The sequence below is a fragment of the Ranitomeya imitator genome, chromosome 5 (genome assembly GCF_032444005.1).
Source record: "Ranitomeya imitator isolate aRanImi1 chromosome 5, aRanImi1.pri, whole genome shotgun sequence".
Lineage (NCBI taxonomy): Eukaryota > Metazoa > Chordata > Amphibia > Anura > Dendrobatidae > Ranitomeya > Ranitomeya imitator.
Window position 1 is genome coordinate 679,931,515 of NC_091286.1, and position 72,089 is coordinate 680,003,603.

Genomic DNA, 72,089 nt, shown 5'->3' on the forward strand with positions numbered 1-72,089 from the left:
AGGACACTGGGGCAATGCTGGAGGACACTGGGGCAGATAGCTGGAGGACACTGGGGCAGATGGCAGGAGGACACTGGGGCAGATGGCTGGAGGACACTGGGGCAGATGGCTGGAGGACACTGGGGCAGATGGCAGGAGGACACTGGGGCAATGCTGGAGGACACTGGGGCAGATGGCTGGAGGACACTGGGGCAATGCTGGAGGACACTGGGGCAATGCTGGAGGACACTGGGGCAGATAGCTGGAGGACACTGGGGCAGATGGCTGGAGGACACTGGGGCAGATGGCTGGAGGACACTGGGGCAGATGGCTGGAAGACACTGGGGCAGATTGTTGGAGGACACTGGGGCAATGCTGGAGGACACGGGCAGATGGCTGGATGACACTGGGGCAATGCTGGATGACACTGGGGCAGATTGCTGGAAGACACTGGGGCAATGCTGGAGGACACGGGCAGATGGCTGGATGACACTGGGGCAATGCTGGATGACACTGGGGCAGATTGCTGGATGACACTGGGACAGATTGCTGGATGACACTGGGGCAGATTGCTGGAGGACACTGGGGCAGATTGCTGGAGGACACTGGGGCAGATTGCTGGAGGACACTGGGGCAATGCTGGAGGACACTGGGGCAATGCTGGAGGACATTGGGGCAGATTGCTGGAGCTGTAGGACACTAGGGCAATGCTGGAGACACTGGGGGAAATGCTGGACTTACTGGGGCAGATTTCTGGACACACTGGTGGTAATATTCTGGACACACTGTCTGGGGGCAATGCTGGACGCACTGGGGCAGATTGCTGGACACACTGTCTGGGGGCAATGCTGGACACACTGGGGGCAATATGCTGGAGACACTGGGGCAGATTGCTGGACACTGGGGCAATATGCTGGACATACTGGGGCAGATTGCTGGACACAATGGGGGCAGGACTGGAGGCATGGGCAGAATGTAGACACGGGGCATGATTGGAGACACGGGGCAGAATTAAAGACATGGGGCAGGATTGGATCATGTGGCAGGATGGATACGATGGAGACATATGGGGCAGGATGTGGAGATCATATGGGGTAGAATGGATACTCATGAGGGCAGGATGCGAGAACATATGGCTGGAGCCAGGAATGAGACACACGGGGCCAGGATGTGGAATATTATTACCATAGGGGCTAATTTAGGGATATTATTACTGCAGTGATGTATTTATTTTATTTTTTGAGTATACTGTTTTAAATGGGGGGCGGTCCTGTTACTGTGCAGAGTGACACTATATCACCTTTTTTTCTTCATGTGGTGTAATGTAGAAGTTGTGAAAATTAAGTAATGTGTTCTGCAAGCGGAGCTCGAGATAACTGTGTTATTTCCTGCAGAAACGAGTCCTGGCTGGGAGAAATGATGGCGGTCTGTGCTGGCTGAAAGATGAAGGACTTCACCTAGAGACGTCACTGGTGAGTCAGTGTTACCTATACACTGACACTATACAATGTATACAGAGCTCCTGTGTATAATACCACCAGTGATCTCTGTATTACCTCTACACAGACACTGCATACTAAGTACAGATCTCCTGTGAATACTGGCACTTATGGTGATAGTATTGTGTTGTTGTTTTTTACTGATCAGTATTGTAGTATTCAGTCACTATGTGGTGGTAATATGTGGTCTGGAAATGGTGTTGTGGTATTTGTCCCTTGTATGTGATATTATTCGATCACTGTGGTTGTAATTTGTGGTTTGGTCATGGCGCGGTGGTATTTGATCCTTGTATGTAATATTATTCGATCACTGTGGTTGTAATTTGTGGTCTGGTCACGGTGCGGTGGTATTTGTTCCTTGTATGTGATATTATTGGTCAAAATATACCTAAATTGTATTGCAGATTCTAACAAATATTTAATAGGTTACAGTAGAGTAGGGCCCGGCCATTTTTCTGGAATAATCTGGTTCGGGTATATCATGACCCCCGTCACATGACCCCCGTCACATGACCCCCGTCACATGACCCCCGTCACATGACCCCCGTCACATGACCGGGGGGGGGCCCACAGTGTCTGAACAGCCCGGGGCCCTGGCTACCCTTAATCCACCCCTGACAGCCGCCCCCAGCACAGCCGCCCCCAGCACAGCCACAGCCACGCACAGCCGCCCCAGCACAGCCACAGCTACAGCCACGCACAGCCACCCCAGCACAGCCGCCCCAGCACAGCCATGCACAGCCGCCCCCAGCAAGCCACAGCCACGCACAGCCGTCCCCAGCACAGCCGCCCCCAGCACAGCCGATCCCGGCACAGCCATGCACAGCCGCCCCAGCACAGCCACGCACAGCCACCGCAGCACAGCTACGCACAGCCGCCTCCAGCACAGCCGCCCCAGCACAGCCACGCACAGCCACCCCAGCACAGCCACGCACAGCCACCCCAGCACAGCCGCCCCCAGCACAGCCACGCACAGCCGCCCCCAGCACAGCCGCCCCAGCACAGCCACAGCTACAGCCACGCACAGCCACCCCAGCACAGCCACGCACAGCCGCCCCAGCACAGCCACGCACAGCCACCCCAGCACAGCCACGTACAGCCGCCTCCAGCACAGCCACAGCCACGCACAGCCGCCCCAAGCACAGCCGCCCCTAGCACAGCCGCCTCCAGCACAGCCACAGTCACGCACAGCCACCCCAGCACAGCCACGCACAGCCACGCACAGCCGCCCCCAGCACAGCCACAGCCACGCACAGCCGCCCCCAGCACAGCCGCCTCCAGCACAGCCACAGCCACGCACAGCCGCCCCAGCACAGCCACGCACAGCTGCCCCAGCACAGCCACGCACAGCCACCCCAGCACAGCCGCCCCCAGCACAGCCGCCCCCAGCACAGCCGCCCCCAGCACAGCCACAGCCATGCACATCCACCCCAGCACAGCCACAGCTACAGCAACAGCTACAGCCACGCACAGCCGCCCCAGCACAGCCACGCACAGCTGCCCCAGCACAGCCGCCCCAGCACAGCCACGCACAGCCGCCCCAGCAAGCCACAGCCACGCACAGCCGCCCCCAGCACAGCCGCCCCCAGCACAGCCGCCCCCAGCACAGCCACGCACAGCCGCCCCAGCACAGCCACGCACAGCCACCCCAGCACAGCTACGCACAGCCGCCTCCAGCACAGCCGCCCCAGCACAGCCACAGCCACGCACAGCCGCCACGTACAGCCACCCCAGCACAGCCGCCCCCAGCACAGCCACGCACAGCCGCCCCCAGCACAGCCGCCCCAGCACAGCCACAGCTACAGCCACGCACAGCCGCCCCAGGACAGCCACGCACAGCCGCCCCAGCACAGCCACGCACAGCCACCCCAGCACAGCCACGCACAGCCGCCCCCAGCACAGCCACAGCCACGCACAGCCGCCCCAAGCACAGCCGCCCCTAGCACAGCCGCCTGCAGCACAGCCACAGTCACGCACAGCCGCCCCAGCACAGCCACGCACAGCCGCCCCCAGCACAGCCACAGCCACGCACAGCCGCCCCCAGCACAGCCGCCTCCAGCACAGCCACAGCCACGCACAGCCGCCCCCAGCACAGCCACAGCCACGCACAGCCGCCCCCAGCACAGCCACAGCCACGCACAGCCGCCCCCAGCACAGCCACAGCCACGCACAGCCGCCCCAGCACAGCCGCCCCCAGCACAGCCACAGCTACAGCCACGCACAGCCACCCCAGCACAGCCGCCCCAGCACAGCCATGCACAGCCGCCCCCAGCAAGCCACAGCCACGCACAGCCGTCCCCAGCACAGCCGCCCCCAGCACAGCCGATCCCGGCACAGCCACGCACAGCCGCCCCAGCACAGCCACGCACAGCCACCGCAGCACAGCTACGCACAGCCGCCTCCAGCACAGCCGCCCCAGCACAGCCACGCACAGCCACCCCAGCACAGCCACGCACAGCCACCCCAGCACAGCCGCCCCCAGCACAGCCACGCACAGCCGCCCCCAGCACAGCCGCCCCAGCACAGCCACAGCTACAGCCACGCACAGCCACCCCAGCACAGCCACGCACAGCCGCCCCAGCACAGCCACGCACAGCCACCCCAGCACAGCCACGCACAGCCGCCTCCAGCACAGCCACAGCCACGCACAGCCGCCCCAAGCACAGCCGCCCCTAGCACAGCCGCCTCCAGCACAGCCACAGTCACGCACAGCCACCCCAGCACAGCCACGCACAGCCACGCACAGCCGCCCCCAGCACAGCCACAGCCACGCACAGCCGCCCCCAGCACAGCCGCCTCCAGCACAGCCACAGCCACGCACAGCCGCCCCAGCACAGCCACGCACAGCTGCCCCAGCACAGCCACGCACAGCCACCCCAGCACAGCCGCCCCCAGCACAGCCGCCCCCAGCACAGCCGCCCCCAGCACAGCCACAGCCATGCACATCCACCCCAGCACAGCCACAGCTACAGCAACAGCTACAGCCACGCACAGCCGCCCCAGCACAGCCACGCACAGCTGCCCCAGCACAGCCGCCCCAGCACAGCCACGCACAGCCGCCCCAGCAAGCCACAGCCACGCACAGCCGCCCCCAGCACAGCCGCCCCCAGCACAGCCGCCCCCAGCACAGCCACGCACAGCCGCCCCAGCACAGCCACGCACAGCCACCCCAGCACAGCTACGCACAGCCGCCTCCAGCACAGCCGCCCCAGCACAGCCACAGCCACGCACAGCCGCCACGTACAGCCACCCCAGCACAGCCGCCCCCAGCACAGCCACGCACAGCCGCCCCCAGCACAGCCGCCCCAGCACAGCCACAGCTACAGCCACGCACAGCCGCCCCAGGACAGCCACGCACAGCCGCCCCAGCACAGCCACGCACAGCCACCCCAGCACAGCCACGCACAGCCGCCCCCAGCACAGCCACAGCCACGCACAGCCGCCCCAAGCACAGCCGCCCCTAGCACAGCCGCCTGCAGCACAGCCACAGTCACGCACAGCCGCCCCAGCACAGCCATGCACAGCCGCCCCCAGCACAGCCACAGCCACGCACAGCCGCCCCCAGCACAGCCGCCTCCAGCACAGCCACAGCCACGCACAGCCGCCCCCAGCATAGCCACAGCCATGCACAGCCGCCCCCAGCACAGCCACAGCCACGCACAGCCGCCCCTAGCACAGCCGCCCCCAGTACAGCTGCCCCCAGCACAGCCACGCACAGCTGCCCCCAGCACAGCCACAGCCACGCACAGCCACCCCCCAGCACAGCCACGCACAGCCGCCCCCCAGCACAGCCACAGCCATGCACAGCCACCCCCAGCACAGCCACGCACAGCCGCCCCCAGCACAACCACGCACAGCCGCCCCCAGCACAGCCACGCACAGCCGCCCCCAGCACAGCCACGCACAGCCGCCCCCGCCACAGCCACGCACAGCCGCCTCCAGCACAGCCACGCACAGCCGCCCCCAGTACAGCCACGCACAGCCGCCCCCAGCACAGCCCCGCACAGCCGCCCCAGCACAGCCACAGCCACGCACAGCCACCCCCCAGCACAGCCACGCACAGCCGCCCCCCAGCACAGCCACAGCCATGCACAGCCACCCCCAGCACAGCCACGCACAGCCGCCCCCAGCACAACCACGCACAGCCGCCCCCAGCACAGCTACGCACAGCCACCCCCAGCACAGCCACGCACAGCCACCCCAGCACAGCTACGCACAGCCGCCTCCAGCACAGCCGCCCCAGCACAGCCACAGCCACGCACAGCCGCCACGCACAGCCACCCCAGCACAGCCACCCCCAGCACAGCCACGCATAGCCGCCCCCAGCACAGCCGCCCCAGCACAGCCACAGCTACAGCCACGCACAGCCACCCCAGGACAGCCACGCACAGCCGCCCCAGCACAGCCACGCACAGCCACCCCAGCACAGCCACGCACAGCCGCCCCCAGCACAGCCACAGCCACGCACAGCCGCCCCCAGCACAGCCGCCCCTAGCACAGCCGCCTGCAGCACAGCCACAGTCACGCACAGCCGCCCCAGCACAGCCACGCACAGCCGCCCCCAGCACAGCCACAGCCACGCACAGCCGCCCCCAGCACAGCCGCCTCCAGCACAGCCACAGCCACGCACAGCCGCCCCCAGCACAGCCACAGCCACGCACAGCCGCCCCCAGCACAGCCACAGCCACGCACAGCCGCCCCCAGCACAGCCACAGCCACGCACAGCCGCCCCAGCACAGCCGCCCCCAGCACAGCCACAGCCACGCACAGCCGCCCCCAGCACAGCCGCCCCCAGCACAGCCACGCACAGCCGCCCCCAGCATAGCCACCTCCAGCACAGCCACAGCCACGCACAGCCGCCCCCAGCACAGCCACAGCCACGCACAGCCGCCCCCAGCATAGCCACAGCCATGCACAGCCGCCCCCAGCACAGCCACGCACAGCCACGCACAGCCGCCCCTGCACAGCCACAGCCACGCACAGCCGCCCCCAGCACAGCCCCGCACAGCCGCCCCAGCACAGCCGCCCCCAGCACAGCCGCCCCAGCACAGCTGCCCCCAGCACAGCCACGCACAGCTGCCCCCCAGCACAGCCACAGCCACGCACAGCCACCCCCCAGCACAGCCACGCACAGCCGCCCCCAGCACAGCCACAGCCATGCACAGCCGCCCCCAGCACAGCCACGCACAGCCGCCCCCAGCACAACCACGCACAGCCGCCCCCAGCACAGCCACGCACAGCCGCCCCCAGCTCAGCCACGCACAGCCGCCCCCGCCACAGCCACGCACAGCCGCCTCCAGCACAGCCACGCACAGCCGCCCCCAGTACAGCCACGCACAGCCGCCCCCAGCACAGCCACGCACAGCCGCCCCCAGCACAGCCGCCCCCAGCCCCCAGCACAGCCACGCACAGCCGCCCCAGTACAGCCACGCACAGCCGCCCCAGCACAGCCGCCCCCAGCACAGCCACAGCCACGCACAGCCGCCCCCAGCACAGCCGCCCCCAGCACAGCCACGCACAGCCGCCCCCAGCATAGCCACCTCCAGCACAGCCACAGCCACGCACAGCCGCCCCCAGCACAGCCACAGCCACGCACAGCCGCCCCCAGCATAGCCACAGCCATGCACAGCCGCCCCCAGCACAGCCACGCACAGCCACGCACAGCCGCCCCTGCACAGCCACAGCCACGCACAGCCGCCCCCAGCACAGCCCCGCACAGCCGCCCCAGCACAGCCGCCCCCAGCACAGCCGCCCCCAGCACAGCTGCCCCCAGCACAGCCACGCACAGCTGCCCCCCAGCACAGCCACAGCCACGCACAGCCACCCCCCAGCACAGCCACGCACAGCCGCCCCCCAGCACAGCCACAGCCATGCACAGCCGCCCCCAGCACAGCCACGCACAGCCGCCCCCAGCACAACCACGCACAGCCGCCCCAAGCACAGCCACGCACAGCCGCCCCCAGCACAGCCACGCACAGCCGCCCCCGCCACAGCCACGCACAGCCGCCTCCAGCACAGCCACGCACAGCCGCCCCCAGTACAGCCACGCACAGCCGCCCCCAGCACAGCCACGCACAGCCGCCCCCAGCACAGCCGCCCCCAGCCCCCAGCACAGCCACGCACAGCCGCCCCCAGCACAGCCACGCACAGCCGCCCCCAGCACAGCCACGCACAGCCGCCCCCAGCACAGCCACGCACAGCCACCCCCAGCACAGCCACGCACAGCCGCACCCAGCACAGCCAAGCACAGCCGCCCCCAGCACAGCCACGCACAGCCGCCCCCAGCATAGCCACGCACAGCCGCCCCCAGCACAGCAGCCCCCAGCACAGCCACACACAGCAGCCCCCAGCACAGCCACGCACAGCCGCCCCATGCACAGCCACGCACAGCCGCCCCATGCACAGCCACGCACAGCCGCCCCCAGCACAGCCACGCACAGCCGCCCCCGCCACAGCCACGCACAGCCGCCTCCAGCACAGCCACGCACAGCCGCCCCCAGTACAGCCACGCACAGCCGCCCCCAGCACAGCCACGCACAGCCGCCCCCAGCACAGCCGCCCCCAGCCCCCAGCACAGCCACGCACAGCCGCCCCCAGCACAGCCACGCACAGCCGCCCCCAGCACAGCCACGCACAGCCGCCCCCAGCACAGCCACGCACAGCCACCCCCAGCACAGCCACGCACAGCCGCACCCAGCACAGCCAAGCACAGCCGCCCCCAGCACAGCCACGCACAGCCGCCCCCAGCATAGCCACGCACAGCCGCCCCCAGCACAGCAGCCCCCAGCACAGCCACACACAGCAGCCCCCAGCACAGCCACGCACAGCCGCCCCATGCACAGCCACGCACAGCCGCCCCATGCACAGCCACGCACGGCCTCCCCCAGCACAGCCACACACAGCGCCCCCAAAACAGCCACGCACAGCCGCCCCCAGCACAGCCACACACAGCGCCCCCAGCACAGCTGCCCCCAGCACAGCCACGCACAGCCGCCCCCAGCACAGCCACGCACAGCCGCCCCCAGCACAGCCACCCGCACTCGGGCAGTAGAGCCAGAGAGAGAAAGATGGGAGCAACATATGGCAGAATGGAAACAGGAACAGGCAGAATGGGTGCAGCACATTACAACAGAATGGGGGCACAGGATGGGAACAGCACATGGCAGAATGGTTGCGCACCATGGGAGCAGCACATGACAGAATGGGGGTGCACGATGGGAGCAGCATATGACAGAATGGGGGCGCACACATGACAGGATGGGGGTGCAGGATGGGAGCACATGACAGGATGGGGGTGCAGGATGGGAGCACATGACAGGATGGGGGTGCAGGATGGGAGCACATGATAGGATGGGGACGCAGGATTGGAGCACATGACAGGATGGGGATACAGGATGGGAGCATATGACAGGATGGGGACGCAGGATGGAGCAGCACATGACAGGATGGGGGTGCAGAATGGGAGCAGCCCATGACAGAATGGGGGCGCAGGATGGGAGCAGCACATGACAGAATGGGGGTGCAGGATGGGAACAGCACATGACAGGACGGGGGCGCAGGATGGAGCAGCACATGACAGGATGGGGACGCAGGATGGGAGCAGCACATGTCAGGATGGGGACGCAGGATGGTGCAGCACATGACAGGATGAAGACCATATACTAATATAAATGCTCGCCACCCGGGCGTAGAACGGGTTCAATAGCTAGTCTAGTATAAGGGGATTTCCACTTGAGGGTCTGCGGTCATATATGGTTTTCTTAGCCAGTAACCAGGACTAGGTGACCTTGTTGTACGCCTGATTTGTTGCTTTCCTACCTGTACAGTTTTGCTGAGTTTCTGGCTGGAGATGTAACGGTCAGAGAATAACGCACGGCAGGATGGGGTCGGGGTTAATCTGGGTCACAGTTATATAGGGGACTTAGCTCTACACAAATCAATCTTATCCACCATAGACATTTTATGGAACTAGTGCGTGAGAAATCGACTGTTAATTCATATGTAAATGAGGCATCTTTGGCGCACCCTTAATGACGTGGCCAAGGGCTCAGTGCACCGTTACACCCCCAATTTGCATTTTTCGCCCTCCTCCTGATCCTGATTGCCTGCACCCCATTTGGGCTAGCATTATTTCAATCTTCATCCTGGTACATTGTTGGAGTAACGTAAGAGATGTTCTCCACCCTTCTTCTTCTCTGAGGGTGTTGATTTACAACATTGTCATTTAAATCAATTTACTGATCATCAATTGCACAGAAATGCTGACATGTTTTTATAATTTATATCACAGAAGTCCAGACAGCGTATAATGTAACCTCATGGGTATAGACTCAGCAAAAATCCGAAATAGTACGTTTAATAAGATAAAGAGGTGTTAAAATCAATATTATAAAATACAATATTTTATTAGAAATTGATTTTAAAAAATTTGATTTAAAATTTAAACAAAGGGTTTTCCATAGCGGTAGCAAGGTGTAAAGTATCAATAGCTGGGGCTTGGCAGCACTACTAGGACTAAGAATTAATAATATCTATAGCAAACATGTGTTAAAGATAATGTCAATCAATATTGAAGGTCAGCGGTTAGTAAAAGTGCAATGTGCTTATAATAATATATAACTGAAGTCAGTGCTTATAACCAGGAGATTTATAATAGCTAGTGCACCCAATACTGCTGGTAAATGTTTTATTAAAGGTCAAGTGACCATGGCCCAAAAGCGACCATTATGTGTGAGATTACTTACATTAGTATTGACTCAGCTAAGGATGTTCCACAGCTCCAGCCCCAACAGCGCCGTTTCATTCCCTTTAGAAGAGGGCACACATGAAAGCCTGGCAGCTGCAGGAAGCCTGATGCTGCGGCTAACACTGTGCCCGCTATTTAAGAGCAATGAATATTCACTGCCCTCCATGCCCATAGTCCTGGTGTGGGGAGCAGTGAGAATTCCAGCAGCTGTACTCGGCTTGTAAGCAGTGCATGACGTCACTGCCCTGCACTGCTTACAAGCATAAATCAGCTGCTGGCATTGGAACAAGACACTGCAAGGGAGCACAGGGAAGGTAAGTATAATTGTTTATTTTTTTATGCTTTTCTGAAGGGCCATGCATACCAGGATGGTGATGGGGGCCAATCATACAAGGATAAGGATGGGGCCATGCATACCAGGAGAGTAATGGGGGACCTGTAGACCAGGATAGGAATGAGGAGGCCATGCATACCAGGACAGAGATGGGGGACATGCATACCAGAATAGGGATGAAGAGTAGTGTTGAGCATTCCGATACCGCAAGTATCGGGTATCGGCCGATACTTGCGGTATCGGAATTCCGATACCGAGATCCGATATTTTTGTGATATCGGGTATCGGTATCGGAAGTGTAAAATAAAGCTAAAGCTAAAGTCCTAGAATGAGCGCCTTTTAGGACCTGAGGAATGACGTCGCGGCTTCTGATTGGTCGCGTGGCGGTCACATGGGCGGCACGCGACCAATCAGAAGCCGGGACGTCATTCCACAGGTCCTAAAGGCGCGCATTTTGAAGAAAGAAGCCGTGCCGGACGCCGGATCCTCCCGCTGATGTCCAGGGGCCGCCGGAGAGGTGAATATAACAATATTTTTTATTTTAATTCTTTATTTTACACTTTAATATGGATCCCAGGGCCTGAAGGAGAGTTTCCTCTCCTTCAGACCCTGGGATCCATGAGGATACATTCCGATACTTGATGTCCCATTGACTTGTATTGGTATCGGATATCGGTATCGGCGATATCCGATATTTTTCGGGTATCGGCCGATACTATCCGATACCGATACTTTCAAGTATCGGACGGTATCGCTCAACACTAATGAAGAGGCCATGTGAGTCACCCACAGGGCCTGGGGAACTCTGTACCGTGTCCGGCCGCACTTAAAGGGGATGTCACGGTGGCTGCGGGGGGGAAAGGTCTTTTAAGAGGAATTGTAAATAAAGTCTATTGTTCGTGACGCCACCTATGGTTTTCAGTCGGTATGGACCAACGCTGTTTAAAGGGGTCCTCTGGGGTGAGTGATGTTGTGGCAGCAAGATGGTGACACTTCCCACAGGTGAAGCGGGGTCCCCAGGGCTCCCAAGGTGTATGACAGGGATGATGTGATTCCGGTAAATAACGGAAGACACAGGGTTGCAGTCTTTACCTGGTTTACTGGTGGTAGAAGGTCACAGTCCAGGGTACCGGCAACAGGTACAGAAGGAGTCCAGGCAGCCCGGAAACAAGTGGAAATCTCCTTGGTAGGTCAGGTTGGGAGCCTTCCACTATGCGCTGCTTTTCTGGTCCCTTGCTCCTTGTAGTTTGCTGGCAAGGTACTCCTTTCTCTCCTGTCCTGAGACAGTACCTGCACGGTAGGCAGCTTGAGCCATTCTCTTGGGGTCTCAGACACGGTGACTCCAGGCTCTAACTGCTGCTGCACCTCAGGTGTTGTATGGGCAGTTTACGTATAGTCCTATGCCCTCCGGTTCTGCTGTGGACCTTGCAGTTGTCCACAACCTCGGGCTCCCGGTGCCCGTTTCTGCACTCTGGCTCTTAGGAGGCCTAATCGTAGCCTCCTTGAACCGTCAATCTCTCCTTTGCTCCTTTCCTGTCTCTTGTCTGGACCAGACTATCTGACTCCTCCTCCAGACCAGGATCTATATATATCAGGGAAGCTTCCCTAAAACTGGGTTTTGAGCTCCCACTCCTGGCCTGGAGTCAGAATGTGTTGTGCGTGGGATAACCTGCCAAAGGGATCCCCCCTGTCTCCAGGTATAGCACTAGCCTCCCCGAGAGGAAGGCAGTACTACTGTGGTACCCAAACTCCTGGAGTGCCACACATGCATACGAAGATAGGAATGAGGTGACTATGCATACAAGGATAGGGATGAGGGGGCCATGCCTACCAGGCTATGGATAAGGGCGACATGCCTACCAGGCTAGGGACGAGGAGGCCATACCTACCAGGATAGGGATGAGGAAGCCATGCACACCAGTATAGGTATGAGGGGGCCATGCATGCCAGGATAGGGATGAGGAGGCTGTGCACACCAGTATAGGTATGAGGGGGCCATGCATACCAGGATAGGGATGAGGAGGCCGTGAACACCAGTATAGGTATGAGGGGGCCATGCATACCAGGGAAGGGATGAGGGAGCCATGCATACCTGAATAGGGATGAGGAGGCCATGTATACCAGGATAGGGTTTGGGGGGCCATGTATACCAGGATAGAGATGAGGGGGCCATGCATACTAGGATAAGGATGAGAAGCCAATGCATACCAGGATAGGGATGAGGGTGCCATGTATACAAGGATAGAGATGAGGGGGCTGTGCATATCAGAGTGGGGATGAGGGAGGCATGCATACCAGGATAAGGATGAGGAGGCTACGCATACCAGGATAGGGATGATGGAGTCATGTATACCAGGGTAGGGATAAGGGGGCTATGCATACCAGGATAGGGATGAGGGGGCCATGTATACCAGGATGAGGATGAGGGGACCATATATACCAAGATAGGGGATATTAGTACAGAATTGACCACATTTTTTGCTTCAATTTTTTTCTGATTTTCTCCTCTAAAACCTAAGAGGGTCTTATGGTCCAGTGCGCCTTATAGTCCGGAAAATAAGGTAATACCCTATGGGTGAGCTGTATAATGACGATAAATTTTGAACAAGTTTTAAGGATTATATACCAAGGAAATGTACTCCAGACCATGGAATAGTCTATGGGTCATCAATATTAATAATGACAACATTTTGAGAATTATATACCAACGAAGTGTACCTAAGAACACATAATACTGTATGGCTGACAAATGTAAATTAAAAATGTATATATCAAAAAAATGTACCCCAGAACACAGAGTAGTGTATGGGTAAGAAATGTGAACAAACAAGCAACATTTTCAAATGCTTTTTTGTAGTGTTATATGCCACTAAAATGTGACAGAAAGTATGTAATACTCTATGGATGAGTAACCTAATCCAAAAATATTTTTCTACTCTTTTTGTAAGTTTTACATACCACCGCAATGCAACAATAAATATATTATACTGTATGGATGAGCCATTTAATCCATAAAATAATTTAGAAATGTAAATGGAATGAGGCCTACAAATAAAAGAACACAGTAGTTGCAGTCAAATATGGTGAAGATTCCAGGATATTTGGGGGTTGTTTTGCTGCCCCTGGCACTGCGTGCCCTGACTGTGTGCAATGCATCATGAAATGTGATGACTCCAAAAGGATTTTGAGTTACAATGTTGTGCCTAGTGTCAGAAATCTGTGTTTGCATCCAAAATATACTTCAAGAAGCACCCAGAAATGGATGGAAACAAAGTACTGGAGAGTTTAGAAGTGGTAACTACAGCTCAAGTAGCGTAAAGTCTCCCACCACTACCTCTTACATGCAGATGCTATAGAGAAACTGCGAATATACACATTAAATCAGTTAATTTTGCCTGCTTTGATGAATTTCTGAGTACAGATCACATTAAAAAACATGAACCAGTTATTGGAAAAAAAGCAATCAAGTTATGGACTGTGGAAGAGATGTGTGTGAACAGAATGAACGCTCATTTCCAGTAGATGATTCCTAGCATCTATCCCTACACTAAAAGCAGAAAACAGTGATATTATGGAATATATATGAATATATATATATATTTGTTTTTGCAGCAGCAAGGATAATAATTTACAATTTATAAGTTAATAATCCTTGACTAGATACAAGTAATACGCTATGCCTAGTGCGACAGCTCACCCTACATGAATTGCAGAGAAGAGCGGTATCATTGCAGAATATAGAATGGATTTGAATCTGCCCTGAAAAGATTTTTACTTCAACGTGGCAGCAACAAACTCTGAAGGAGCGCAAGTAACTTTTTGATAATTTCTAAGTACAGATCACCATAAAAAAAAACATGATCTGTAAATTAATGTATGGAAAAAGCAATCAGGTTATGGACTGTGGAAGAGATGTATGTGACCAGAATGAATACCCATTTCCAACAGATGATACCTATCCCCTATCTCTACAATAAACGCAGCTATCAGTGGTATTAACAGAGAATAGGGAATTGATATATATATTTTTTAGGCTGCAGCAGCAAGGCTTATAATTTATAAGTCAATAATCACTGTCTAGATGCCTGAAATACACTATCCCTATTTCGACAGCTAATCCTACACGAATTTCAGATAAGAGCGGTATTATTACAGAATAGAACTCTATTTGAATTAGTTCTGAAAAAAGCGATTTGGTTAACGTAGCAGTATCAAGAACTGTTATGTCATCAATCCTACTGGGGAAGAGAGAGTGGAGAGTTTCGCATCTATTCAGCCTGATATAGAGGAGACCAGGATCTTCCGTACTTTCTGTACAAACTCTCCTGTCCCGGCTGTGAAATCCTGCATGCAGTGGGAGAACTCCCTATATGTCGACCACCTGACAGCCCACAACAAGTGGGTCTCCTACACTGGTAAAGCGTATGCACTAAGTGCAAGGGATGGCAAAAATTAGAAGGAGGCACTCCAATACCCCTTTGAAGAGATGTAGAGGAGCGCCTCAGAGAACAGAATGCTAGAGGTAGGCCTCTCAAAATTCTTAATGTGGGCATCATAAACACCCTTCAAAAGTGTATAGCAATGAGTAGCAGGATCATCCTGTTGATATGGTGGTGGAGGAGGAGAAGAAAGAGCAGGATGCAAAATAAAAAAAACATCTTGAAGGGTATACCCATGTTTTAATGGGAAGGGGTGCATGGTAATAGGCCAGAAAAAAAACAATAACACTGGTGTTGAAAAATCCAGGCCAATCCAACCCTTCTCATAATACACTAGCGGGCAGGCCAGGATCTCAAAAGTATATAGAGACAGTTCACGCCACGTGTTTAGCTTGGATACCCAACAGTTGTAAGGCACCGAGGAATCATAGAGGATGCTTGTACGGCCGGCAAGCTACTCCTTCAGCATCTTCCACAACTTTTCCCTCCTTGTCAGAGTACCCCGTGCATCAAAGCAATGGAAGGGTCTGATAAAACTGTCCCAAACCTTTGATAGCGTTCCCCTGCCTCTGCTGCATCTGGTGTGTACCGTAGTTTAGCATCACATATGAATACAAAATAAGATAAGAAAAGGGTGAAGGACTGAAAAAGATGGTTCTACACCAAATAAGTATGAATACATCGAGAGAAAAGGGCATGGGTGACCACAAATAACAAATAAGTTACACTGTACTTTGGTAAATGACCTTATGACTGTTCTTTAATTTGATGCTTAACCCTTAGTCTGCGACACTATGCATGCTTTATATCCTATATAGATTTACTCGTAGCAGAATAATTATGCTATATATCATTCCTCTGCCACACTGATCATTTGTGTACACTTTGTATTTGCATTTATGTTAGTTCAATACCTTCATCATTCATGGCTAATTTTATGATCATTTGCTTTTAATGTTAACTCAAGAAAAATCATTTTTTACCTATATACTTATTCATTATTTATGGTCACACGATATGCATCTGGTGTGTGTCTCGCTAGTCTCCACTCCTTGGTTGTCTAAGAACTGTGACCTCTGCTGCCAACATTGTCAGATGGGAATTTTTTAATTATTCTTCAACTAGGGACTCCTGGTACAGCAACATGTTATTAGACCTCTCCACCATGGAAAGTAAAGATGGAAAGTTATCCTTGTAGCGTGGGTCTAGAAGTGTGTCCAATCAGTAATTGGTGTTGGCCAAAATGCGTACAATGCAAGGATAATGGGAAAGGCTTCCCGCTCCACTAGGAAGATGACTGTCCATCTTGTCCTCCTCGTCTTCAGGCCATCCATTCTGAACAAATGGGATGAAGGTGGTTTAGGTAGGTCTCTCTGTAGTGCAGGCAACCAGCTCCTGTTCCACCTCTTCCTCATTATCCCGAATCCGCGCTGAGAAGATGAGGTAAGGCTGTGCTGTGTAGCATCACCCTGTATAGTTTTTTGCTCCATCTCAATTTGCTCTGCCTGAAAAGCCTTCTCTTTAATTGTGAGCACCGAGCTTTTCAGTAGACAGAAAGCGGCATTGTTATGCCAATTATGGTGCCATAACCTCAACCTCTTGGTCAAGTCCTTAATGTTTTGGAGAACCACACAGATGTCAGACACCCATGCCCACTCATCAGCTCTTATGTGCGGAGGCTGACCGGAACACCAACGGGCATGCTGCAGCTGGTATTCAACTACTGCCCTCTGTTGCTCAAAAAGCCTTGCCAACATATGTAAGGTTGAGTTAAAATGTGTGGTGACATCGCATACCAGTCAGTGAGCTGGAAGTTGCAAACGCTGCTGCAGCAGAACCACTAAGTTGAGCACGTGGGCCAGGCATGGCACGTGTGCAAGGATGCCAAGCTTCAGAGCCGCCACCAGGTTACAGCAATTGCCACACATGACCATGCCTGATTGTGGTTCCAGGGTGAAAACCACAGATCTGTCACCTAAGCAGATTAGTTTCAGCAGAGCCTGTAGCCGCTTGCCCAAGGCAGTGCTTCAGTGCTTCCAGTTTGCGACTAATGTTGACTAGTGATGAGCGAGTATACTCGTTGCTCGAGTTTTCCTGAGCACACTCGGGTGGTCTCTGAGTATTTGTTAGTGTTCGGAGATTTAGCTTTCATCGCGACAGCTGAATGATTTACAGCTACTAGACAGCTTGATTACATGTGGGGGTTGCCTGGTTGCTAGGGAATCCCCACATGTGTTCAAGCTGTCTAGTAGCCACAAATCATGCTGCTGAGGTGATGAAAACTTAATCTCCGAACAGTTACAAATACTCGGAGACCCCCCCGAGCGTGCTCGGGAAAACCCGAGCAACGAGTACACTTGCTCATCACTAATGTTGATGTTTCAGAGATGGAGGGTGAGGAGGAGGAAGAGGAGGTGCAAGAACTGCTGTAAAACATGAGGGAAACACAGATTGAACAAGGGCCTGCAATCCTTGGTGCTGGTAGCACGTCTTCTGTCCCAAGGTCCAACTGGGTCCCGGCTTCTACATTGTCCACCCATTGTGCCATAAGGGAAATGTAGCATCCCTGGCCACAAGCACTTGTTCATGTGTCCATGGTTAAGTGAATCTTCCCAGTAACTGCGTTGTCTCCAAACACAGACAGCCCCCTCATGCCCTCTCCCACTCCCACCTTCTCTGCTCCTCCTTACTGCAGGCGACATCTCTCCAAATCCTGGTCCTCCTCATCACATCCCCACAGTCACTTCTACCTTTCATCCATGATCCATCACAAATTTCTGCAACCTTTCTAACCCTTTACCCATTCACCCAGGTCCTGCTCACCCCAGTCTCTCTAATAGGAGCTCCATATAACGCTCGCTCTGTCTACAACAAACTTTCATACATCCACGATCTTTTCATGGCAAAATCTCCTTCCTTGGCATCACTGAAACCTGCCTCACCCCTCTGAACCAATCTCTCCAACTGCACTTTCTTATGGTGGATTCCATCTTTCTCACACATGCAACACACCAGCAACAAGCATGGTGGAGTAGTTTTTTTTTTCCTGTTGTATTGTATTCAAAAGTCCGGCTACTGACCCCCATCTGATGAACTGAAGAGCTGAGAACCCATGCAGAGTTGAGACAGAAGATATAATATCTGTGATTGAAGATTAAGACAATGCAGGGACAAAGATCTGAGGTGTAAGTGAAGCCAATGCTCATATGATTTATATATATACTGCAAATATTTTCATTGGTTATGGCTATTAAACTGCAGTGCATACTTCATGTCTCCCCTTCCTGATGCTGTTGATTGCCCACCCACCTAGACTGATTGACAGCTCTTCAGTGCCCCTCCTCCCTGCCGCTACTGAGCTGGCACACTGCTCAGTACAAACTGCAGCTGTCAAGTACTCTGGGTGGGTAGACAGAGACTAAATACATTTGGATTCATGAGCTCTCTCATTCTTTATCTGGGCTCATAAAATGCCAATTGTCAAGGATACACAGCCAGGGGAGTAACGCAATTCTCACCACTGTTAACACTTTGTCATAGATGACACCAGAGAGAGCACCAAGATCCCATCACTGCCATGAGCTGGTCAGGGGAACGCAACTCCAATCATCAAGACAATTAATCAGTTGATGAGTGACAAGACCCATTTCTTCTGATACATGTTGGCACCAATGACACGGCAAGGAAGGACCTACCGACAATCTGCAAGGACTTTGAAGAGTTGGGGAAGAAAGTAAAGGAACTGGATGCACAGGTAGTTTTTTCTTCTATCCTTCCAGTAGATGGGCATGGCACCAGGAGATGGAACAGGATCCTTGATGCAAACAACTGGCTAAGACGATTGTGCAGACAACAAGGATTCGGATTCCTGGACCACGGTGTGAATTACTTGTACGATGGACTCCTCGCCAGAGACGGACTACACCTCAACAAACCTGGGAAACACACATTCGCCAGAAGACTCGCTACACTCATCAGGAGGGCGTTAAACTAGAAGAAGAGGGGACGGGAAGAAAAACATTAGACTCGAACAAAGACGACCCAGGAAAACATACTCAGAAGGGAGGTAAGAACATTTCTAAAACAATCCACAGTGAGGAGATTGGAACAAAACAAAATCCTCTAAACTGCATGCTCGCAAACGCCAGAAGCCTGACAAACAAGATGGAAGAACTAGAAGCAGAAATATCTACAGGTACCTTTGACATAGTGGGAATAACCGAGACATGGTTAGATGAAAGCTATGACTGGGCAGTTAACTTACAGGGTTACAGTCTGTTTAGAAAGGATCGTAAAAATCGGAGAGGAGGAGGGGTTTGTCTCTATGTAAAGTCTTGTCTAAAGTCCACTTTAAGGGAGGATATTAGCGAAGGGAATGAGGATGTCGAGTCCATATGGGTTGAAATTCATGGAGGGAAAAATGGTAACAAAATTCTCATTGGGGTCTGTTACAAACCCCCAAATATAACAGAAACCATGGAAAGTCTACTTCTAAAGCAGATAGATGAAGCTGCAACCCATAATGAGGTCCTGGTTATGGGGGACTTTAACTACCCGGATATTAACTGGGAAACAGAAACCTGTGAAACCCATAAAGGCAACAGGTTTCTGCTAATAACCAAGAAAAATTATCTTTCACAATTGGTGCAGAATCCAACCAGAGGAGCAGCACTTTTAGACCTAATACTATCTAATAGACCTGACAGAATAACAAATCTGCAGGTGGTTGGGCATTTAGGAAATAGCGACCACAATATTGTGCAGTTTCACCTGTCTTTCACTAGGGGGACTTGTCAGGGAGTCACAAAAACATTGAACTTTAGGAAGGCAAAGTTTGAACAGCTCAGAGATGCCCTTAATCTGGTAGACTGGGACAATATCCTCAGAAATGAGAATACAGATAATAAATGGGAAATGTTTAAGAACATCCTAAATAGGCAGTGTAAGCGGTTTATACCTTGTGGGAATAAAAGGACTAGAAATAGGAAAAACCCAATGTGGCTAAACAAAGAAGTAAGGCAGGCAATTAACAGTAAAAAGAAAGCATTTGCACTACTAAAGCAGGATGGCACCACTGAAGCTCTAAAAAACTATAGGGAGAAAAATACTTTATCTAAAAAACTAATTAAAGCTGCCAAAAAGGAAACAGAGAAGCACATTGCTAAGGAGAGTAAAACTAATCCCAAACTGTTCTTCAACTATATCAATAGTAAAAGAATAAAAACTGAAAATGTAGGCCCCTTAAAAAATAGTGAGGAAAGAATGGTTGTAGATGACGAGGAAAAAGCTAACATATTAAACACCTTCTTCTCCACAGTATTCACGGTGGAAAAAGAAATGCTAGGTGAAATCCCAAGAAACAATGAAAACCCTATATTAAGAGTCACCAATCTAACCCAAGAAGAGGTGCGAAACCGGCTAAATAAGATTAAAATAGATAAATCTCCAGGTCCGGATGGCATACACCCACGAGTACTAAGAGAACTAAGTAATGTAATAGATAAACCATTATTTCTTATTTTTAGGGACTCTATAGCGACAGGGTCTGTTCCGCAGGACTGGCGCATAGCAAATGTGGTGCCAATATTCAAAAAGGGCTCTAAAAGTGAACCTGGAAATTATAGGCCAGTAAGTCTAACCTCTATTGTTGGTAAAATATTTGAAGGGTTTCTGAGGGATGTTATTCTGGATTATCTCAATGAGAATAACTGTTTAACTCCATATCAGCATGGGTTTATGAGAAATCGCTCCTGTCAAACCAATCTAATCAGTTTTTATGAAGAGGTAAGCTATAGACTGGACCACGGTGAGTCATTGGACGTGGTATATCTCGATTTTTCCAAAGCGTTTGATACCGTGCCGCACAAGAGGTTGGTACACAAAATGAGAATGCTTGGTCTGGGGGAAAATGTGTGTAAATGGGTTAGTAACTGGCTTAGTGATAGAAAGCAGAGGGTGGTTATAAATGGTATAGTCTCTAACTGGGTCGCTGTGACCAGTGGGGTACCGCAGGGGTCAGTATTGGGACCTGTTCTCTTCAACATATTCATTAATGATCTGGTAGAAGGTTTACACAGTAAAATATCGATATTTGCAGATGATACAAAACTATGTAAAGCAGTTAATACAAGAGAAGATAGTATTCTGCTACAGATGGATCTGGATAAGTTGGAAACTTGGGCTGAAAGGTGGCAGATGAGGTTTAACAATGATAAATGTAAGGTTATACACATGGGAAGAGGGAATCAATATCACCATTACACACTGAACGGGAAACCACTGGGTAAATCTGACAGGGAGAAGGACTTGGGGATCCTAGTTAATGATAAACTTACCTGGAGCAGCCAGTGCCAGGCAGCAGCTGCCAAGGCAAACAGGATCATGGGGTGCATTAAAAGAGGTCTGGATACACATGATGAGAGCATTATACTGCCTCTGTACAAATCCCTAGTTAGACCGCACATGGAGTACTGTGTCCAGTTTTGGGCACCGGTGCTCAGGAAGGATATAATGGAACTAGAGAGAGTACAAAGGAGGGCAACAAAATTAATAAAGGGGATGGGAGAACTACAATACCCAGATAGATTAGCGAAATTAGGATTATTTAGTCTAGAAAAAAGACGACTGAGGGGCGATCTAATAACCATGTATAAGTATATAAGGGGACAATACAAATATCTCGCTGAGGATCTATTTATACCAAGGAAGGTGACGGGCACAAGGGGGCATTCTTTGCGTCTGGAGGAGAGAAGGTTTTTCCACCAACATAGAAGAGGATTCTTTACTGTTAGGGCAGTGAGAATCTGGAATTGCTTGCCTGAGGAGGTGGTGATGGCGAACTCAGTCGAGGGGTTCAAGAGAGGCCTGGATGTCTTCCTGGAGCAGAACAATATTGTATCATACAATTATTAGGTTCTGTAGAAGGACGTAGATCTGGGGATTTATTATGATGGAATATAGGCTGAACTGGATGGACAAATGTCTTTTTTCGGCCTTACTAACTATGTTACTATGTTACTATGTAAGACCGCGGCTGCTTCCACTATTCAGCTGGTTATTGGAGAACTAACAGTGAGCGTATGGTACATATACCTCTAATTTCAATGCTTGGAATATATGTATATATCCCCCTAAGGCTTCTTTCACACTTCAGTTGTTTGGCGTCAGTCACTTCCGACATAGTGACGGATCGATGGATCCGTCACAATTGTTCAGAAAACGGTTCTAACGGATCCGTTTTTTTGACGGATCCGTTACTTGGGGGTTGTCTGGGAAAAGAATCTACTTTTTGAGCATGCGCAATTGAAAAAGTGGATTGGGGCGACGGATCCGCCGAAATGATGGTCGCGACGGATCCGTCGCCCATAGGCGGCCATTCTATGGAATGGCGGACGCGACGGATCCGTCACGATCCGCCATTTCGGCGTTGATCAAAAAACGTTATAATGTCCGTCTATGTCTAGATGACGTCCGCCAAATTTCGACGGATCCATCGCATGGCGGATGGAACGGACGACCATCCGTCACAATCCGTCGCTAATGCAAGTCTATGGGAAAATAACGGATCCATAAAAAAAAGACGGATCCGTTATTTGAGGAAAATGGCGGTTTTAGACTGACACCAAACAACTGAAGTGTGAAAGAGGCCTTATGGTCACTGCCAGCTCTACAGTAATAAGAGAACTACTAGCTGCCACCAACAATCGTTTATGCAGGCTGACACCTGTTACCGAAAGTGTGTGGCTTCAGAGATGCGGTTTACAGAACAAGAGGAACAGGGTTACTAAGCTTATATATTTAATCCAGAAAGGTAGGCATTGTTCATATAAGTATACAAAGATGATACAAACTAGGAACAAACAATACGATAAATAAAATCACAAAAAATAAAAAGGTATAGCGAAAGAGAATTACTAAACCTAGTCATGGAAATGGCTCAGAGCTTAGCAGAGGGAAATGGACACAACCAAAGCGAATTATGTCTTCCAAGGACTGACAAATGACCCAGAGCCAAATAATGCTTTTTTTATTAGCTTAAAGTTACGCCCAAAAACCTCTGCTTGATAAACTCATGTGGGGGCGGATTGTGGGATGTGATGGGTCTGTTAGAATTTTAGAAGATCCCCAACTTACAGGATATACAGGATATCTTTGCCCCTGAAGTTTTCAGGTGGTAGATATTGACAATGTTTTTCGTATCATGATTGTTTGTTAAATTGAGATAAACATGGCCTGGATCACATAATCTGTCAGAATGTTATTAAGTTGGAGGGGTTCTAGTCACCCCATGGCAAGTTGAGTGAATGCATTCTGTTCGTCCCTGTGCTACGACACCAAAAATATCTCTTTAGTCCAATTTTACTTTGATGAGAGGAAGAGTTAACTTTGTGTAAATGAATTGTCTATTTTGGTATCTGATTTCCAGAATTGATTTTCCTGTCTTAATTACCTGGACACTGCAGGGGGCCGCAGCTTCAATGGAGCTGAAGTGTTCGCCATCTCTCATTTGCCTTCTTTAAAATAGACCATGTGTTCCCTTGCTATAATTAGCTTTCTCTCTTTCCCATATATTACATATGAAGGGTGTCATATCCCTCCTTGGACATGTTTTATGGATTTTAATTTTTCTTTGTGACACAAATATTTAAGGGGCATTTTTTTTTTACAAACCCATTCAGTAACCAGTCCACACTTTCTCTTTATACCTTACGTTTTATTATTGTTCTTTTGCATATAAGAATAAATACATTATATCACAGGTCAATTCCACATAAAAGTATAAATATATAAATAAATAAAAAAATGTAAAAATTAAATATCGGTTAAGAATTTACAACCAGAATACTTGCACTTAACCAGTGCTATGTAAATTTTTTTGTCGAAATTTGCATAAAACTTGCTACATATGATGAACACGATAGATGTGTGTCTTCCTCTAGTGCCGGAGCTGGAGCCTCTCATCATTTTAGCTGCTCATGGATGATGGGTCGTAGACAGGTGCAGCCCACGGTCACCATCTTTTTCTCCAGTTTGAAGACGGGGACGCATCCTTTTATCTCACGGAGAAGGACGAAGATCTCTTGTCTAATGGGGACGGAATTTAGGTTGGGAACCACATTTCCGTTGGCATCCACGCATCCGGCCATCTCACACTTGGCTTCAGCAATGACAATAGGGTGCCGGTTGATATCTCTGTCATAGCTAAGGGAAGAAAAATAAGAAACGGCAATTTAACTTTAGCTAAACTACAATATATACAATATATGTGAAGTAATAATAAAAGGGCTTCTAGATTCAAGCCAATGGCCATTGTATCATGTGGCTGATATGGAATCCCTGGGGAAAGGGGGCAGGATAAGTTGGCTCTGTTACGGGATCTGACGTAGGGATCGCCTCTCTATAAATCATACCCAAAAGAGTGCAAGGGACTGACTCAAGGGGCAAACAAGCACAATATCCCCCTATGTAAGTATTACCGAACGCCATGACCCCCTCACCACTATTTTCACTCCTGATTAAAGGTTCACCTTCATCACTACCTTTGTCTGGTATGTGGTTCCCCTTTATGTGGAATATCAGATCTCTGGCAATACTATCCAATTTATTTGCTCAAGAATATGCTGTTAGCTGCTGTTTATATTACTATTACCCCGCAATGAGCGGGGGCGGGGCTTCTGGAATAGTCTAGGGCTGTCTGAATGCTAGTTACACCCCTGCTTAGTGCAATATTTTTCAATACTGTGTTCATGTATCACAATATGTAACATAACATTACATCTTATATATAAAGCCTATCTGATGATATTGGGGAATGCGCATTACCTGTACTCCCATGGAGAGGTGGAGCGCTTATTCACATCCCCACTCATGAGCATGGAGTCCTGTCCCGTCAAGTTCAGGCTGACTTTCACTGTAGTCGGGAGCTTTGTGATGGGAGGACAGACTCCTTTCTTGGGATGATGAAGATCCAGACACTGGACGGACATCAAGGTGGTGACTCCGAGGAGAAGCAAAAGGGCTGAGAACTGAATGTGAGAAGTATATTAGGCCACAATGTGCAGCATAATTATATATGAATTTAATTCAATGTACTGATTATGAGAATGACTAAGATAGCGAGAAAGAGAGCCAGATACATAATAGATAGATAATAGATAGATAATAGGTAGATGGTAGATAGATAGATAGATAGATAGATAGATAAATAGATAGATAATAGATAAATAATAGAAAGATAATAGATAGATAGATAATAGATAGATAGATAGATAGATAGATAGATAGATAATAGATAGATAATTTTTAATAGATAGATAATGGTTATATGTATGATAGATAATAGATAGATAATAGAAAGATAGATAATTAATAGATAGATAGACAGATATATTTGAGTACATTGTGTATTAATCAAAAATAAGAAAAATAATATATAATAGATAAAAATGCGGTAATGCTAAAAAATATCACTAAATAATAATCCTCTAAAACAATCATAACTTATTAATGATATACAATAAAATATAAAACATAAAATAGCAATAAACAATAATAGTATGAATAATAGTGTTTATATTAAAACAAAAGTAATCATCTAAATCATAGAAAATAATATAAATATTATTAAGATAAAAAATGAATAAAATTAAATCTAGCACCAATTTTTTTACAAATAAAATTCCTCGTCAGTATATAGTGGCCCCGCACTTGGTTGCGGCACATTAGAGGCAGCCGGTGGGATTCTTACCTTGCGGGGTGCAGTCAGGATGTCCATGGTGCTGCTGTGTTCTGCTCGCCGGCTGTTGCTGGGCTGGAGCAGGTGAGTGCTGTGAGCTGCTCGATCTTCCCCTCTACATTATATACAGAGCACGCCATTGAGATCTGGTTCAGCCTGTGGTTTCAGTGTGGAGCGGTTTCCTTTGTGACATTTTTGCACTAAACCAGGTTGGTGTCTAGTAGGAAAGTGTTATCAGAAATCATAGATGGTGAGAAGCTTCCTGAGCTGGAATCTGCTGATATTTAACCCCCTCCGGGAGTCCAGGGTGAGGACTTCAGTAACAGATTTGCATATTGACAATACGTCACAGTGGAAGCAGGTTGTGGTTTTCTGTAATGAGGCTTTCTACTTATTGATGTGCTGCGCGTCCGGCCGCACGTCGGGTGTTTCTATGTATCACTATTTCTGATGCCACCTGACATCTCATTCTCTCTGCATTTGATTATCCAATTTCCAGAAATATCAGTTAGGCTGGAGTCACACACAACATATAAAAAATCGGTCCATTTTACACGGACGAGAATCGCAGAAATGTTCCCTGAGCAGTGATCCGTATGTCCTCCGTGTGCAGTGCGAGGATGCGATTTTCTCACATGTAAGCATCCGTGTGACATTCGCATGGTGAGATATTCTCGCCGGCTTGCAAAATGGACATATAATGGATCCATGGCCTCAAATATTCGTGAAAACATATACACAGTCTATATATATATATATATATATATATATATAAATAAAATATGTATATGTATATATGTCAGTGAGACACACATATATACAGTGGGGCAAAAAAGTATTTAGTCAGTCAGCAATAGTGCAAGTTCCACCACTTAAAAAGATGAGAGGCGTCTGTAATTTACATCATAGGTAGACCTCAACTATGGGAGACAAACTCAGAAAAAAAAATCCAGAAAATCACATTGTCTGTTTTTTTATCATTTTTTTTGCATATTATGGTGGAAAATAAGTATTTGGTCAGAAACAAACAATCAAGATTTCAGGCTCTCACAGACCTGTAACTTCTTCTTTAAGAGTCTCCTCTTTCCTCCACTCATTACCTGTAGTAATGGCACCTGATTAAACTTGTTATCAGTATAAAAAGACACCTTTGCACACCCTCAAACAGTCTGACTCCAAACTCCACTATGGTGAAGACCAAAGAGCTGTCAAAGGACACCAGAAACAAAATTGTAGCCCTGCGCCAGGCTGGGAAGACTGAATCTGCAATAGCCAACCAGCTTGGAGTGAAGAAATCAACAGTGGGAGCAATAATTAGAAAATGGAAGACATACAAGACCAATGATAATCTCCCTCGATCTGGGGCTCCACGCAAAATCCCACCCCGTGGGGTCAGAATGATCACAAGAACGGTGAGCAAAAATCCCAGGACCACGCATGGGGACCTAGTGAATGAACTGCAGAGAGCTGGGACCAATGTAACAAGGCCTACCATAAGTAACACACTACGCCACCATGGACTCAGATCCTGCAGTGCCAGACGTGTCCCACTGCTTAAGCCAGTACATGTCCGGGCCCGTCTGAAGTTTGCTAGAGAGCATTTGGATGATCCAGAGGAGTTTTGGGAGAATGTCCTATGGTCTGATGAAACCAAACTGGAACTGTTTGGTAGAAACACAACTTGTCGTGTTTGGAGGAAAAAGAATACTGAGTTGCATCCATCAAACACCATACCTACTGTAAAGCATGGTGGTGGAAACATCATGCTTTGGGGCTGTTTCTCTGCAAAGGGGCCAGGACGACTGATCCGGGTACATGAAAGAATGAATGGGGCCATGTATCGTGAGATTTTGAGTGCAAACCTCCTTCCATCAGCAAGGGCATTGAAGATGAAACGTGGCTGGGTCTTTCAACATGACAATGATCCAAAGCACACCGCCAGGGCAACAAAGGAGTGGCTTCGTAAGAAGCATTTCAAGGTCCTGGAGTGGCCTAGCCAGTCTCCAGATCTCAACCCTATAGAAAACCTTTGGAGGGAGTTGAAAGTCCGTGTTGCCAAGCGAAAAGCTAAAAACATCACTGCTCTAGAGGAGATCTGCATGGAGGAATGGGCCAACATACCAACAACAGTGTGTGGCAACCTTGTGAAGACTTACAGAAAACGTTTGACCTCTGTCATTGCCAACAAAGGATATATTACAAAGTATTGAGATGAAATTTTGTTTCTGACCAAAAACTTATTTTCCACCATAATATGCAAATAAAATGTTAAAAAAAACAGACAATGTGATTTTCTGGATTTTTTTTTCTGAGTTTGTCTCCCATAGTTGAGGTCTACCTATGATGTAAATTACAGACGCCTCTCATCTTTTTAAGTGGTGGAACTTGCACTATTGCTGACTGACTAAATACTTTTTTGCCCCACTGTATATGTGAAGAAGCGACGTGCTGTGAAATGCGCGTTGGAGTGCGGGGTAGAGGCACAGGAACGCCAACATGAGCACCGGTAAGGCCCACTATATGCACAATGCACCTTAAAATTAATTGTTTTCCATAGAGATTGTTATATAGGAACTATATAGGTATTGCACTTTATATAGTGACAGTTATTGCCACAAGCATTTTGCACGGTGCACTTTATACCTAGATTACCTCTAAGGGTGACTAATATATTCACCACACTTGTATGCACTACTAGCATTTACTCCCCTTTTTATTGGTGGCTCCTTACCGTGGATTATGTCTGTATGAGCACATTACTTGCAAGCAAGGACATAATACTTACCATATATCACATATACTGTTGCTAATTGTCTTTGCATAAACGTACTATTTTTTCTAGTTATTATTTTTTGTGCCTCCTCCGGTTTTCTGTGTTTTGTTTTTTGGTGTCTTTATATTACTCAATAAAATATTTAGCTTTATAATTTTTGCGTTACTAGTAATATTTTCAAGTAGGTTGTTTTGGTTATATACAGTGGGGCAAAAAAGTATTTAGTCAGTCAGCAATAGTGCAAGTTCCACCACTTAAAAAGATGAGAGGCGTCTGTAATTTACATCATAGGTAGACCTCAACTATGGGAGACAAACTGAGAAAAAAAAATTCAGAAAATCACATTGTCTGTTTTTTTTATCATTTTATTTGCATATTATGGTGGAAAATAAGTATTTGGTCAGAAACAAAATTTCATCTCAATACTTTGTAATATATCCTTTGTTGGCAATGACAGAGGTCAAACGTTTTCTGAAAGTCTTCACAAGGTTGCCACACACTGTTGTTGGTATGTTGGCCCATTCCTCCATGCAGATCTCCTCTAGAGCAGTGATGTTTTTGGCTTTTCGCTTGGCAACACGGACTTTCAACTCCCTCCAAAGGTTTTCTATAGGGTTGAGATCTGGAAACTGGCTAGGCCACTCCAGGACCTTGAAATGCTTCTTACGAAGCCACTCCTTCGTTGCCCTGGCGGTGTGCTTTGGATCATTGTCATGTTGAAAGACCCAGCCACGTTTCATCTTCAATGCCCTTGCTGATGGAAGGAGGTTTGCACTCAAAATCTCACGATACATGGCCCCATTCATTCTTTCATGTACCCGGATCAGTCGTCCTGGCCCCTTTGCAGAGAAACAGCCCCAAAGCAGGATGTTTCCACCACCATGCTTTACAGTAGGTATGGTGTTTGATGGATGGAACTCAGTATTCTTTTTCCTCCAAACACGACAAGTTGTGTTTCTACCAAACAGTTCCAGTTTGGTTTCATCAGACCATAGGACATTCTCCCAAAACTCCTCTGGATCATCCAAATGCTCTCTAGCAAACTTCAGACGGGCCCGGACATGTACTGGCTTAAGCAGTGGGACACGTCTGGCACTGCAGGATCTGAGTCCATGGTGGCGTAGTGTGTTACTTATGGTAGGCCTTGTTACATTGGTCCCAGCTCTCTGCAGTTCATTCACTAGGTCCCCCCGCGTGGTTCTGGGATTTTTGCTCACCGTTCTTGTGATCATTCTGACCCCACGGGGTTGGATTTTGCGTGGAGCCCCAGATCGAGGGAGATTATCAGTGGTCTTGTATGTCTTCCATTTTCTAATTATTGCTCCCACTGTTGATTTCTTCACTCCAAGCTGGTTGGCTATTGCAGATTCAGTCTTCACAGCCTGGTGCAGGGCTACAATTTTGTTTCTGGTGTCCTTTGACAGCTCTTTGGTCTTCACCATAGTGGAGTTTGGAGTCAGACTGTTTAAGGGTGTGCACAGGTGTCTTTTTATACTGATAACAAGTTTAAACAGGTGCCATTACTACAGGTAATGAGTGGAGGAAAGAGAAGACTCTTAAAGAAGAAGTTACAGGTCTGTGAGAGCCAGAAATCTTGATTGTTTGTTTCTGACCAAATACTTATTTTTCACCATAATATGCAAATAAAATGATAAAAAAACAGACAATGTGATTTTCTGGATTTTTTTTTCTCAGTTTGTCTCCCATAGTTGAGGTCTACCTATGATGTAAATTACAGACGCCTCTCATCTTTTTAAGTGGTGGAACTTGCACTATTGCTGACTGACTAAATACTTTTTTGCCCCACTGTATATATATATATTTATTTATTTATTTATATTTATATTTATATTTCATACAGAGCTAGATAGCAGAAAAGCCGGTAATTCCATTGTCGGCTTTTGTTAAATCATTATTGAACCCGACAGGATATGAGACATGGTTACATACAGTAAACCATTTCATATCCGTTAGATTTTTATATGTCCCTCACTAATACAGTTAGTAGTGTGTCTGTGTGTAAAATTTTGGAGCTGTAGGTGTTAAATTAAAGGATTAATTCACTGGCGCGGGCTCCCGCGCAATTTTCTCCGCCAGAGAGGGAAAGCTAGGGAGTGAGGGAAGATATTAATAGTCTAGAGAGGGACCATGGATATTGCCCCCCCCGCCCCCAGCTAAAAACATTTTCCCCCAGCCACCCCAGAAAAGGCACATCTGTAAGATGATTAGTCTCTCTCTTCCCACTGCACTGTAGCATTGGCATATGGGGTAATGAGGGGTTAATGTCACCTTGCTGTTGTAAGGTGACATCAAGCCTGGTTAATAATGGAGAGGTGTCAATAAGACACCTATTCATTATTAATCCAATAGTATGAAAGGGTTAAAAATGCACATGCATATTAAGAATAAAGTATTTTAATGAAATAATGAAACACACAGGTTTAATATCTTTATTGCACGCTAAATCCAAGTGAAGCCCTCGTTCTCCTGTAAAAAATTCCAAAATAAAAAAGCAACAATATCCCATACCTGTCCGCCGTACAGTAAAGTCCCATACAGTAATCCATATCTGTTGGCATTTATATTTTACAACCGGGAGCGCTGCTAATGCAGCTGTAAACGACTGGGGAATGAATGAAATGCAGGGAGCGGAGCTTCGGCGACTAGCGGTGACGTCACCGAAGCTGCGCACCCTTCCTGCATGAATTCAAATGAACTATTCAGCCTGGGAAAATGCCATCAGGCGGCCCTCACTCTAATTTTAGAGGACCAGCAGCCAGCACTTAGTAAGCATTTTTGGCGGGCCAGCAGCCAGCTATGTTTTGCATAGCCATATATTGCAATATAATGTATCCATCTGAGGTGGGCACATTTTCTTTTAAGTCACAATACTGTAAAATTTGAAACTTCAAGGGCCAGCGGGTGGCCCTCACAATTTACAAAGGCACAGCAGGCGGCCCCACTATTTTTAGACGGAAAGCAGGCATCTTGTGGACAGATGAGACCAAGATAGCTTTTTGGTAAAGCACATCTTTCTCCTGTTTACTGTAAATGGAATGAGGCCTAAAAATAAAAGAAAATGACAGTAGTTAAGTCAAATATGGTGGAGGTTCAAAGAAATGTAGGGGTTGTTTTGCTGCTTCTGACCCTGGGTGCCTTGATTGTGTGCAAGGCGTCATGACTAGAGATGGACGAACCCAAACAGTAAAGTTCAGGGTCTGTACACGTAACACCTACTGTTCGGGCATGGACCCCGAACACAGACTTCACCAGGAAGTCTGTTTTACTGTTCAAGCTCAGCATCCCGAACACCGGGTGTTTCTCGAGCGAGAGTGGTAAAATAATTACTGCCGGTCAGAAAGTCGCATGGAAACCACGGCTGCCTGACCAGCGGTAATGATTTACCACCAATCAGGGGCAGTGTTTCCTGCACTTCCATGCACATGACAGCATGGCAAACGCTGGATATTCAGGCCTTCCATTCAAGTGAATGAGGTCCAGATTCAGGAAGTGTGCTGGTACGCGAACCCGAACTTTTCTTAACTGCTCGGCCAAACCCGCCGGACCCCATGACCCATACTAGGTCATGGGTCTTCTAGCAGGACAGTGACCCCAAACATACTAAAGCTAAAGCAGCACAGGTGCATTTATTATCAGGGGCCTGCTGCACCCGGCGAGTGCATTTGTCATCTGACAAGCTTTGGTGAGTTTGCTCTTCATGTTGTGTTTTTTTTTTAAATTTTTCTATGTTAGCTGTTTTTGATATTAGAGTAGGACTCGGAAGTTTATGAGGACCCTTGAAGTTGGGTTGCGGGCTAATCCATTTTGGCCAAAATTATAACTAACACCTCATCTAATGTATTATATACATTTAATTTTCCATCTTTTTTGCACTTTTTATCATCTTTTTGCAGGGTGCAGCAGAGCCCCTTTATGTTGTTCCTTGTGTGTTGCATGTATATATATATATAGTGCTGGACAGCCCGCCTGCTAATACTATGGGCATGATCAATAGGTTGTCCAGACACTGTGCATCACATTTATCTGTGTGAATAGTGTCTTATGGAAGCCTTACCTGTGTGCATTTTTTCTACTAGGCAGCCAACCCCTCTAATGTTTATGCGAGCGGGTGGTTGCTCTCATCAGTGGGTTGCACCTGTGCTGCTTTAGCATTTATTATCAGGGGCCTGCTGCACCCTGCGAGTGCATTTGTCATCTGAAAAGCTTTGGTGAGTTTGCTCTTCATGTTGTGCGAAACAGTGAATGGACACGTTAAATCAGATAATTTTGCATGCTTTTCTGAGTACAGAACACCGAAAAAAACATGAATCGGTCAAAGAGTCCATGGAAAAAAGCAGTAGCAAGGCTTAGAATTTACAAGCCAATAATCCCTGACTAGATGCCTGTCATACGCTATACCCCCTCCAACACCTCAACATAGACAAATTGCAGATAATCACCACCACTAAGATTGCACCACTCACCATCTTTTCAAGAACTGCAAAGATGTCAGACATCCATGCACACTCATCAGCTCTTATGTGCAGAGGCTGACCAGAATAATGACATGCATGGTGTATCTGGTATTCTATTACTGACCTCTGCTGCTCACAAAGCTTTGCCAAAGTATGCAACATTGAGTTCCAATGCGTAGTGACATTGCACACCAGTCGGTGAGCTGGAAGTTGCAAATGCTGCTGCTGCATTGCCAAGGCGGCGGCAGCTATAGCTGAACTGCAGAAATGGGCAAACACGTGGCTTACTTTCACAAGACGCTCAGGCAGATCTAGGGGGGTTTGAAGGCAGGTACAGGTGCGATGTTGACAAGCTTCAGACCCACCACCAGGTTACGTCCATTGCCACACATGAGCATGCCTGTTGTGAATTCTGTTGTCAAGCTCCCTCCTGTGGTCATGAATGGTACTTCGGCTGGTTCTGTCCATGGGCTTCCTCTGGTGGTTGTGAGTGGAGCTGCGGCTTCTGAGTTTCCTTCCACAGGTGACGAGGTTAATTCGTTAGCTGGCTGCTCTATTTAACTATGTTCCAGTATTGGTCTAGTTCTCTCCTGGATCATTCTTGTGACCTGTCTTCCCAGCAGAAGCTAAGTTCCTGCTTGTTTTTCTCTGGTTTGATATTTTTCTGTCCAGCTTGCTATTTTGATTTTTGTCTTGCTTGCTGGAAGCTCTGGGACGCAGAGGGAGCGCCTCCGCACCGTGAGTCGGTGCGGAGGGTCTTTTTGCGCCCTCTGCGTGGTCTTTTTGTAGTTTTTTGTGCTGACCGCAAAGTTGCCTTTCCTATACTCTGTCTGTTCAGTAAGTCGGGCCTCACTTTGCTAAATCTATTTCATCTCTGTGTTTGTAATTTTCATCTTTACTCACAGTCATTATATGTGGGGGGCTGCCTTTTCCTTTGTGGAATTTCTCTGAGGCAAGGTAGGCTTTATTTTTCTATCTCTAGGGCTAGCTAGTTTCTTAGGCTGTGTCGAGTTGCATAGGGAGCGTTAGGAGCAATCCACGGCTGTTTCTAGTGTGTGTGATAGGATTAGGGATTGCGGTCAGCAGAGTTCCCACGTCTCAGAGCTCATCCTATATTATTAGTAACTATCAGGTCATTCCGTGTGCTCTTAACCACCAGGTCCATTATTGTCCTTACCACCAGGTCACAACAGTACAGGTGGCCCAAAGTATTAATGCATCTCAATAGAGGGATAAGAGAAGTTCTGAGACCATTTTTTTTTCTTTGCAGTGTGTTTTGTCTCTCTTTTCCCCTTTACCTCTGGGTGGTTCAGGATACAGGTGTAGATATGGACATTCAAGGTCTGTCCTCTTGTATGGATAATCTCACTGCAAGGGTACAAAACATTCAAGATTTTGTGGTTCAGAATACGATGTTAGAGCCTAGGATTCCAATTCCTGATTTTTTGGGGGGGATAGATCTAAGTTTTTGAATTTCAAAAATAATTGTAAATTGTTTCTTGCTTTGAAACCTCGCTCAGGTGACCCTGTTCAACAAGTGAAAATCATTATTTCTTTGTTACGTGGCGACCCTCAAGACTGGGCATTTTCCCTTGCGCCAGGAGATCCGGCATTGCGTGATGTTGATGCGTTTTTTCTGGCGCTCGGATTGCTTTATGATGAACCTAATTCAGTGGATCAGGCAGAGAAAATCTTGCTTGCTCTGTGTCAGGGTCAGGATGAGGTAGAAATATATTGTCAGAAGTTTAGGAAGTGGTCTGTACTCACTCAGTGATAAGGACTGGCGGAACGCACCAAGAATCAGATGTTATGGTATTAGGTGCGTTCGCAGTCCGAGGTCCACCGTGCAGGTGAAAACCCTGCTGCTAGTAGAGACAGACGATATGGTGGTACAATAAGTTTACACACATGGGTTAACTTCACCCTGTGTGAAGGAAGCGTCACAGGGCCGCGGTACCGCACAAAGAGCGCAAGCAAAGAGTCTCTGAACTCAATCCCAAGACTTAGGATTTGAGTTCATAAAGACCTCATGAGCTCGACACCACAACTGGGGTGTCAGAGTGACAGAAATAATATAATTAAGTGGCACAAGAGTGCGTGCGGTGCCGCACAAACGGACGCTGCTAACCACCCAGGCTTGGATCAGGTAAGTGCACGGCGCCGTACAGGCGGTCACAGCAACTAGACGCTGTTATGTGTGTAACGTGCTGTTGGATAAGTCGGGCGCTAGATAGCAAACATACACCTTCCGCGAACAGTCATCCAATAGGGAGGGTTATTTAAAGAGCGACTTTCACACACAACACACACACATATTATCAAGACAATACTAGCGCATGGCCGTGCGGTCATGCGCAGCTTATATAGTTGCAGCACAGGAAGCTGCTACTGAAGTTTTGCCCTTTCAGGACCTTCCTGGAGGACCAATGGGACGTGCTGCAGTACCTGAGCATGTGACCCTCGATCTCCAACGGGAGATCTTGCCCTGGGCATGCTCAGTGTGTGCAAATAAGGACTTAGTCCCAGAGAAGCCCGCTCGCCGCAGATCAGTGCAGGGTACAACAGGAGAGCGAGAAAAGGCAGCAGTAACCCTCTGCACAGAATCAGTCCCAGCGAGACGCTGGGAGCGACGCCTCCGCTGAGCAGACCCCACTGCGGCCGATGCCGAATGGGAGACAGCAGCAGACACGGATCGACATTCCCCCTGTGCAGCAGAGGAAACTCGACTCCTAACATTACCCCCCCCTCCTAGGGCCCCCCTCCTTGGGCCTCGCTACGCTCGAAGGCAGCAATGAGCTGCGGAGCCCGAATGTGCTCAGCAGGCTCCCAGGACCTGTCCTCAGGACCATAACCCTTCCAGTCCACCAAATAAAATTTTTTGCCACGTACCACCTTGCACCCCAAAATAGCGTTCACCTTGAAATCGTCCGTAGACGAACCCGATGTCTCGGCAGATGACTCAGAAAACCGAGACATGTATACGGGCTTAAGGAGGGACACATGAAAGGTGTCGGTGATACCAAGGCGTGGAGGAAGGGCCAGACGGTAGACCACAGGATTAACCTGTTCAAGGACCTTGAAGGGACCCAAGTAGCGAGGAGAAAACTTAGTGGACTCTACACGCAGCCTGATGTTACGGGCGGAGAGCCACACTAAATCGCCAGGAGCAAAGGTCGGGGCAGGGCGCCGATGTGCATCGGCGGAGGACCTCATTCTCTCCTTCGAGGCCCGAATGGCATCTTGAGTGCGGTCCCAAATGTCCCGTGCCTCCACTGCCCAGTCTGCCACCCTGGAGTCAGCAGAGGACACGGGCATAGGCACAGGAACCCGCGGATGCTGGCCGTAATTAAGGAGGAAAGGAGTCTGACCGGTGGAGTCGGCTACAGCGTTATTAAGGGCGAACTCTGCCCATGGTAATAAAGATGCCCAGTCATCCTGCCTGGCAGAAACAAAATGTCGTAGATATGTGACCAGAGTCTGATTAGCCCTCTCTACCAACCCATTCGTCTCGGGATGATATGCGGAAGAGAGATTTAACTCAATGCTGAGAAGACGACAAAGCTCTCTCCAGAACCGAGACGCAAACTGGGGACCCCGGTCACTGACAATTTTGTCTGGCATGCCGTGTAGGCGGAAGATGTGTCTTATGAACAACGCTGCCAAGGCCCGTGCAGAAGGTAACCGTGGGAGCGGCACCAAATGCACCATTTTCGAGAAATGATCGGTAATAACCCAAATGACGGTACAGCCGCGAGACTTGGGCAAACCCACTACAAAGTCCATCCCGACCATCTCCCAGGGCCTGTCTGCCACCGGCAAGGGATAGAGTAACCCAGACGGCCGTTGTCGAGGAGACTTATTTTTGGCACATGAGACACACGCCAGAACGTAATCTCTGACATCTCGGAGCATATGCGGCCACCAGTACGTCCTCGCCAGCAGCTCAGATGTCCTTTTTGTCCCAAAGTGTCCACCCACCCTGGAGGAATGAGCCCAAGAGAGAACCTCCGGTCGCAAATTTATGGGCACAAAAGTCTTGCCCCGAGGCACAGACTCAAGCGACACCGGAGCCACGGTTCTCAAGCTCTCAGAAGGAACAATAAGCCGAGGCTCTCCCTCCTCCTCCTCAGATGACACAACAGAGCGAGAAAGAGCATCAGCTCGAATATTCTTCTCCCCAGCGAGATAATGGAGGGTGAAGTGGAATCGGGAGAAGAATAAGGACCATCTGGCCTGGCGAGAATTTAGCCGCTGGGCTGTTTGCAAATATAGCAAATTTTGTGGTCAGTAAAAACTTGAAAGGGAAAACGAGCCCCCTCCAAGAGATGTCTCCACTCTGAGAAAGCCAATTTCATCGCTAGCAACTCCCTGTCCCCGATGGAATAATTCCTCTCCGCTGGTGTGAAGGTCTTGGAGAAGAAGAAGCACGGATGCTTCCGACCTTGAGCATCCTTTTGGAAGAGGACTGCTCCAGCACCAACGGAAGAGGCATCCACCTCCATTATAAACGGCTTATCGACATCGGGACGATGTAGGATGGGAGCGCTAGCGAAATGAGACTTAGTAGAAGAAAAGGCCCTGGAGACCTCTTCAGACCACACTTTGGGATTTGCTCCCTTCTTGGTGAGGGCTACCAAGGGAGCTACCAAAGTTGAGAAATGGGGAATGAACTGGCGGTAATAATTAATGAACCCCATAAAGCGCTGCACCGCTTTAAGTGAATGGGGTTCTTGCCAGTCAATCACAGCCTGTAGTTTGGCAGGATCCATAGCCAATCCCTGGGCAGAGATGATATAGCCCAGGAAAGGTAAAGACTCCTGCTCAAACACACACTTCTCCAACTTAGCGTAAAGAGAGTTTGCCCGTAAGAGGTCGAAGACTCTGCCAACATCTCTCAGGTGGGAGTCAATATCTGGAGAGAAAATGAGAATATCATCCAGATAGACTACGACCGAGGTGGAAAGCATATCCCGGAAGATGTCGTTGACAAAGTCTTGGAAAACGGCTGGGGCATTACAGAGCCCGAAGGGCATCACCAGATACTCATAGTGCCCATCTCTGGTGTTAAACGCCGTCTTCCATTCGTCCCCCTCACGGATGCGAATCAGGTTATAAGCTCCCCGCAGGTCTAATTTGGTAAATACCTTAGCTCCCCGTAGCCTATCAAAAAGCTCAGAAATCAGGGGCAGCGGGTACTTATTCTTAACGGTGATGGCGTTAAGACCCCTGTAGTCTTCTGCAAGGACGCAATTCTCCATTCTTCTTGTGTACGAAGAAGAACCCTGCCCCTGCTGGTGACACTGACTTCCTAATAAACCCTCTTGCCAAATTCTCCTGGATGTATTGGGACATAGCCTCCATTTCTGGGAGAGAGAGGGGATAGACACGTCCCCAAGGAGGTTCTGCTCCAGGCAAGAGATCTATAGGACAGTCATAGGGACGGTGAGGCGGAAGGGTCTCCGCGGCCTTTTTGGAGAAGACGTCTGCATAAGACCAATAGTATTTGGGGAGAGTAGAGAGATCTGCGGGTATCTCAGTGGTGGAAACCTGAACGCACTCTTTCACACATCTGCCCTTACAGGATTCACTCCAACCCAATATCCTCCCTGAGGTCCACTCAATATGTGGGGAGTGGAAACGGAGCCAGGGTATTCCCAGCAGAATCTCATCCATTCCCTCGGGAAGGACAAGAAGGGAAATAATCTCCTGGTGGGATGGGGACATGGCTAACGTGAAAGGGACAGTCTGATGTGTGATCTGTAACGGAAGTGTCGACCCATTCACCACTCTAACGGTTACTGGTTTGGCAAGCATAACCAGAGGTACTGCGTGGCGCAGAGCAAAAGCAGAAGACATAAAATTTCCTTCTGCTCCTGAATCTACACAAAGCTCTACTGTAAGAGTGGATGTGACTAACAGGATTGTCCCTTTAAAGGACAATTTGGAGGAAAATGCCGCTGTGTCCAGTGAACTTCCTCGAATGGTCACTAGACGCGATCGTTTTCCCGACCGCCGTGGACATTTATTAGCATAATGTCCCGGTTGCTGGCAAATTTTACACACCACAGGTACTCGAGCGGTCTGAGACCTAGGTCCCGCTCGAGAAACCTCCATGGCCTCATGGGAGTCGGATGCCATAACAGGAGATTCTAGAGGTTTGGCAAAGGTGGGAGCCAGCCGAAACCTCTGCCTACACTGGGTCCGCTCCAACCTCCGCTCGTTAAAACGGAGATCGATGCGGGTAGCTATAGTAATAAGCTCCTCCAGTGTGGCGGGAATCTCCCTGGTGGCCAAGGCGTCCTTTACATGATCTGCCAGTCCTCTCCAGAACACCGGAATAAGGACTTTATCCGGCCATTCCAGCTCAGAAGCTAGAGTCCGGAATAGGATGGCGAACTGGCTGACCATGGACGAAGCCTGAGTAATTGCCAACAATTGGAGCGCGGTATCGTGGGTGACACGGGGTCCCAAAAAGACCTGCCTCAGAGCGGAAGATAGGAGCACTCTGTACCACACGATCACCACGTTCCCAAAGCGGCGTTGCCCACTCCAACGCCCTGCCCGACAAAAGAGACAAAATGAATCCCACCCTCGCCCGTTCCGTAGGAAAACGTGTAGCCAGCAGCTCGAGATGTATGGAGCACTGGCTCACGAATCCCCGACATAGCTTACTGTCACCAGCAAACTTGTCTGGAAGCGGGAGATGGGATAAAGTCGGAGCAGGGGTGGCAGCGGACAAACTGGCTGCAGCTACACTTGCAGCCTGAACAGCGACAGCAGTAACGTCCACAGCTGAGGTTGCACGCTCTAGAGCCGCCAACCTACCCTCCAGCTGCTGGATGTACCGCTGTGAACGCTGATCGTCCGTCATTACTAGCCAGACCTTGGCGCTATTATTCTGATAAGGACTGGCGGAACGCACCAAGAATCAGATGTTATGGAATTAGGTGCGTTCGCAGTCCGAGGTCCACCGTGCAGGTGAAAACCCTGCTGCTAGTAGAGACAGACGATATGGCGGTACAATAAGTATACACACATGGGTTAACTTCACCCTGTGTGAAGGAAGCGAACCCTGTTGCGTCACAGGGCCGCGGTACCGCACAAAGAGCGCAAGCAAAGAGTCTCTGAACTCAATCCCAAGACTTAGGATTTGAGTTCATAAAGACCTCATGCGCTCGACACCACAACTGGGGTGTCAGAGTGACAGAAATAATATAATTAAGTGGCACAAGAGTGCGTGCGGTGCCGCACAAACGGACGCTGCTAACCACCAAGGCTTGGGTCAGGTAAGCGCACGGCGCCGTACAGGCGGTCACAGCAACTAGACGCTGTTATGTGTGTAACGTGCTGTTGGATAAGTCGGGCGCTAGATAGCAAACATACACCTTCCGCAAACAGTCATCCAATAGGGAGGGTTATTTAAAGAGCGACTTTCACACACAACACACACACATATTATCAAGACAATACTAGCGCATGGCCGTGCGGTCATGCGCAGCTTATATAGTTGCAGCACAGGAAGCTGCTACTGAAGTTTTGCCCTTTCAGGACCTTCCTGGAGGACCAATGGGACGTGCTGCAGTACCTGAGCATGTGACCCTCGATCTCCAACGGGAGATCTTGCCCTGGGCATGCTCAGTGTGTGCAAATAAGGACTTAGTCCCAGAGAAGCCCGCTCGCCGCAGATCAGTGCAGGGTACAACAGGAGAGCCAGAAAAGGCAGCAGTAACCCTCTGCACAGAATCAGTCCCAGCGAGACGCTGGGAGCGACGCCTCCGCTGAGCAGACCCCACTGTGGCCGATGCCGAATGGGAGACCGCAGCAGACACGGATCGAGATTCCCCCTGTGCAGCAGAGGAAACTCGACTCCTAACACTCAGTGCAATAAATGTACCCTGGCTGCAATTTTCAGAAAGGGTCTCTCTGAAGCCCTTAAGGATGTCATGGTGGGATTTCCCATGCCTGCTGGTCTGAATGAGTCTATGTCTTTGGCCATTCAGATCGATCGACGCTTGCGTGAGCGTAAAGCTGTGCACCATTTGGCGGTATTATCTGAGCATAGACCTGAGCCTATGCAATGTGATAGGACTTTGACCAGAGCTGAACGGCAAGAACACAGACGTCGGAATGGGCTGTGTTTTTACTGTGGTGATTCCACTCATGCTATCTCCGATTGTCCTAAGCGCACTAAGCGGTTCGCTAGGTCTGCCACCATTGGTACGGTACAGTCGAAATTTCTTTTCTCCGTTACTCTGATTTGCTCTTTGTCATCCTATTCTGTCATGGCATTTGTGGATTCAGGCACTGCCCTGAATTTGATGGACTTGGAGTTTGCTAGGCGCTGTGGTTTTTTCTTGGAGCCCTTGCAGTATCCTATTCCATTGGGAGGAATTGATGCTACGCTTTTGGCCAAGAATAAGCCTCAGTACTGGACCCAATTGACCATGTGCATGGCTCCTGCACATCAGGAGGATATTCGCTTTTTGGTGTTGCATAATCTGCATGATGTGGTCGTTTTGGGGTTGCCACGGCTACAGGTCCATAATCCAGTATTGGATTGGAAATCTATGTCTGTGTCCAGCTGGGGTTGTCAGGGGGTACATGGTGATGTTCCATTTTTGTCTATTTCGTCATCCACCCCTTCTGAAGTCCCGGAGTTGTTGTCGGATTACCGGGATGTATTTGATGAGCCCAAATCCAGTGCCCTACCTCCTCATAGGGATTGCGATTGTGCTATCAATTTGATTCCTGGTAGTAAGTTTCCTAAAGGCCGACTGTTCAATTTATCTGTGCCAGAGCACGCCGCTATGCGGAGTTATGTAAAGGAATCCTTGGAGAAGGGTCATATTCGCCCGTCGTCGTCACCATTGGGAGCAGGGTTCTTTTTGTGGCCAAGAAGGATGGTTCTTTGAGACCTTGTCTTGATCACAGTCAAATTTCAGTACCCTTTGCCGCTGCTGTCGGATTTATTTGCTCGGATTAAGGGGGCTAGTTGGTTCACCAAGATAGATCTTCGTGGTGCGTATAATCTTGTGCGTATTAAACAAGGCGATGAATGGAAAACAGCATTTAATACGCCCGAGGGCCATTTTGAGTACCTGGTTATGCCATTCGGGCTTTCCAATGCTCCATCAGTATTTCAGTCCTTTATGCATGACATCTTCCGAGAGTACCTGGATAAATTCCTGATTGTATATTTGGATGATATTTTGGTCTTCTCGGATGATTGGGAGTCTCACGTGAAGCAGGTCAGAATGGTGTTCCAGGTCCTTCGTGCGAATTCTTTGTTTGTGAAGGGGTCAAAGTGTCTCTTTGGAGTTCAGAAGGTTTCATTTTTGGGTTTCATTTTTTCCCCTTCTACTATCGAGATGGACCCTGTTAAAATCCAGGCCATTTATGATTGGACTCAGCCGACATCTGTGAAGAGTCTGCAAAAGTTCCTGGGCTTTGCTAATTTTTATCGTCGCTTCATCAGTAATTTTTCTAGTGTTGCTAAACCGTTGACTGATTTGACCAAGAAGGGTGCTGATGTGGTCAATTGGTCTTCTGCGGCTGTGGAAGCTTTTCAGGAGTTGAAGCGTCGTTTTTCTTCTGCCCCTGTGTTGTGCCAGCCATATGTTTCGCTTCCGTTTCAGGTCGAGGTTGATGCTTCTGAGATTGGAGCAGGGGCTGTTTTGTCGCAAAGAAGTTCTGATGGCTCGGTGATGAAACCATGTGCATTCTTTTCTAGAAAGTTTTCGCCTGCTGAGCGCAATTATGATGTTGGCAATCGAGAGTTGTTGGCCATGAAGTGGGCATTCGAGGAGTGGCGTAATTGGCTTGAAGGAGCCAAGCATCGCGTGGTGGTCTTGACGGATCACAAGAATTTGACTTATCTCGAGTCTGCCAAACGGTTGAGTCCTAGACAGGCTCGTTGGTCGCTATTTTTCTCCCGTTTTGATTTTGTGGTTTCGTACCTTCCAGGCTCTAAGAATGTGAAGGCTGATGCCCTGTCAAGGAGTTTTGTGCCCGACTCTCCGGGTGTTCCTGAGCCGGCGGGTATTCTCAAAGAGGGGGTAATTTTGTCTGCCATCTCCCCTGATTTGCGGCGGGTGCTGCAAAAATTTCAGGCTGATAGACCTGACCGTTGCCCAGCGGAGAAACTGTTTGTCCCTGATAAATGGACTAGTAGAGTTATCTCTGAGGTTCATTGTTCGGTGTTGGCTGGTCATCCTGGAATCTTTGGTACCAGAGATTTGGTGGCTAGATCCTTTTGGTAGCCGTCTTTGTTGCAGGATGTGCGTTCTTTTGTGCAGTCCTGTGGGACTTGTGCTCGGGCTAAGCCCTGCTGTTCTCGTGCCAGTGGGTTGCTTTTGCCCTTGCCGGTCCCGAAGAGGCCCTGGACGCATATCTCTATGGATTTTATTTCGGATCTCCCTGTCTCTCAAAAAAAAAATGTCGGTCATTTGGGTGGTTTGTGATCGCTTCTCTAAGATGGTCCATTTGGTACCCTTGTCTAAATTGCCTTCCTCCTCTGATTTGGTGCCATTGTTTTTCCAGCATGTGGTTCGTTTACATGGCATTCCGGCATTTCGAGGTTTTGGCGAGCCTTTTGTGCTAGGATGGGCATTGATTTGTCTTTTTCCTCGGCTTTCCATCCTCAGACAAATGGCCAAACCGAGCGAACTAATCAGACTTTGGAAACATATCTGAGATGCTTTGTTTCTGCTGATCAGGATGATTGGGTGTCCTTTTTGCCTTTGGCTGAGTTCGCCCTTAATAATCGGGCCAGCTCGGCTACTTTGGTTTCGCCGTTTTTCTGCAATTCTGGTTTCCATCCGCGTTTCTCTTCAGGGCAGGTTGAGTCTTCGGACTGTCCTGGTGTAGATACTGTGGTGGATAGGTTGCAGCAGATTTGGACTCATGTGGTGGACAATTTGACATTGTCCCAGGAGAAGGCTCAATGTTTCGCTAACCGCCGGCGCTGTGTGGGTCCCCGACTTCGTGTTGGGGATTTGGTTTGGTTGTCGTCTCATTATGTCCCTATGAAGGTTTCCTCTCCTAAGTTTAAGCCTCGTTTCATTGGTCCGTATAAGATTTCTGAGGTTCTCAATCCTGTGTCGTTTCGTTTGACCCTTCCAGCTTTTGCCATCCATAATGTATTCCATAGGTCGTTGTTGCGGAGATACATGGCGCCTGTGGTTCCATCCGTTGATCCTCCTGCCCCGGTGTTGGTTATGGGGGAGTTGGAGTATGTGGTGGAGAAGATTTTGGATTCTCGTATTTCGAGACGGAAACTCCAGTACCTGGTCAAGTGGAAGGGTTATGGTCAGGAAGATAATTCCTGGGTCTTTGCCTCCGATGTTCATACTGCCGATCTGGTTCGTGCCTTTCATTTGGCTCGTCCTGGTTGGCCTGGAGGCTCTGGTGAGGGTTAGGTAACCCCTCCTCAAGGGGGGGGGGTACTGTTGTGAATTCTGTTGTCAAGCTCCCTCCTGTGGTTATGAATGGTACTTCGGCTGGTTCTGTCCATGGGCTTCCTCTGGTGGTTGTGAGTGGAGCTGCGGCTTCTGAGTTTCCTTCCACAGGTGACGAGGTTAATTCGTTAGCTGGCTGCTCTATTTAACTCCACTTAGATCATTGCTCCTGTCCACCTGTCTATGTTCCAGTATTGGTCTAGTTCTCTCCTGGATCGTTCTTGTGACCTGTCTTCCCAGCAGAAGCTAAGTTCCTGCTTGTATTTCTCTGGTTTGCTATTTTTCTGTCCAGCTTGCTATTTTGATTTTTGTCTTGCTTGCTGGAAGCTCTGGGACGCAGAGGGAGCGCCTCCGCACCGTGAGTCGCTGCGGAGGGTCTTTTTGCGCCCTCTGCGTGGTCTTTTTGTAGTTTTTTGTGCTGACCCCAAAGTTGCCTTTCCTATCCTCTGTCTGTTCAGTTAGTCGGGCCTCACTTGGCTAAATCTATTTCATCTCTGTGTTTGTAATTTTCATCTTTACTCACAGTCATTATATGTGGGGGGCTGCCTTTTCCTTTGGGGAATTTCTCTGAGGCAAGGTAGGCTTTATTTTTCTATCTCTAGGGCTAGCTAGTTTCTTAGGCTGTGTCGAGTTGCATAGGGAGCTTTAGGAGCAATCCACGGCTGTTTCTAGTGTGTGTGATAGGATTAGGGATTACGGTCAGCAGAGTTCCCACGTCTCAGAGTTCGTCCTATATTATTAGTAACTATCAGGTCATTCCGTGTGCTCTTAACCACCAGGTCCCTTATTGTCCTTACCACCAGGTCATAACACATGCCTGGTTGTAGGTTCACAGACGAGAGCCACAGATCAGTTTGGTCTGTTGGACCTTTCAACAACTCTGCACAGCAGTGTGCGGTTTGTCACCTAAGCAGATTAGCTTAATTAGAGCTTGGTGCCCCTTTGCTGAGGCAGTACTGCCGTGCTTCCAGCTTGTGACTGATTTTGACATTTCTGAGATGGAAGGTGAAGAGGAGGTAGAGGTGCAGGAACTGCTGTAGAAGATGAGGGCAACCCTGATGGAACCAGGTCCAGAAATCCTCTATGTTGATAACACGTGTTCCATCCCAGTGTCCGACTGGGTCCTGGCTTCCATATTGTTCACCAAGTGTGCCATCAGGGAAATGTAGAGTCCCTGGCCACAATAACGTGTCCGTGGTTAAGTGGACTTTCCCATTAACAGCATTGGTCAGGGCATGACTGATGTTATTGGATATGAGATTGTGTAAAGTGGGGATGGCACACCAGGAGAAATAGTGGCAGCTGGGAACCGAGTGAAGGCCACCACCATGAGGTTGTGAAAAGGTTCGGTCTCCACAAGCATAAATGGCAACATTTCCAGGGCAAGCAGTCTGGAAATGTAGCCATTTAGTATTGTGACCAGTGGGTGGGTGACTGCGTATTTATGCTTGCGTTCCAAGTACCTGGGTAGGCAAAACTGAATACTGTGCTGGGACAAGGACGTGAACGTGGTTGCTGATGGTGAGCAATGACAGGGTGGGAGACATCTTCACCTACATAATGGACAGGGGATTTGCGTGCACGTAGAACAGTGGAAGAGACAGTGGTGTCACCTGCAGACACTGTTTCTGGACCGTGATGTTCAGCCCAAGTAGTCAGGTGCTTTGCTTGCATGTGCCTGAGCATGCTGGTGGTGGTGATGAGGCTGGTAGTTGTGCTGCCAGTGCTGATGTTGGCATTGCAGATGTTGCAAATGGCCTTTTTTGTGTTAGCTGGATTGTCTTTAAAAAAGCGCCTGACTCGGGAGCACCTAACCCTTGGCTTGGTAACTTCAACCACAATGGTGCTCTGGGGAACAGTTTCCTGCCTTGTGTCCCTTGTCACTCCACTGCCTCTTCCTGCCTGTTGTGGTGCTGTCCTCGCTCTGCATGTCACCTTCCCAGGTTGGGTCAGCGATTTCATTGTCCACCACCTCGTCTTCCACTTCTGCACCCTGGTCCTCCTCCTGACTTGCTGACATAATAACACCACTTGCTGGCAATTGTGTCTCATCATCATTCAGCTGTTGTGACAATAATTGTATTTTCTCACCATCGCCTTCTTGTGAGCATGACTGCTCAATTATTTGGGCACTACCCCTCCACAGAGAGAGAGATTTTAGTCAAGGAGAGGACTCACATTAGGTTCCTATCCAGATGAAGACTTCATTCTCAGAGAGGAAAGGCATTGCTAGACCCTGGTATACAAGTGATGCCTTTTCGTGGCTACCAGGTACACATAAATTGGCCAATTAATACGCTAAACTTTTTCAATTTTTCATATTTCTAGTGCAGTAATGCAATTCATTTTGCAAGTTTTGGTGCTGCCTTATTTGACTGTTTTACACAGAATGATGGTTCCCACGCACAGTTTGATGGTTCCACCACAGTCCCCCATACAGTATTATGGTTCCTCCACAGTTTTCCAAACAGTACAGTTGTCCCCCAGAGTCCCAATACAATATGATAGCCCCTCCATATCTCTCCATATAGTATGATGGTTCCCTCACACAGTATGATGTCGCTCACATCCCCACACAATGGTCCGCCCACAGCCACAATACAGTGTCATGATCTCCCACAGCCTCCCCATATAGTATGATTGTCCCCCCTAACAGTCCCAATAGGGTATGATGGTTCCTACACAGCTTTTCATATAATATGATGGTCCCGTTCACAGCCCCAATACAATATGAAGGTCACACCCACACCCATCATATGGTATAGGGATCCCTCCACAATCTTACTACAGTATAATGGTCCCTCTTACAACTCCAATTCAGTAAGGAGGTCTCTCAGAACCCCAATATTGTATGAAGGTCGACTCGCAGCCCCAATACAGTATGATGGTTTCAACACAAAGTATGATGATCCCATCACAGACCTCCATATAGTATAACAGTCCCAAACTGTCCCAATAGGGTATGATGGTACCCCCACCCCCTACATGGTATATTAGTTCCTCCATTTACCCAATACAGTATGATGGTCTCCCACATCTCCAATACAGTATGATGGTCTCCCACAGTCCTCCATATAGTATGATGGTCCCTCTCAAAGCCCCAATAAAGTATGATGATGCCCCCATAACCTCCCATATAGTATGATGGTTCCCCCACAGCCACAATAAAGTATAAAGGTCCCCATAACCTCCCATATAGTACAGTAATACATGAAATGGATTTTCAAAGCAAGTACACCAGCCTAATCAGGACTATTTTATAATGTATCCAGTTAGTAATTAAAAATCTACTAACAACTCTACCTTAAAGTTTGTCCATCACATAGAAGACATCATTATCACAAACTTTATATCATCAGTGGGGGTGCTGCTTCAAATTTTACTTCGGGGCCCAGAACATTTGTTATGCGTCTGGTTGTATTTTAAACAGATGCCTCTTTTGCTAATCCTATCACCTGGTGAATACGAAGAATTGCATGTACAGTGGAAGAAATAAGTATTTGATACACTGCTGATTTAGCAATTTTTCCCACCTACAAAGAATGGAGAGGTCTGTAATTGTTATCGTAGATACACTTCAACTCAGAGACAGAATCTAAAAATAAAACCCAAAAAATCACATTGTAGGATTTTTACATAATTATATTACATTTTGTTGCATGAAATCAATATTTGATCACCGACCAACCAGCAAGAATTCTCGCTCTCACAGACCTGTTAGGTTTCTGTTAGACGCCTCCTACTCTGCACTCATTACCTGTATTATTTGCACCTGTTTGAACTCGTTACCTGTATAAAAGACACCTGTCCACACAATCAATCACATTCCAACCTCTCCACCATGGCCAAGACCAAAGAGCTGTCTAATGACTCTAGGGACAAAATTGTAGACCTGCACAAGGCTGGGATGGCCTACTGGAAAATAGGCAAGCAGCTTGGTGAGAAGGCAACAACTGTTGGCACAATTATTAGAAAATGGAAGAAACACAAGATGACTGTCAATCTTCCTCAATCTGGGGATCTCAATCTTCATCAGTCTGGGGATCCATGCAAGATCTCGCCTCGTGGGGTGAGGATGATTGTGAGAAAGGTAAGGAATCAGCCCAGAACTACATGTGAGGACCTGGTCAATGACCTGAAGAGAGCTGGAACCACAGTCTCAAACATTACCGTTAGTAACACACTACACCGTCATGGATTAAAATCCTGCTGGGCACGCAAGGTCCCCTGCTCACACCAGCACATGTCCATGCCCGTTTGAAGTTTGCCAATGACCATCTGGATCGTCCAGAGGAGGCATGAGAGAAGGTCATGTGGTCAGATGAGACCAAAATAGGAGTTTTTGGTGTCAATTCCACTCACCGTGTTTGGAGGAAGAAGAAGGATGAGTACAACCCCTAGAACACCGTCCCAACCATGAAGCATGGTGGAGGAAACATTATACTTTGGTGGTGCTTTTCTGCAAAGGGGACATGTTAACTGCACCATATAGAAGGGAGGATGGATGGAGTCATGTATAGATTTTGGTCGACAACCTCATTCAATCAGTAGAGCATTGAAGATGGGTCATGGCTGAATCTTCTAGCATGACAATGACCCAAAACACGCAGCCAGGGCAACTAAGGAGTGTCTCCATAAGAAGCATTTCAAAGTCCTGGAGTGGCCTAGCCAGTCTCCAGACCTGAACCTAACAGAAAATGTTTGGAGGGACCTGAAACTCAATGTTGCCCAGCGACCTGAAAGATCTGGAGAAGATCTGTATGGAGGAGGGGGCCAAAATCCCTGCTGAAGTGTGTGCAAACATGGCGAAGAACTACAGGAAATGTCTCACCTCTGTAATCGCAAACAAAGGTTTCTGTACCAAACATTAAATTCTCTTTTACTATTGTATCAAATACTTATTTCATGCAATAAAATGCAAATTAATTATGTAATAATCATACAATGTGATTTTCTGGTTTTCTTTTTAAGATTCTGTCTCTCACAGGTGAAGTGCACCTACGATAAAAACTACATGTCTCTCCAGTCATTGTAGGTGGGATAACTTGCAAAATTGTCAGTGTATCAAATACTTATTTTCCACACTGTATATTTAGGGGGCAATTTTTTTTTTTTTTTTCTACAAACCTTTAAAGTCATTGGCCCATTCAGTAACCAGTCCACACTTGCTCTTTCCATCTTACATTTTATTATTGCTCCTTCATATATAAGAATAAATACATTTATATCACATGTCACTTCCATATAAAAGTATAAATATATAAATACAAAAAATGTAAAAATTAAATATCGGTTGAGAGTTTGCAACCGGAATACTTGCACTTAACCAGTGCTACGTTAATTTTTTTTGTCAAAACTTGCATAAAACTTGCTACAGATGCTAAAAACGATAGATGTGTGTCTTCGAGGATTTTTCTAGTCCTCTTTATAGCTGCTCTTGGATGATGGGTCGTACACAGGTGCAGCCCACAGTCACCATCTTTTTCTCCAGTTTGAAGACGGGGACGCATCCTTTTATCTCACGGTGAAGGACGAAGATCTCTTGCCTAATGGGGACGGAATTCAGGCTGTGGACCACGTTTCCGTTGGCATCCATGCATCCGGCCATCTCACACTTGGCTTCGGCAATGACAATAGGGTGGCGGTTTATATTTCTGTCATAGCTAAGGGCAAAAAGGAAGAAAAATACTAAATGGAGATATTGATTAAACTTTGACTAAGCAACAATATATGTGAAGGAACAATAAATGGACAGTTAGATTGAAGCCAATGGCCTTAGGATCATGCGGCTGACATGGGATCCCTGGGTAAAGAGGACAGGATAGGTTGGCTCCGATATGGGACCTGGCATAGGGATCGCCTCTCTATGCGTCATACCAAAAAGACTGCAAGGGACTGACTCAAAGGGCCAACAAGGACAATATCCTTCTCTCCCAGTATTACCATGGCCTCAAAGGGCCAACAAGAACAATATCCTTCTCTCCCAGTATTACCATGGCCTCAAAGGGCCAACAAGGACAATATCCTTCTCTCCCAGTATTACCATGGCCTCAAAGGGCCAACAAGGACAATATCCTTCTCTCCCAGTATTACCATGGCCTCAAAGGGCCAACAAGGACAATATCCTTCTCTCCCAGTATTACCATCGCCTCAAAGGGCCAACAAGGACAATATCCTTCTCTCTCAGTATTACCATGGCCTCAAAGGGCCAACAAGGACAATATCCTTCTCTCTCAGTATTACCATGGCCTCAAAGGGCCAACAAGGACAATATCCTTCTCTCCCAGTATTACCATGGCCTCAAAGGGCCAACAAGGACAATATCCTTCTCTCCCAGTATTACCATGGCCTCAAAGGGCCAACAAGGACAATATCCTTCTCTCCCAGTATTACCATGGCCTCAAAGGGCCAACAAGGACAATATCCTTCTCTCCCAGTATTACCATGGCCTCAAAGGGCCAACAAGGACAATATCCTTCTCTCCCAGTATTACCATGGCCTCAAAGGGCCAACAAGGACAATATCCTTCTCTCCCAGTATTACCATGGCCTCAAAGGGCCAACAAGGACAATATCCTTCTCTCCCAGTATTACCATGGCCTCAAAGGGCCAACAAGGACAATATCCTTCTCTCCCAGTATTACCATCGCCTCAAAGGGCCAACAAGAACAATATCCTTCTCTCCCAGTATTACCATGGCCTCAAAGGGCCAACAAGGACAATATCATTCTCTCCCAGTATTACCATGGCCTCAAAGGGCCAACAAGGACAATATCCTTCTCTCTCAGTATTACCATGGCCTCAAAGGGCCAACAAGGACAATATCCTTCTCTCTCAGTATTACCATGGCCTCAAAGGGCCAACAAGGACAATATCCTTCTCTCCCAGTATTACCATGGCCTCAAAGGGCCAACAAGGACAATATCCTTCTCTCCCAGTATTACCATGGCCTCAAAGGGCCAACAAGGACAATATCCTTCTCTCCCAGTATTACCATGGCCTCAAAGGGCCAACAAGGACAATATCCTTCTCTCCCAGTATTACCATCGCCTCAAAGGGCCAACAAGGACAATATCCTTCTCTCCCAGTATTACCATGGCCTCAAAGGGCCAACAAGGACAATATCCTTCTCTCCCAGTATTACCATGGCCTCAAAGGGCCAACAAGGACAATATCCTTCTCTCCCAGTATTACCATGGCCTCAAAGGGCCAACAAGGACAATATCCTTCTCTCCCAGTATTACCATCGCCTCAAAGGGCCAACAAGAACAATATCCTTCTCTCCCAGTATTACCATGGCCTCAAAGGGCCAACAAGGACAATATCCTTCTCTCCCAGTATTACCATGGCCTCAAAGGGCCAACAAGGACAATATCCTTCTCTCCCAGTATTACCATGGCCTCAAAGGGCCAACAAGGACAATATCCTTCTCTCCCAGTATTACCATCGCCTCAAAGGGCCAACAAGGACAATATCCTTCTCTCTCAGTATTACCATGGCCTCAAAGGGTCAACAAGGACAATATCCTTCTCTCCCAGTATTACCATGGCCTCAAAGGGCCAACAAGGACAATATCCTTCTCTCTCAGTATTACCATGGCCTCAAAGGGCCAACAAGGACAATATCCTTCTCTCCCAGTATTACCATGGTCTCAAAGGGCCAACAAGAACAACATCCTTCTCTCCCAGTATTACCATGGCCTCCTTGCCATTATTTTCATTCATGGTTGCAGTTCCACCTTCGACGTTACTGTGTGAAACTAGTAATTACTTAATATAAGGTGAAGCTTCCCGAAAACCTACAGCTTTCACGGGATACTTTTTTTATATTGAAGAGATCGATTAAATGCTAACATGGTATACTGCGCAAAAAAAAAAATCATGATTATTGCCTTTCAAGCTGTGTCCACATGTTCCATTTTTGCTGTGTTTTTGCTGCATTTTTGCAGGGTAGATTTGTCACAAAAGTTGAAGGATTTCACAGTACCAGCAAAATGAATGCTAAGAGATGCAGAAATGGTGAAATATACTTTCTCCACCACAGACCCTTAAAGTTATAGGCATAGAGACTTATCGATCCTCATCATGCGCTGAAACCTTGTTCTGGTATGCGCACACAGAATATCAGATCTCTGGCAATACTATCCCATTTTTTGCTGCTGTTTACATTACTATTACCCCGCAATGAGCGGGGGCGGGGCTCCTGGAATAGTCTAGGGCTGTCTGAATGCTAGTTACACTCCTGCTTAGTGCAATATTTTTCTATTGTTTCTGCCTGTGCTCATGTATCACAATATGTAACATAACATTACATCTTACATATAAAGCCTTTCTGATGATATTGGGGAATGCGCATTACCTGTACTCCCATGGAGAGGTGGAGCGCTTAATCACATCCCCACTCAGGAGCATGGAGTCCTGTCCTGTCAAGTTCAGGCTGACTTTCACTGTAGTCGGGAGCTTTGTGATGGGAGGACAGACTCCTTTCTTGGGATGATGAAGATCCAGACACTGGACGGACAACAAGGTGGTGATTCCGAGGAGAAGCAAAAGGGCTGAGAACTGAATGTGAGAAGAAAATTAGGCCACAATGTGCAGCATAATTATATATGAATTTAATTCAATGTACTGATTAGGAGAATGACTAAGATAGCGAGAAAGAGAGACAGATTGACAAATACATAATAGATAAATAGATAATAGATAGATAGATGATAGATATATAGATAATAGATAGATAATAGATAGAGGATAGATAGATTATGGATAGATAATAGATAAAAGATTTATAGATAGATAATAGATAAATAGATAGATAGATAAATAAATAAGAGATAGATAATAGATAGATAGATCTATAGATAGATAGATAATAGATAATAGATAATAGCTAGATAAATAAGAGATAGATAGATAATAGATAGATAATATACAGATAATGGATGATAGATAATAGATAGTTCATAGATAGATAAATAGATAATAGATAGATAATAGATAAATTGATAGTGTATAGATAATAGATAGATAATAGATAATATATAGATAATAGATAGATAATATACGTGCGGGGGAGAAAACAGCTGACCGCACCACCGCTTCTCCGACCATATGCAGGGAAACTCACAGCTTGCAGCCAGCCGGCAGATTCGAGGTGCTCAGCCGAGACAACGTCCATAAATCATGTAGCAGCAAAGAAGAAACTTGGCAGCACTCACCGATCTTCTGACAGGTCTTTATTACACAACTTCACGCACTGGGGTGGGTGGGGGGTGTACAAGAACCTGCTCCACTCCTTGTACACACCCCCGTGCCGTGAAGTTGTGTAATAAAGACCTGTCAGAAGATCGGTGAGTGCTGCCAAGTTTCTTCTTTGCTGCTACAAGATAGATAATATATATAATTGATAGATAATAGATGATAGGTAGATAATAGATGATCGATAGATAGATAGATAGATAGATTGAATAGATAGATAGATAATAGATAGATAGATAGATAGATCTGTTTGAATCCCAGTTTAGTTATAATTGTATTATACTTTATGCAATATTGATAAAAAATACTCATTGCGGCAAACATTTTAATATACCGTAACTTGATGAAAGCCAAATAAAAATAAATATCCAATTGTATTATATTTGAATAATAGAATAATAATCTAAAACAAGAAAACAATAAATATATTATAATAGATTAAAAAACTAGTAGTAATTTTAAAGATCACCCAATAATATCTAAAATAGTCATAAATAACGTCAATGATATGTAATAAATTATAAGACAAAGCAATAAACAATAGTATCAATATTATAATAACAGTAATATAAATAATAGAAAATAATAAAAATAATATTAAGATAATAAGAAGTATAAAATTAAATTTTTTACAATTAAAATTCCTCGTCAGTATATAGTGGCCCCGCACTTGGTTGCGGCACATTAGAGGCAGCCGGTGGGATTCTTACCTTGCGGGGTGCAGTCAGGATGTCCATGGTGCTGCTGTGTTCTGCTCGCCGCCGGCTGTTGCTGGGCTGGAGCAGGTGAGTGCTGTGAGCTGCTCGATCTTCCCCTCTACATTATATACAGAGCACACCATTGAGATCTGGTTCAGCCTGTGGTTTCAGTGTGGAGCGGTTTCCTTTGTGACATTTTTGCACTAAACCAGGTTGGTGTCTAGTAGGAAAGTGTTATCAGAAATCATAGATGGTGAGAAGCTTCCTGAGCTGGAATCTGCTGATATTTAACCCCCTCAGGGAGTCCAGGGTGAGGACTTCAGTAACAGATTTGCATATTGACAATACGTCACAGTGGAAGCAGGTTGTGGTTTTCTGTAATGAGGCTTTCTACTTATTGATGTGCTGCGCGTCCGGCCGCACGTCGGGTGTTTCTATGTATCACTATTTCTGATGCCACCTGACATCTCATGCTGTCTGCATTTGATTATCCAATTTCCAGAAATATCAGTTATAAAAACGTACGAAGATTGAATTGCCGCGACTAAAGAAAATAAATCATGTTAATATCACAATGGCTGGTAATAGTACGAAGCACCAGGATCACATAAAAATATATTCGCATGTGGCAGATTTATTGCAAGAATTTTTGCAAAATGGAAAGATTTATGCAGGTGATGCTAAAGGATGTATATGAGATAGTTAATTGTTAAATATCGTCATGGCTGAAAGTGATGGCACCCTTTAAATTGTTCCAGGGAGTGAAGTATTTCTCCCAGAAAATGATTGCAATTATACTTTTTGTTATAAACTCTTGTTTCCTTTGTGTGTATTTGAACACTAAAAACACTAAAAACCCCAGAAGTGATTGATTGCAGTTATTTATTCCAAAGCGTGCTCAACCAAATATTGAGTTGAGGGGTCCAACTATTTGGTCAAGACCATTTTTAGGGCTTTGTATGAAATTATGTCCAATTTGCCTTTTTTCTCAGTTTTTTTTTAGTTGGTCCAATATGCACAAAGGAAATAAACATGTGTATAACAAAACATGTGTAACTGCAATAATTTTCTGGGAGAAATACTTCTTTTTGTGGAACAATTTAAAGGGTGCAATCACTTTCAGCTGTGACTGTAGATAGGTAGATAGATAGATGGATAGATAAATATGTAGATAAATAGATAATAAACCAGTTCTTAAAGAGAAAGTGCTCCCTTGTCTACTTACGTGTGCTGCTGAGTGAGCCAATCTACCACAGCTGGTGTTTCAAATGCGGGCGTCGTTCCAGGAAAATGGGTAGTGGCTGTTGACAAACCGCATATCATGGGTAAAGGTGGCTATAAGCCGGGAGACAATGACAGACAGCATGGAGGAACTTATCAAGCACCTGGTCCAGGTTCAACAACAGCAGCAGCATCAACAGCAGCAGCAAGTAAATCAACAGTAGCAACTGGCTCAACAGGAAACAAATAAACTGCTGATGCAGAAGCAGGAACAGGAGGTGCTTGCACGGCAAATGGAACTCCTCGCAGAGCTGGTTCATTGGAGGCTGGCAGCCCCTTCCCCAAGTCCAGGTGATGACTCATACGTCCGGAAAGTGATAAGATGGGCCATGCGAAAGAAGACACCAGGAGATGATAGCAAAGTGGGAGAAGCTTGTCTAACTTTCGAGCCTCAAAAGGCTTATTATGACATGACATTATGGGATGCTCAAGAGTACGCTAAATTAAAAATTGAAATCTTGGCTCACACGGCAGTGACTATGTTGGTCAGAGCACAAAGGGTTCTCCACTGGGCGTATTATGGTGACAAACTCCCAAATTGTTTACTTACTACATCTTGTACAGAAGTGGTTACTGTCGGAGTCTTCTACTCCAGCCCAGATGTTCCAGCGGGTTGTCATGGACAGATTTGTTCACTCCCTTTCTAGACCCCCCGGAATGCAGATGACTAAGCGGGCTGAGTGGAAAGGTACCAGGTGGTTTTGCATTTCAGTACTAGGGTACCCCTAAGGAGCTCAGATCTCAGAAGATGGGTGGTAGAGCCACCACTGGGGTTTGTCCAAGATCCCAAGGTGTGTCTGAGGGGTTGCCAAAGGCCACTGGAAAAAACTTGCTCGATTAGAGGTCACAGTCCTGGACATATAGCTTCCTGTTGACCTATAGCCTCCGAGCAAATGAACTGCAGCATAGAGAGGCGCTGTTCATACTATACATATCCAACCTGTAGAGAGGATTATCTACTTAGTGAGGGTCTGCAGCCATGTCCCGTAACAATAAATGGGGTACTGTGGTCAAGATCCTTAGACTTGGGGAGTTTGGTGAACTTGAAAAGGGCCCCACTCCCCCACCAGTTGATCGCCGAAAAAACATTGGGTGTTCATTGTATTCACGTGAGCACCAATGACTACCCCATTGTCAGTGACTATAAAAACTAACTGTGGGGCTGAGTCGCATGAAGTTGGAGTGGTTAAGGACCTGCTACACTCAATGATAATAGGGCAGTACTTTAGCCTGTTCTGGGACTTATGTCGGAGTGTGGGGATACCATGTGACTCAGACAGGAGCCAGTTCAACCATGATGAATCCCCATGACAGTCAGAGATGGATTTGTTCTCCTTGTGTGTCCTTGCACGAGACGGTGACCAATGAAGCTAAGATTCCTGGGTTGGGGGCTTCTGGGGGGAATTTTGGGACTGCCCAAACGCAGGAGTTTGCTTTAAAAAATGCATTTGACAATGTGACTGTGATAAATGGGCTTGCTCAAGAGCCAGAGGCCAACATCAGGTTTCCATATGTCACTTTAAGTGAAAAACTGCTTTATCCGGTGACTAAATCAAGAGGGGAAGTGATAAAGCAGTTGTTGGTACCGGGTCCCCATAGGCGTAGGGTATAAGATCTGGCCCATTCTCATGACTTGGGTAGGCATCTGGGAGTAGATAAAATTCAAGAGCGGGTCCTTCAGAAGTTTTACTGGCCTGGCTGTCACCAAGACACTGTTAATTTCTGTCAATCCTGCCCTACCTGTCAGCTAACTGCTCCCGCATCCCACTTTCGCAATCCCCTAGTGCCTGTGCCCAATATAGAAGTCCCCTTTCACAGGATTGTCATGGACCTAGTCGGGCCCTTTGTTTAGCCCACCAAGAGTCACCAATACATCCTGGTGGTAATGGGTTATGTAACACGGTAACCATAGGTGATACCACTGTGAAATTCCTCCGCCAGGAGTATAGCTTGAGAGCTAGTCCATATCTTCTCCTGGATTGGCCTGCCAAAGGACATCCTGATGGACCAAGGGACTCCTTTTAGGTCCAAAGTGATGAGGGAGTTGTGTAAGGTTCTCCAGATTACCCAACTCTGGATGTCAGGGTATCATCTGCAGATGGATGGGCTTTTTGGAGAGGTTTTACAAGAACTTGAAATCTATGCTTATGAAGGTAGTTGAGAAGGATGGCTGAGACTGGGATTTCCTACTACCATACCTACTGTTCTCCGTTAGAAAAGTTCCACATGCCTCTACAGGGTTCTCAACGTTACAGCTGTTATAGTGATGCCACCTGTTACGAACAGGTGATTCAGAACCACAATGGACCTAGTGGTTAAGAGCACACAAAGTGATCTGATAGTTACTAACATAGGACGAGCTCTGAGACGTGGGAACTCTGCTGACCGCAATCCCTAATCCTATCATACCACACTAGAGGTAGCCGTGGAGCGCTCCTGACCAGACCTAGGCGCCTCGGGCACAGCCTGAGAAACTAGCTAGCCCTGAAGATAGAAAAATAAGCCTACCTTGCCTCAGAGAAATTCCCCAAAGAAAAGGCAGCCCCCCACATATAATGACTGTGAGTTAAGATGAAAATACAAACACAGAGATGAAATAGATTTTAGCAAAGTGAGGCCCGACTTACTGAATAGACCGAGGATAGGAAAGATAGCTTTGCGGTCAGCACAAAAACCTACAAACAACCACGCAGAGAGGGCAAAAAGACCCTCCGCACCGACTAACGGTACGGAGGTGCTCCCTCTGCGTCTCAGAGCTTCCAGCAAGCAAGAAAAACCAATATAGCAAGCTGGACAGAAAATATAGCAAACAAAAGTAACACAAGCAAAACTTAGCTTATGCAGGGTAGACAGGCCACAAGAAAGATCCAGGAGAGAGCAAGACCAATACTGGAACATTGACTGGAGGCCAGGAACAAAGAACTAGGTGGAGTTAAATAGAGCAGCACCTAATGACTTAACCTCGTCACCTGAGGAAGGAAACTCAGAAGCCGCAGCCCCACTCACATCCACCAAAGGAAGCTCATAGACAGAACCAGCCGAAGTACCACTCATGACCACAGGAGGGAGCCCGACCACAGAATTCACAACAGTACCCCCCCCCTTGAGGAGGGGTCACCGAACCCTCACCAGAGCCCCCAGGCCGACCAGGATGAGCCAAATGAAAGGCACGAACCAGATCGGCAGCATGAACATCAGAGGCAAAGACCCAGGAATTATCTTCCTGACCATAACCCTTCCACTTAACCAGGTACTGGAGTTTCCGTCTCGAAATACGAGAATCCAAAATCTTCTCCACTATATACTCCAACTCCCTCTCAACCAAAACCGGGGCAGGAGGATCAATGGATGGAACCACAGGTGCCACGTATCTCCGCAACAATGACCTATGGAATACGTTATGGATGGAAAAAGAAGCTGGAAGGGTCAAACGAAAAGACACAGGATTAAGAACCTCAGAAATCCTATACAGACCAATGAAACGAGGCTTAAACTTAGGAGAGGAAACTTTCATAGGAATATAACGAGATGACAACCAAACCAAATCCCCAACACGAAGTCGGGGACCCACACAGCGCCTGCGGTTAGCGAAACGTTGAGCCTTCTCCTGAGACAATGTCAAATTGTCCACCACATGAGTCCAAATCTGCTGCAACCTATCCACCACAGTATCCACACCAGGACAGTCAGAAGACTCAACCTGCCCTGAAGAGAAACGAGGATGGAAACCAGAATTGCAGAAAAACGGCGAAACCAAAGTAGCCGAGCTGGCCCGATTATTAAGGGCGAACTCAGCCAAAGGCAAAAAGGACACCCAATCATACTGATCGGCAGAAACAAAACATCTCAGATATGTTTCCAAGGTCTGATTGGTTCGTTCAGTCTGGCCATTTGTCTGAGGATGGAAAGCCGAGGAAAAAGACAAATCAATGCCCATCCTAGCACAAAAGGCTCGCCAAAACCTCGAAACAAACTGGGAACCTCTGTCAGAAACGATGTTCTCCGGAATGCCATGTAAACGATCCATATGCTGGAAGAACAATGGCACCAAATCAGAGGAGGAAGGCAATTTAGACAAGGGTACCAAATGGACCATCTTAGAGAAGCGATCACAAACAACCCAAATGACCGACATTTTTTGAGAGACGGGGAGATCCGAAATAAAATCCATAGAGATATGTGTCCAGGGCCTCTTCGGGACTGGCAAGGGCAAAAGCAACCCACTGGCACGAGAACAGCAGGGCTTAGCCCGAGCACAAATCCCACAGGACTGCACAAACGAACGCACATCCCGCGACAGAGACGGCCACCAAAAGGATCTAGCCACCAAATCTCTGGTACCAAAGATTCCAGGATGACCAGCCAACACCGAACAATGAACCTCAGAGATAACTCTACTCGTCCATCTATCAGGGACAAACAGTTTCTCCGCTGGGCAACGGTCAGGTCTATTAGCCTGAAATTTTTGCAGCACCCGCCGCAAATCAGGGGAGATGGCAGACAAAATTACCCCCTCTTTGAGAATACCCACCGGCTCAGGAACACCCGGAGAGTCAGGCACAAAACTCCTAGACAGGGCATCCGCCTTCACATTTTTAGAGCCCGGAAGGTACGAAACCACAAAGTCAAAACGGGAGAAAAACAGCGACCAACGAGCCTGTCTAGGATTCAACCGTTTGGCAGACTCGAGATAAGTCAAGTTCTTGTGATCAGTCAAGACCACCACGCGATGCTTAGCTCCTTCAAGCCAATGACGCCACTCCTCGAATGCCCACTTCATGGCCAGCAACTCTCGATTGCCAACATCATAATTACGCTCAGCAGGCGAAAACTTCCTGGAAAAGAAGGCGCATGGTTTCATCACCGAGCCATCAGAACATCTTTGCGACAAAACAGCCCCTGCTCCAATCTCAGAAGCATCAACCTCGACCTGGAACGAGAGCGAAACATCTGGTTGGCACAACACAGGGGCAGAAGAAAAACGACGCTTCAACTCTTGAAAACCTTCCACAGCAGCAGAAGACCAATTGACCACATCAGCACCCTTCTTGGTTAAATCAGTCAACGGTTTAGCAATACTAGAAAAATTATTGATGAAGCGACGATAAAAATTAGCAAAGCCCAGGAACTTTTGCAGACTCTTCAGAGATGTCGGCTGAGTCCAATCATAAATGGCCTGAACTTTAACAGGGTCCATCTCGATAGTAGAAGGGGAAAAAATGAAACCCAACAATGAAACCTTCTGAACACCAAAGAGACACTTTGACCCATTCACAAACAAAGAATTCGCACGCAGGACCTGGAACACCATTCTGACCTGCTTCATGTGAGACTCCCAATCATCCGAGAAGACCAAAATATCATCCAAGTATACAATCAGGAATTTATCCAGGTACTCTCGGAAGATGTCATGCATAAAGGACTGAAACACTGATGGAGCATTAGAAAGCCCAAATGGCATAACCAGGTACTCAAAATGGCCCTCGGGCGTATTAAATGCTGTTTTCCATTCATCGCCCTGTTTAATACGCACAAGATTATACGCACCACGAAGATCTATCTTGGTGAACCAACTAGCCCCCTTAATCCGAGCAAACAAATCAGACAGCAGCGGCAAGGGGTACTGAAATTTGACCGTGATTTTATTTAGAAGGCGGTAATCAATACAAGGTCTCAGCGAACCATCCTTCTTGGCCACAAAAAAGAACCCTGCTCCCAATGGCGACGACGACGGGCGAATATGACCCTTCTCCAAGGATTCCTTTACGTAACTCCGCATAGCGGCGTGCTCAGGCACAGACAAATTAAACAGTCGACCTTTAGGAAACTTACTACCAGGAATCAAATCGATAGCACAATCACAATCCCTATGCGGAGGTAGGGCACTGGACTTGGGCTCATCAAATACATCCCGGTAATCCGACAACAACTCTGGGACCTCAGAAGGGGTGGATGATGAAATAGACAGAAATGGAACATCACCATGTACCCCCTGACAACCCCAGCTGGACACAGACATTGATTTCCAATCCAATACTGGGTTATGGACTTGTAGCCATGGCAACCCCAAAACGACCACATCATGCAGATTATGCAACACCAAAAAGCGAATATCCTCCTGATGCACAGGAGCCATGCACATGGTCAGCTGGGTCCAGTACTGAGGCTTATTCTTGGCCAAAGGCGTAGCATCAATTCCTCTCAATGGAATAGGATACTGCAAGGGCTCCAAGAAAAACCCACAGCGCCTAGCATACTCCAAGTCCATCAAATTCAGGGCAGCGCCTGAATCCACAAATGCCATGACAGAATAGGATGACAAAGAGCAGATCAAAGTAACGGACAAAAGAAATTTCGACTGTACCGTACCAATAGTGGCAGAGCTAGCGAACCGCTTAGTGCGCTTAGGACAATCGGAGATAGCATGAGTGGAATCACCACAGTAAAACACAGCCCATTCTGACGTCTGTGTTCTTGCCGTTCAGCTCTGGTCAAAGTCCTATCGCACTGCATAGGTTTAGGTCCACGCTCAGATAATACCGCCAAATGGTGCACAGTTTTACGCTCACGCAAGCGTCGACCGATCTGAATTGCCAAAGACATAGACTCATTCAGACCAGCAGGCATAGGAAATCCCACCATGACATCCTTAAGGGCTTCAGAGAGACCTTTTCTGAAAATTGCTGCCAGCGCACATTCATTCCATTGCATGAGCACAGACCACTTCCTAAACTTCTGACAATATATCTCTACCTCATCCTGACCCTGACACAGAGCCAGCAAATTTTTCTCTGCCTGATCCACTGAATTAGGTTCATCATACAGCAATCCGAGCGCCAGAAAAAACGCATCAATATTACATAATGCAGGATCTCCTGGCGCAAGGGAAAATGCCCAGTCTTGAGGGTCGCCACGTAATAAAGAAATAATGATCTTAACTTGTTGAACTGGGTCACCAGAGGAGCGAGGTTTCAAAGCCAGAAACAGTTTACAATTATTCTTAAAACTCAGAAACTTAGCTCTATCTCCAGAAAACAAATCAGGAATAGGAATTCTTGGTTCTAACATAGAATTCTGAACCACAAAGTCTTGAATATTTTGTACTCTTGCAGTGAGATGATCCACACAAGAAGACAGACCTTTAATGTCCATCACTACACCTGTGTCATGAACCACCCAAATGTCTAGGGGAAAAGAAAGACAAAACACAGTACAGAGAAAAAAAAATGGTCTCAGAACTTCTCTTTTCCCTCTATTGAGAAGCATTAGTACTTTGGGCCTCCAGTACTGTTATGAACAGGTGATTCAGAACCACAATGGACCTAGTGGTTAAGAGCACACAAAGTGGCCTGATAGTTACTAACATAGGACGAGCTCTGAGACGTGGGAACTCTGCTGACCGCAATCCCTAATCCTATCATACCACACTAGAGGTAGCCGTGGAGCGCTCCTGACCAGACCTAGGCGCCTCGGGCACAGCCTGAGAAACTAGCTAGCCCTGAAGATAGAAAAATAAGCCTACCTTGCCTCAGAGAAATTCCCCAAAGGAAAAGGCAGCCCCCCACATATAATGACTGTGAGTTAAGATGAAAATACAAACACAGAGATGAAATAGATTTTAGCAAAGTGAGGCCCGACTTACTGAATAGACCGAGGATAGGAAATATAGCTTTGCGGTCAGCACAAAAACCTACAAACAACCACGCAGAGGGGGCAAAAAGACCCTCCGCACCGACTAACGGTATGGAGGTGCTCCCTCTGCGTCTCAGAGCTTCCAGCAAGCAAGAGAAACCAATATAGCAAGCTGGACAGAAAATATAGCAAACAAAAGTAACACAAGCAAAACTTAGCTTATGCAGGGCAGACAGGCCACAAGAAAGATCCAGGAGAGAGCAAGACCAATACTGGAACATTGACTGGAGGCCAGGAACAAAGAACTAGGTGGAGTTAAATAGAGCAGCACCTAATGACTTAACCTCGTCACCTGAGGAAGGAAACTCAGAAGCCGCAGCCCCACTCACATCCACCAGAGGAAGCTCATAGACAGAACCAGCCGAAGTACCACTCATGACCACAGGAGGGAGCCCGACCACAGAATTCACAATAGCCACCCTCGGGGAATTCTGGACATTGCAAAGAAGACCTGGGAAGTGGAGGTACCACCCCACCAAAGCATCATCGAGCATATGGCCCAGATGTAGGACAGGAATGCGAGGCAATGGTCTACAAGACTGAGACAGTTTAGCCCTGGAGACTAGATGTTGGTGTTGATTCCCATGTTGGAAAGTAAGCTCCTGGCCAAGTGACAAGAGCCATACGAGGTAGTTACAGAGTTGAGTGACGACAACTACTAGGTCCACCAACCAGGAAGAAGAAAGCCATACCAAGCATTCCACATTAACCTGTTCAAATCATGGCGAGATATAGGACTAGTGGAAGGTATACGCCTGGGGCTCAATTCTGAAGCCAGGGTCGAGGATGTCACTGCTTCAGTGGAACCGAGACCTATTTTCGGAATTGCCAGGTTGTATGCAGGTCGTGGAGCATGAAATCCTGAAGGAACCGCACGTGAGGTTGAACCAAAAGTCGTATCAGAATCCTGAAGCCCGTCACTGTGTGATTTCTAAGGAGTTGAGCAGACTGTTGAGCCTGGGCATCATTGAGGAGTCAAAGAGTGGCTGGTCCAGCTCCATTCTGCTTGTGCTGAAGCCAGACTGAGAGTGGCATTTCTGTAACATCTACAGGAAGCTAGATGAGGTGTCCAAGTTTGATACATATCCAATGGTTGGGTCAATGAGCTCATTGAGAGGATAGGGTAAGCCAGAAATATCACCACCCTGGAACCAACGAATGGGTACTGGCAAATTCTCCTGTCCCCAAGTGTCAAGGATAAGATGGTCTTCTGTATCCCTGATGGGTGTTTTCTGTATACCAGGATGCCTTTCGGTCTGCAGGGTGCCTCAGCTACCTTCCAGAGGGCCATAGACTGGATCCTAGCCTCTCACAAAAACTATGCTGCAGCTTATCTGAATGACATCATGATCTTCAGCCCAGAATGGGGAAGTCACCTGAAGAAGGTCCAGGCAGTACTGGATGCACTGAAGAAGGCAGGGTTTACCATAAACTCAAAGAAATGCGCCATAGGGAACGAAGAGGCAAAAGACTTGGGCTACATCATCGGAAGGGTCAAAACAAAGCCACAATTAAATAAGATGGAGGCATTCCAAAATTGACTGCAAGAATTCTCCAAGAAACAAGTTCAGGTGTTTCTGTGAACTGTGGGATACTATCTCGAACTTCACCATAATAGCCACCACCCTGACTAATCTTTTTAAGAGCATAAAGACCTCGTTGGCCAAATGGTCCTCTGAAGCGGATTTGGCATTCCAGGAGTTGAAGCCCTATGCAAACAGTCGGTATTCGTCACACCTGACTTCACTAAGGTGTTTGTGGTCCAGACGAACACCTCTGAGGTCAGTTTGGTAGCTGTGTTGTCCCAGGAAATAGATGGAGATGAATATCCAGCATCCAGTCCTATACTTAGGAAACTTTGCTCCTGTGAAAAGAACTATGCCATCATGGAGAAAGAGTGCTTGGCCATCAAATTGGCAACTAACACACTGAGGTATGAGTGTGTAAAGGTGAGTAAAGGTGAGTAAAGATGCCAAAAACCCCGACTTTTGGTAGATGGGGGTATGTGACAAAGTAATTCACATAGTGCTGGAGGGGAAATACTGAGGCTATTAGCTTCAGTGATTTCAAACCCAGAAGTTTGCTCCATCACACTATGTGTTGAGAGGGGTTAATCGGCCATTTTAAGGGCTGGGTTTTTGTGGACAACCATAGAGCAGGTGTAGTCTGGGGTTTAAATAGTCGGCTTTCTGAGGCATTCAGTGTTCATTGTGTCTGGAGAGGCTAACTCCAGAGAGGTGTTTGTGCTAACCTGAACCGTGTGTGTTGCAAAACCTGAGTGGGTGGATCTCCGCTTCTTCAGGGACAGCGCTTTGTGTTACTTCTTTGTTTTATATACCTGCTTTTGCCCAAAAGGCCATGTTTATGTTTGCTTCACCATGGTGTATGCTGTATGTATAATAAACCAGTGAAGGACTTAAAGAGACAGTGTTTACGTGTCTACCTACATGTACAGCTGAGTGAGCCGATCTACCACAATATGTTTTCTATATTTTTTAATTATTGATTTGAGGTTCCTTCAATTTATTTATGATCTTGGCTTTATCAATACACACAACAGTACAGTGGTGAATCAAGACATCCACAGACCCCTTCACTTTGAAATAGGCTCAAAGATCCCGCCATGGGGTCTTCCCATAAACTGTACCAATGTCAGGCTTTGTAGTCAGTGTAGACAGTAGAGTAGAAAAGACTTAATTTCTGGTGGGTCATAAGTTATTTGCTCATGGTCAATCTTTTCAGTCTTCTCATAGTTAAAGTACCAATTATTTCCAATATTTGGGACCTACGCAAACAAATGAAATGTATTCTAACACTAGGGTCTCACAGTAGATAAATAAGGGCACTGATTTTTACATACTTAAGTATTTTAGTGTTCTGAATTAGCTTTTTTTCCATTAAAGCACAGCAAAAGACCAGACAAACATATTGTTTATGTCATGATTTCAGTAAAGTTACCGGAAAGTTCAGTCAAGGAAGCCTCAGTGGTTAAAAGCACAAGTGTGAGACCTGAATTTGAGATAAATGGCAGCGTACCACTGAAGCCACCTCAACTTTCTAAAAATAGAGACACAGAGTCAAGAAGAATAAGTATTATTAGATGGTCATATGTGGATTCTGCAGTTACGTGCGTAAATCTCAGCACTTCAGCACATGTGATTTGCTAATGAGGCAGAGATAATTCTTACAAAATATATTCACCGTAGTCTCTATCTGCAGAACTCACAATTAGGGTTGAGCGGCCTTGACTTTTTTAGAGTCGAGTCGGGTTTCGCGAAACCCGACTATCTCAAAAGTCGAGTCGAGTGGAATCGGCCGATTATCGCGAAAAGTCGGGGATCGACCGAAACACGAAACCCAATGCAAGTCAATGGGGGAGCATAGTCGGCAGTGAGTGGAGGCCAGGAAAACACCTACAGTGCCCATTTTAATGGCAAAAAACATACATTCTTGTTACTGAAGCTTGTCAATCTAAATTTACCTTATAATAATAGTAAGGCATTGGAAATTGGGGATCATTTGGCTAAAGTTGTGGTAGGGCTGGTTCAAGTATTTAGTGGGCCCAGGAAATCTGGACCACGTCACGGCAGTGGAGCAGGGAGAGGTAAGTATTTCAACTTTGCAAGTGCTGTGATCCTGAGCAAGCAGGGAGGGCCCACTCGTTGGCATTGGCACTGGCACAGGGCCCCTCAAAGTACAGCGGTGTGTTTGCACGGCGGGGGCGCCTCCCACCGGCAGCAACACTTTTGCGTACTATGAGGGGCCCTGTGCCAGTGACGTCGCCAACGAGTATTCCTCCCCCCACCTGATGAAGGAACCTGCACCTTCATCTGCACCTTCCTCTTTGTCCCCGTGTAAGGTGGTATGGTATGCGGGAAGGGGAACCTGACTTTCAGCAGGGTCACAATCTTGCAGTGTAGCGTGCACGGGGAATGTTGCGTTATGGGTCAATGTACCAGCAGACTCATCTATCACTGGCTGGGCAATGGGCAGGATGAGGGGGAAACAGATATGGGCCCAAATAATAAAGTGGGCTAAATGCAGTTCAAAATTGGTAACAGGACTAACCAGGGGGCATTGCTTTGTTCAGTGGAGGACAACTGGAATGAGAGGCTGACACAGAGAGTAGGCCCAAATCAGTAAGTAGTCTAAATGCAGTTCAAAATTGGCAACAGTAGTAAACAGGCGGCACAGCTTTGTTCACTGGAGGAGAACAGCAAGGAGCGGCAGACACCGATAGAAGGCCCCAACCCAACTAGTAGGCCCACTGCATTTTTAAAATTCCGATAGGCTGAAAACCAGATAATTGTAGGTCATTTTTTGTAAAGAGGACAGCTGTATTGAGTGGCGCAGCCAGACACTACAGGTAGGCCTTAAACCACAAAGTTGGCTCGACGCAGGTTTAAAAAAGGTTACATGGGTACACGGTCTGCATTGGTGTGCTCAGTGGAGGACAATTGGAAGGAGGGACCGCACAAAGACTTTGTAGGCGTAAAATTACAAAATAGGCTCTTTGCAGCTTCGATTATGTGGCAACCTGGAGAACACCTTGGAGCGGCAGACACCGTCTCTACGACCCAGACCCAACTTGTAGGCCTAATGCAGTGTTGTTTTCAACAACTACTAAACGAGAGCTTGAAGATTGAAGCAATGGAGAGGAAACCTGGAGAACACCTTGGAGCGGAAGACACCGTCTCTACAACCCAGACCCAACTTGTAGGCCTAATGCAGTGTTGTTTTCAACAACTACTAAACGAGAGCTAGAAGCTCGAAGCTATGGAGAGGAAACCTGGGGAACACCTTGGAATGGAAGACACCGTCTCTACAACCCAGACCCAACTTGTAGGCCTAATGCAGTGTTGTTTTCAACAACTACTAAACGAGAGCTAGAAGCTCTAAGCTATGGAGAGGAAACCTGGGGAACACCTTGAAGTGGAAGACACCGTCTCTACAACCCAGACCCAACTTGTAGGCCTAATGCAGTGTTGTTTTCAACAACTACTAAACGAGAGCTAGAAGCTCGAAGCTATGGAGAGGAAACCTGGGGAACACCTTGGAGTGGAAGACACCGTCTCTACAACCCAGACCCAACTTGTAGGCCTAATGCAGTGTTGTTTTCAACAACTACTAAATGAGAGCTTTAAGATTGAAGCAATGGAGAGGCAACCTGGAGAACACCTTGGAGCGGAAGACACCGTCTCTACAATCCATACCCAACTTGTAGGCCTAATGCAGCGTTGTTTTCAACAACTAATAAACGAGTGCTGGAAGCTCTAAGCTATGGAGAGGAAACCTGAGGAACACCTTGGAGTGGAAGACACCGTCTCTACAACCCAGACCCAACTTGTAGGCCTAATGCAGTGTTGTTTTCAACAACTACTAAACGAGAGCTAGAAGCTCGAAGCTATGGAGAGGAAACCTGGGGAACACCTTGGAGTGGAAGACACCATCTCTACAACCCAGACCCAACTTGTAGGCCTAATGCAGTGTTGTTTTCAACAACTACTAAACGAGAGCTAGAAGCTCGAAGCTATGGAGAGGAAACCTGGGGAACACCTTGGAGTGGAAGACACAGTCTCTACAACCCAGACCCAACTTGTAGGCCTAATGCAGTGTTGTTTTCAACAACTACTAAACGAGAGCTAGAAGCTCGAAGCTATGGAGAGGCAACCTGGAGAACACCTTGGAGCGGAAGACACCGTCTCTACAACCCAGACCCAACTTGTAGGCCTAATGCAGTGTTGTTTTCAACAACTACTAAACGAGAGCTTGAAGATTGAAGCAATGGAGATGAAGCCTGGAGAACACCTTGGAGCGGAAGACACCGTCTCTACAACCCAGACCCAACTTGTAGGCCTAATGCAGTGTTGTTTTCAACAACTACTAAACGAGAGCTAGAAGCTCGAAGCTATGGAGAGGAAACCTGGGGAACACCTTGGAGTGGAAGACACCATCTCTACAACCCAGACCCAACTTGTAGGCCTAATGCAGTGTTGTTTTCAACAACTAATAAACGAGTGCTGGAAGCTCTAAGCTATGGAGAGGAAACCTGAGGAACACCTTGGAGTGGAAGACACCGTCTCTACAACCCAGACCCAACTTGTAGGCCTAATGCAGTGTTGTTTTCAACAACTACTAAACGAGAGCTTGAAGATTGAAGCAATGGAGATGAAACCTGGAGAACACCTTGGAGCGGAAGACACCGTCTCTACAACCCAGACCCAACTTGTAGGCCTAATGCAGTGTTGTTTTCAACAACTACTAAACGAGAGCTAGAAGCTCGAAGCTATGGAGAGGAAACCTGGGGAACACCTTGGAGTGGAAGACACCGTCTCTACAACCCAGACCCAACTTGTAGGCCTAATGCAGTGTTGTTTTCAACAACTACTAAACGAGAGCTAGAAGATCAAAGCAATGGAGAGGCAACCTGGGGAACACCTTGGAGCGGCAGACACCGTTAGTAGGCCCTACCGAAGTAGTAGTAGTAGCCCCAATGCAGTTTTCAAATTCCTATAGGCTGAAAACCAAACTATTGACGCTCAGCTTTTTTAAAAGGAGGACAGCTGTATTGAGTGGCGCAGACAGACACAGGTAGTAGGCCTTAAACACAAAATTTGGCTCAATGCAGTTTAAAAAAGGTTACAGGGGTACACAGGCAGCATTGGTCTCTTCAGTGGAGGACAATTTCAATTATGGACCGCAGACAGAGTTTGTACGCCTACTATTAAAAAAAGGATGCAGTGGTCTGGTCAGTGGAGGACTATCGGAAGGAGGGACCGCGGACAGGCTTAGTAGGCCTAACATAACAAAATTAGGCTGTAGGCACTTTAAAATAGGTTCCAGGGGTACACGGACAGTAGTGGTCTGGTCAGTGGAGGACTATTGGAAGGAGGGACCGCAGACAGGCTTAGTTGGCCTAACATAACAAAATTAGGCTGTAGGCACTTTAAAATAGGTTCCAGGGGTACACGGGCAGCAGTGGTCTGGTCAGTGGAGGACTAGTGGAAGGAGGGACCGCAGACAGGCTTAGTAGGCCTAACATAACAAAATTAGGCTGTAGGCACTTTAAAATAGGTTCCAGGGGTACACGGGCAGCAGTGGTCTGGTCAGTGGAGGACTATTGGAAGGAGGGACCGCAGACAGGCTTAGTAGGCCTAACATAACAAAATTAGGCTGTAGGCACTTTAAAATAGGTTCCAGGGGTACACGGGCAGCAGTGGTCTGGTCAGTGGAGGACTAGTGGAAGGAGGGACCGCAGACAGGCATAGTAGGCCTAACATAACAAAATTAGGCTGTAGGCACTTTAAAATAGGTTCCAGGGGTACACGGGCAGCAGTGGTCTGGTCAGTGGAGGACTAGTGGAAGGAGGGACAGCAGACAGGCATAGTAGGCCTAACATATCAAAATTAGGCTGTAGGCACTTTAAAATAGATTCCAGGGGTACACGGGCAGCAGTGGTCAGGTCAGTGGAGGACTATTGGAAGGAGGGACCGCAGACAGGCTTAGTAGGCCTAACATAACAAAAGTGGGCTGTAGACACTTGGAATTCTCTTGCAGGGGTACACAGGCAGCATTGGTGTGGTCAGCGGAGGACGATTGGAAGGAGTGTCTGACACAGTTAGTACTCACAAAAAATAAATAGATGTTAATGTCTCGCAATACAACAAAACCAAAACACAAAAGGGTGGAATAATAAGGTACAGGGGTGGGCTCCTCTGCTGAGTTTCAGACCTAGTAATTTGGCGCTAAGTATTTACTGGTGTAAATATAGGACACTGCCCCTGACTATTTTAAGTACCATCATACATGTCAACACATTGGTATTGTCAGTGCCAGGCATTGAAGGATGTCAGCGCATAGACTAAACATTGGTGGAACTGTGAGAGATAATTTTGCAAGCGGTAGAGCACTGTTTGAGCTGGGGGGAAGGGAAACTGTCTTGTGGCCGGCGGTACAGGCCCAGGGCCCCTCATGTTACAACAGTGTGTCTGACGTTGGGTGCGCACCACCACCGCCAGAGACACTTTATTGTACTATGAGGGACCCAGTGGCAGTGCCGTCAACCAAAAGCGTGCACACCCACCTCTTCAGACAAACGGCACTCTCACGGGTGCTTCCGCCAAGTGGCGAGACCACGGCCCCGTGGGGGAAGTTTGGCCATTTAGGGAGGTGTAAACATGTCATATGCTGGACAAACAGCTGCTGCAAATTACGAGATTGGAAAAGTCAGTCAGAGCAGTCCACAAGCAAGACCTTTTCATAGGAAAGCTAGGTGTCAGCCGGGCAAGGTGGGGCAAAAGAATTAGAAATCCAGTTGTGGTTCATTTTAATGAAGGTTAGATCATCAACATTTTGGGTAGCCAGACGAGTCCTTTTTTCGGTCAATATTGAACCAGCAGCACTGAATACTCTTTCTGATAGCACACTAGCTGCTGGGCAAGCTCCTGCAATGCATATTCTGCCAATTCTGGCCAGGTGTCTAATTTGGATGCCCAGTAATCAAATGGGAATGACGGTTGAGGGAGAACGTCGATAAGGGATGAAAAATAGTTAGTAACCATACTGTTGTCCAGAAAGATGAAGGCAGCACTCCAGTAGAACAAATAATAGTATTTTATTGGCCCATGTGCGACGTTTCAGTCCAAAGTGTGGACCTTTCTCAAGCAGTTATAAAGTGCAAATGCATACATACAGTGGGGCAAAAAAGTATTTAGTCAGTCAGCAAT

At 47.8% G+C, this 72,089-nt stretch overlaps 2 protein-coding genes across 3 annotated transcripts; both read right to left on the reverse strand.

Annotated features, from left to right (window-relative positions):
- Nucleotides 1–23,824: 23,824 nt before the first annotated feature.
- On the reverse strand, nucleotides 23,825–26,006 carry LOC138680977 (interleukin-17F-like). The gene is made up of 3 exons (XM_069768162.1): nucleotides 25,745–26,006; nucleotides 24,820–25,022; nucleotides 23,825–24,198 (listed from the first exon to the last, which is right to left on the reverse strand). The coding sequence occupies exons 1-3, from the start codon at nucleotides 25,769–25,771 to the stop codon at nucleotides 23,958–23,960; spliced, it is 471 nt and encodes a 156-aa protein (XP_069624263.1). The 5' UTR covers nucleotides 25,772–26,006; the 3' UTR covers nucleotides 23,825–23,957.
- A 23,602-nt stretch (nucleotides 26,007–49,608) lies between these two features.
- LOC138680978 (interleukin-17F-like) lies at nucleotides 49,609–54,656 on the reverse strand. 2 transcript variants are annotated; one of them, XM_069768164.1, is made up of 3 exons: nucleotides 54,403–54,656; nucleotides 52,794–52,996; nucleotides 49,609–50,099 (listed from the first exon to the last, which is right to left on the reverse strand). In XM_069768164.1, exons 1-3 carry the CDS (start codon nucleotides 54,427–54,429, stop codon nucleotides 49,862–49,864), a joined length of 468 nt encoding a protein of 155 aa, XP_069624265.1. In that variant the 5' UTR covers nucleotides 54,430–54,656; the 3' UTR covers nucleotides 49,609–49,861. The 2 variants fall into 2 exon arrangements, with proteins under 2 accessions (XP_069624265.1, XP_069624264.1); XM_069768163.1 differs by lacking the exon at nucleotides 54,403–54,656 and adding an exon at nucleotides 53,562–53,657.
- Nucleotides 54,657–72,089: the final 17,433 nt, after the last annotated feature.

Coding starts and splice junctions, on each gene's coding strand:
- LOC138680977 (XM_069768162.1), bottom strand. CDS start 25,771: ATGGACATCCTGACTGCACCCCGCAAG. Junction 25,023..25,744: donor TCCTGACTGCACCCCGCAAG/GTAAGAATCCCA, acceptor TCTCACATTCAG/TTCTCAGCCCTTTTGCTTCT. Junction 24,199..24,819: donor ACCTCTCCATGGGAGTACAG/GTAATGCGCATT, acceptor TTCTTCCCTTAG/CTATGACAGAGATATCAACC.
- LOC138680978 (XM_069768163.1), bottom strand. CDS start 53,612: ATGGACGTTGTCTCGGCTGAGCACCTCGAATCTGCCGGCTGGCTGCAA. Junction 52,997..53,561: donor CTGCCGGCTGGCTGCAAGCT/GTGAGTTTCCCT, acceptor TCTCACATTCAG/TTCTCAGCCCTTTTGCTTCT. Junction 50,100..52,793: donor ACCTCTCCATGGGAGTACAG/GTAATGCGCATT, acceptor TTTTGCCCTTAG/CTATGACAGAAATATAAACC.